This window comes from Podarcis vaucheri (assembly GCF_965113315.1).
Source record: "Podarcis vaucheri genome assembly, chromosome: 7".
Lineage (NCBI taxonomy): Eukaryota > Metazoa > Chordata > Lepidosauria > Squamata > Lacertidae > Podarcis > Podarcis vaucheri.
Genome location: NC_138765.1, coordinates 38,855,057 through 38,914,401, shown reverse-complemented (window position 1 = coordinate 38,914,401; position 59,345 = coordinate 38,855,057). Strand labels below are relative to the sequence as shown.

The following is a 59,345-nucleotide window of genomic DNA, read 5'->3' as shown; positions in this document are numbered from 1 at the left end:
GCCCAGCTGGTGCAGCTTCCCCAGTGCGTAATTTATTGGGGGGCCTGATGGTTTTTCTGATGGTTCCCTTAGTTGCGTTTTTATTTTTAAGATTAAGCTACAACTGGGGAAAGTCAGGCAGTGGGGCTTTTTGGTTACATTGAAGCCCCCCTCCCCCAGCCACTCCATCCCACAATTCCAGCTCTAGGAACTCCCTGCAGGCAGGTTACCTTATCCCTTTCAGCACCTACTTAAAACATTTTTCTTTAGTCCAGCCTATCCAGACATGCAGAATAGAACATGTGTTTAGCTACTGTTGTTTTTCATCAACTTTCCTATATTTTAAATACCTGTTTTTATTGATAATGTAAATGACAACAGCAGCACAGATACTACTGGCCCAGACATGGAAAGAAGAAAAAGTTCCGACCAGAGACAAATGGCTGATGAAGATGATGGACTATGCCGAAATGGCGAAATTGACTGGGAAAATCAGAAATCAGGAAGAGAAGAATTTTAAGAAGGAATGGGAAAAATTTATAATGTATTTAAAAGAACACTGTAAACAACTAAAAACTTTGGCAGGATTTGAGTAATGCTTGTAATGTATGAAAAACTATGGTAAATATGGATTCTTTTTCTTTTGAAAAAAAGAGAAAATAAGGGAAGCAGTTGGGGGGAGGGAGATTGATAATGGTAACCATGGAAGGGTGGAGGGGAGTCAAAGGATTCTGGGAATCCTAAATGATGAGGTGGATGTTTTGTTTGAATTTAAATATGTTTTGTAAAACTCTCTCTCTCTCTATATATATATATATAAAGATAATGTTTTCTTCCATATTTCTGTAAACAGCTTTGAGGTTTTCTTTCCTTCATTCCATCCATTCCATCATTCCATCCATTAAATAAATGACTAAATACAGCATGCCCAAAACAGAGAGATGCACTCGTGGGGAAAAGTGATATTGGTTTGATTTCCATTTTTTTCTGGTTAATAACTTTTATTGTTTCCTGAAGAAAAGTTACAAGTTCATTTCACAGATACAAACGTGATCAATGCAAACCAGCAACTCTAAACACTCCTTGCTCCTACAAAACTGTAACACTCTTGATCCTGAATTTCTGCCTGTCACTTAATCTGTACCGGGGTGCTTTTCAATGGAAAGCTGCTGCTATTATTTCAAGTGGTGCTAATTATCATTAAGAGTCAAGCAGGAGCAGGGCCAGCTTAGTATATTTTGCTGCCTGAGGTGCAAGACAAGATGGCACCTTTTCCCAAGGAACATGCAGAAGCCAGTTGTGGGAAGCTGGACTGTGCACACATTACCACTTATTCTAGCTTCCTTGTGAAACTTCTTCAGCATTTTAGTGCAAATTTCTCCTATTAAACTTATTTGTTTGGCAAGCAATTCCTCCTAATAATGTGCATTTTTGTGTTTTCATTAATATATTCATTTTATGTATATCTTATGCATTTTTGTAAATACTATTTGGTTGGAGAACAGCATAACAAAATTTAGATAAGTGTGAATTTTGCTGTGTTTCGTTTTTTCATTATTTTGGAAAGTGTGAATTTGATAAATTAGGCTTTAAATGTGAGCCGAACTTCTTCCTCACCCCTAGCTCCCACCTCTGGTATTTGAACCCAAGTACCAGTGATGTTAGCCACAGTCCACTGGTATCCTCCAGCTTCTTGAGACACACTCCAGTTTTATTTGCTTCCCCTCAAACCAGTCTTCATCCAATTAGAAAACGGAAGCCACAATGAAGCTGAAGAGTGTGGGTGGTATTCGACTCAAAGTAGACCCACTGAAATTAATGAACCCAAGTTAGACATGTCCATTGATCTCAATGGAACTACTCTGAGTAGTAGGACTAGCACTGAATACCAGGATATCAGGCAGGAGATGTCCCCATGTCTATCTGGAGGTGCCAGGGAATCAGGGGTTGTACCTGGGTCTTGCTACATGCAAAACATGGAATAGTTGGCATCCATCTGTCTTGGGAGACAATGGAGGAGTGTGCCTTTGCGGGTGAGGTCAAGCAGTTGGACAGTTGCAGCGCCTGCTGTGACTGTAGAGACCAATGCAGGAGAGAGATGTTTTGCTGCAGCTGGGGCAGATGAAGGCATCTGATTGTGCTGCTACAGATACACCCAGGGGTGTAGCTTGCTGTTCCGGCACCCGGAGCAGCAGGGGCAGGGCGATCTGCCCATGGGGGTACTGTGGCGATTCATGCACAGGGGCACCACAGCAATCTGCCCAGGTGGCCAATTGGCGTGGTGGCGATGCACTGGGGGGGGGGGCGAGTGGCACAGCAGCGATTCACCTAGGGGGCATTTTGTCACACACCCCTCGGCTGACACTGCCCTCTTCCTGCGCCCCTGGATATACCATGGCAAATCTTCTTTCTGCGCTTCTCCCAATGGTCATGTGCTCTACTACTGAACCACAGCCCTGTGGAACTTCCACCAGCCTCATCTGCTACTGAATACCATTTACTGGGGATCACAGGTGTGCAGAATGAAAGGTAACTAACTGTTTTGAGATTTCCAGTTGGTCTTAATAAAGATAATGGGCAACTGCTGCTCTTGGAATCAGTTTCATAAGGAACCTTTCTCTTGCCTCTTCCCCCAGTTCAGTACAAGCGTGAGATTTTTCTGACTGCTTTGGGGAGGAAAACTCATGCAGAAATCTTATCTGTGTCTGCTTCTGCCCTTTAGATATAAAAGCAGAGATGTAGTTAAACACCTGCAAAGTTTCCATTCAATGATCATTATGAGGAACATCTGGAACACCTCCCCCCCCCACAAAGAAAGCACTTTTCTCAAAGCACAGTTGAGGAGAGGGAAGATACCAATAATTCTCTAAATGTGTAACAGAAAATAATAAAATAACATAAAGAGCAAAACCGGACAGTTGTTTTGGACCTTGGGTGACGGTTGATGGAGACCTGAAATTAAAAGCAGGAAGATGAAACTTTCTGTTGGCAGCTGCAATGAGAAGACCTCGAAATGGCACAAAAACAATCTCTAGGGAAGCCTTGGTGGGATTGGAAGAGGGTCAGCTGCTGAGAGATAATATAAGGAGCTGGGTGGGTGAAAGGGAGGTCTGTGTGGCAGCTGAGGAGGAGCTGTGAGGTTGCAAGAAGCTGGCTAAAGCGAGTAAGAGACTGAGCAGCGAAGTTGTGGATGCAGCCTGGTATCCTTTATCCATCTCTAGCCAAAGGGGCCTACTTCCAAGTAAGTGTGCAATGGCTTGTACCCTTAAAAGCTTTGGAAAGGGATGTGTTGTGTTATCATTGTTTTGTCATTTTAGGCTGACTGCACAGAGCTCTAACTAGTTTTGGCAGTATCCTATCTCTGTCTTCAAGTGCTCCCTTCGGGAAAAAATCTCAATTCTCTTTTCTCTCAAGCTGCTATGTTAGAAGGCAATGTTATATAAATATATATGAGAGTTGCTATATTTCAAAATGTGAGTTTGTTGAGGGTTTTTTTGTGGGGGACAAAGTTGTTGACTTCTGACATGGGTTGCCATACGTCCGGATTTTCCCAGACATTTCAGCGATTTCCACCTGGACACTGCTTCTGACTGCCTTATTCCAGCTATGTCTGGGAAATTCTGGGCATATGACAACCCTAATATGTATTCCCAAGCAATGAGCAGTCAAAAGGCTTGGTAAATGTCTTTGAGATGCTGGTGTTTAAATGGTGATACTGATAGCTAATTTGTTTTGATTTCCCCCCAAAGTATGCCGGGGTGATACAATTTTGGAAACTGGCATTCTAAATGTAGAATATAATTGTTCTCATGTCTGTTTGCAATTTTTTCCCCAGTCAGGGATCCTATGTCTTAACAGGTGCCTGAAATACATTTTAGTTGAGAAAGTTAGATCCACCCAACATCTGCCTGTGAGATGCAGCTCTTAAAGGCATAGGTATCTTAGCTGCAAAAAAAGTTGGCAATCCTATCTAAGCTTGAATCTCAAGTTCTCTGAAGTTGCTAATTTTGCAAACAATTGGGTAAAGGTTCTATTCACTGCTAGGCAAAACAGTCTGTTTCCCCCTTTATAATATGAAGGAGACTGTGGAAGTTTAACTGCTTGGTTAATCATTTATTTTTAAAAATAATAATTGTAGAACCAGTTCTGTGGATAACCCTATTGTATTATTTACTACAATTCTTTCTTGCTACCCTTAAGACAGCCTCCCATCCATCCCTCAATGCCATTTTGGTTTTCTGGTACCTGTGTGGCACTTTCTCCAACTCTACAGCCCCTCAGTATTGGAGAGCTCCTTCATTGCTTCCCACTCCCCACCCATTAATATTTCCCAGGGGTTCCCAAACTGTCTTCCCTTAGCTTCATTCAGGTTATCTGCATGGTGTCTTTGGATTTGTGGTTGAAGATGGAAGATGGCACATCCATAGCATATTCATTTTTAAATAGTATTTTAATGTGTCTCCTTTATTCCTTATATATTGTGTTATAAATTATACTGAATGCAATAAAATGCAATGTATGAGAAATAGAAGCATCAATAAAGTGCCGCTGAAATCATACAGCACCTAGCACTGCACATCACAATTGCTACAACAAGCTGCTGCAGTTTGTTGGTGGGTAGATTTTTTGGGGGGGGGGGCATGCACACATTGCCAAACCAGGAGAGGTGTCATCAGAATGGGGACAAAAGGGGACATCAAATTCCACAATGTTTTCAAATTTAGAAATATTTACTATATTTTAAATAGAAATGCATATATCTAACCATAGAGGGGAAGACTCTTGACCTGAGTACCTGCTCGGGTCCTGTTGCTCACAGCTGGTTGGCTATTTCAAGACACCCCTCCATCCATACTTTCCTTCTTAGGATTCCTTATTTTTAAACCAGACTTTCTACCACACTGAACAGCCCTTCCATCTTCAACTTCAGTTCCCCAGACCTTGTTGGACTGCAATCATCATCCCTGGTCACTGGCTGACTTTAAAATTAGCCAAGGGTTTTTTAAATCCTTCTGCTCACACCTGTTCAGCATGATAACAACCAACCTTAAAAATGCAACAAGCCCCATCAAGGTGTAGCATTCCAGGGTTTAACTCTGCACTGCACGAACAAGTCCTTTCTTTTATCTGTCCTGAATCTTCCAACAATCAGCTTTGTTGGTGTACCTGAGTTCCAGTGCTATAGGAGAGGGAGATGAATATTTCTCTGCCCACTTTCTCAATGCTATGCATAATTTTATACCCTTCTATAATGTTGCCTCTTCCTCACCTTTAAACTAAAAAGTCCCATATATTGCAGTCTTTTTTCACAGGGGAGTTGTTCATTTGGTTTGCCCTTTTCATTATATCATCATCATCATCATCATCATCATCATCATCATCATCATCATTTTATTATTTAAAGCCCGCCCATGTGGCTGGGTTTTCCTAGCCACTCTGGGCAGTGGCGGAGGAAGCCGATCAGGCACTTGGGGTGGCGCGCCTGCCCTGCACACAGGGACTGGGCCAGCCGCCCACAGGGTCACAGAGGGGCCTCTGAGGAGTCCGCCTGCCTCTTCCCACTCGGCCGCCCTACCGCTGAGGGTGAGGTGGCAGGTGGACCGTTTGGGGCAGTGCGGAGCCTGTGGGTGCCCAAGCCACCGTGTCACTCCCAGGAGAGACATGTGGTGTGGCTCAGGAGCACTGCAGGCCCCGCGGTGAGTGCTGCCCACCATTTTGTCACCCCCCTCAGTGGGACACTCTGCTGCACCCCCCTTGCTACGCCCCAGACTCTGGGCGGCTCCCAACAGAACACTAAAAACAGAATAAAACTTCAAACATTAAAAACTTCCCTAAACAGGGCTGCCTTCTAAACCTTTCACAACTACACAATATCCATTTTGAGGTGAGATGTCCAGAACCGCACAAAATATTCCAAATGCAGTCGCACCATATACTTGCATAATGGCAGTATGATACTGGCAGTTTTATTTTCAATTCATTTTCTAATGATTTCTAGCATGGAATTTGCTCCCCCCCCCCCATGGTCACTGCACACTGGGCTGACATATTCACAATATCGCCTATGACTCCAAGGTCTCTCTCTCTTTCTCTTTGCCCCTTAGAAATGGCCATGAAGTGCTTGTTGCTCCTAGTTCTGGTACTCCTCCTGCCTGCTACTGAGACAACTTATCACAGTAAGTTTCCTGATGGCCTTCCTGGAAAACAAAGAGGCTGCTGGAACGTCATCAGGGCAATAGATAAGATGGCACAGATGTGTCATTGAAAACTGAGTTTACAGTTTGCCAACTGTGCCCCATCAACCATATGGCTGGTGGGCATGCAGCTTCCTCCCCAAGCCTCCGCGGGAGGAGAGTGATCCCCACAGAGGCTTGGGGAAAGGTCGACAACTCTGGGAAAGGGGGATCCTGAGAGATCTTTGAACCACAGTGCCGGATATGCTTAAGACGGCCCAGTCAGCCTGCATACCACATGGAGCTGGTAGACAGCTGCCCTGGACACAGAATTGACCTGTGCCTCCATGGACAGCTATGAGTCCAAAATTACTCCCAGTCTGCGCACCTGGTCCTTCGCACCTGGTCCTTCGCACAGTTACCCCATTCAGGACCAGACTGGGGACAGGGCAGCCCATACCAACTGAGGACTGTCCTCTGCAAAGTAGGTTACCTGACCTCCCACCCCTCCACTGGCCAACAGAATGACGGCTTTCCTCTGCTGTAGGTCATCTAACGGAGCTTCCCAGTGCAAGAGGAGAAGCTGCCCCACGTCCTCGGAGGAATCTGGGAGAGCCTTGCTTCCCAAACCCATGCCGGAACCAGGGAGAATGCACTGCAGTTGGGAACAATGCCAGCTGCTCTTGTAAGCCAGGGTTCACTGGCTTGCGCTGTAAAGGTAACACAGGTCTGCTGTGCTGTGGGGAAGTGTATTTCTTTCTCTCCCCGTTCCCCTTGCATCCCTGGGTGTGGCTGGTCCCAATTATAGAATGGTAGAGTTGGAAAGGGTCCCGAAGGCAATCTAGTCCAAGCCCCTGCAACGCGAAAATTGCAACTAGAGAATCCCGGACAGATGGCCACCCAACCTCTGTTTAAAAGCTTCCAGTGAAGGAGAGTCCACTGCCTTCTGAGGTAGGCTTTCAAAGTTCCTTCCTTTCACAGCACTTTGCCCAAAAAACTCCTGAAGGATCTGCCAAATCATATTTTACATTACGAAGGATTCCGGGGTATTTCTGAAGCAGAGGTGGGGAACCTTTTTCAGCCTGAGGGCCATGGTCGCTTAAGACCAGCCTTCTGTGGGGCCACATGCCAGTAGTGGGCGGGGCCAGAGCTGTAATAGGACAGGGCTCTGTCTACACTCTTTCATGCACCCAAACCTTTTCAGCCCACAGATGTGCACATACAGAGCCCTGCTACTCTAGAGAGTTCCCTGCAGCAACAGGACAGCAAATTTGGGCTGCACTGGAATTGTTTGAAGTGCATAACCGCCCACCCTAGCAACCTGATAAAACTGTGTGAGTGTGTGTGTGTGTGTGTGTTAGGCCCCATTTGCACTATAAAATTAAAGCACACCATGATTTCATATCACTTTGAACCACTTTGAACCACTTTCACCCGAAGAATTCTGGGAATTGTTGTTTGTTCAGGGTGCTGAGAGTTGTTAGGAGATGCCATATTCCCCTCAGAGAGGTACAATTCCCATACAGTGGTACCTCGGGTTACATACGCTTCAGGTTACATACGCTTCAGGATACAGATTCCGCTAACCCAGAAATAGTACCTCGGGTTAAGAACTTTGCTTCAGGATGAGAACAGAAATCGTGCTCCAGCGGTGCAGTGGCAGCAGGAGGCCCCATTAGCTAAAGTGGTGCTTCAGGTTAAGAACGGACCTCCGGAATGAATTAAGTTCTTAACCCGAGGTACCACTGTAGTTCCCTGCAAAAAGGAATTTACCGTTAAACCACTCTGAGAATTTTAGCTCTGAACAACTACAGTTCTCCTGATTCTCTGGGGGAAGCCATTAGAATTGAAGTGGTATGATACTGGTTTAAATGTACAGTGTGGATGGGGTCTTAATGGCCCCTCCTATCTCCAGCGCTGGCCACGCCCACTGGCATGCACCCACAAGCACCCATCCACCACTGCATGCACTGCTCAGAGGTAGGGAGGTTCCCCACTTGCTCTAATTGATGGATTTTCTCCCCCAGAAATTGTGGTGAAACTGGAATGCATGGAAGAGTTCATGAGGATGCTGGTGAGGAAGGAAGCATTTGAAATGCTGAAGATCCCCCTGGCCTCTCTCCACCTGAGTAGCCGTACCTGCCTGGTCTCCGAGCAATGGCAAGACGGAGTCAGTTACTTTGGTGCAAAGCTGACTGGGGAGAACCACACCACCTGTGGCTCCACCACTAATGTAAGTGCTCTGGAGCAGTTCGTAAAGAAGAAGATCCACACAAGTGTGCAACTACTTATTTTTATTTCATATACAAATCTGGAGCAATTTCACAAAAAATATATGGACATGCTCACTGCCATTGATAGTCTTCCTCCTCCTTCTCTTCTTCTTCGTGTTCGTTTTCCTCTTCCTCCTTCCATCCATTACATTACAGAAATTCAATCTTGAAGTAACCAATGCATGAAGTACTGTGGCAAGATTTTATATTGTTGTCCTCTTTATCCACATGTGGTTTTGAACCCCCTAATCCAGTTTCTGGTCCATTTTCAGATCAATGAGACTCATGTGTCCTACACCAATGTGATTGAGTCCGGCAGTGACAACGACCAGAGTATTATCACCAGGAGCGTCCAGATCCGCTTGCACTTCTCCTGCATGTATGCCTCCAAGCAGCTGATTGGCCTGGGCTACGAACTCAGGCCTGTGGACAAGTAGGTTGTTGTTGTTGTTGTAGTTGTTGTTGTTGTGATGACTCTGGCCAGGGGCTTTCCTCTGATAGCCACAGCCTTTGGCCTGTTCCCCCATCCTTGCTCCATTGTGGCATGTGCTGCAGGGCTGGCCAAGGGGGGTGGGGGAGAACTTTGGTTCAGTTTAAAGGCAAACCCATCTAATTTTCACTTCCTGAAGCAAGACGCAAACCAAAGCATAGCCGTCCCCCAAAATTCACACTTCTCCGAATTTTGCAATGCAGTTCTCCAGCCGAGTAATGTATACAAAAGCGCATGCACTAGGGTAAAGTGTAGAAATGGAAAGTGAAAATATGAAACAATACATAATGAGAAAATGTTTTCGAAAACAACGTGTATATGAGAAACAATTCCATACATGTATATTAGAAAATCATACTAAAATGCTGTGAATTTTCATGAGGATATTTTAAACCCTGCTGGAAGTGAATTGGATCTTAATGCCTGAGGGGGTCTATAGGGAAGGAGGGGGTCTTTCAGGTATCTGGGACCTGAGTTGTTTAGGGCTTTAAACACCAATGTTGAATTGGGCCTGGAAACCAGTGTACCAGATTATAGGAGATCTAAATGGATCCCCAGTTGTAATCTGGCCACTGAATTTTGGACTAGTTGAAGTTTCCAAGCAGTCTTCAAGGGCAGCCCCACATGGAGATTATTGTGACAATCCGGTCTGGAAGTGGGCCAATTAGATGGACCAATAGTCTGATTTGGTACTTCTGAAAATGGGTTCTCCCTAGGCATGCTGGAATCTCCCTCTTCTCATTTTGTCTTTGCTTCTTCTGGCATTCATCACCTGAGTTTGCTATTAGATATACTTATTTAACTTCCTTGTATCTTGTCCTGGGACTCCAGAATTGGGTGGGGAAAGGTGGTGATTGTGGGAGAGTGGATAAGCATGGGCAGGTGGGTTAGGTTTGTCCATGTGAATCCCTGACTGACTCTGGCGGGGTTTGTGTGTGGCTGCCTCTTTTCCTAGGATTGTCCAGTTTACGGTCAAGGAAGGGGACTTCAGAGTCAACATGCAGCTGTATGAAAACGCCAGCTATGTGCGTGCCTATCCCAAGTCACAACTGACGTTCCTCGTAACAGACATGCTCTACGTCCTCGTGAAAATAGAAGGGCGGGATCAGGCAAAGTACTTCTTCCTCGGCATGGAGGACTGCTGGGGCACTCCGACAGCTAGCCCACAGGACAGCACAAAGTACTTCCTGATCATGAAGGGGTGAGAGTCTGGCATGGCATTTGTTGAGGGGTTTGATCCTGTATATCTGCTTTCCCCAACCTGTGAGTTGCGGGCTTTACAAGTAAACTCCTCCCCCCCATTATTTATTTATAAAAAAATATTTTCATACCACTATATCATAAGCAAGAATATCAAAATGGTTTACAGCAATGAAAACATAAAACCATACAATAAAAAAAATTAAAAGCAGGCATCAGTTAACTATTGGGGAAAGATGTATTCTTAACTGCCTTCATAGGCCTGGTGGGGGGGAAATGTTTCCGGCAGCCATTTAAAAGCTGGCACAGAATTATCTGAGGATTTGTAAGGTGAAATTGCTACCTATTCAGGATGAGTAATATAATATTTTAGGTAATGATACAACAAGGATAGGAATTGAAGCGAAATGTAAAGTTGTAAAGTTTAATTTTGTAAACCATCAGATGGGAGGGAGGGAAGTCGTTAGGCTCAGTCGATCCAAAGAGATAAAACAAGAGGATACGATGTCATGTAATGTGATTATATGTAAAACCAATAAAAATCATTTATAAAAAATAAAAATAAAAGCTGGCACAGAAAGCGCCTATTGAATCTCCATTGGCAGAGAGTTCCACTGGACTGAGCCAATGACACTGGAGGCTCGGTTTCTCACCGTTGTCAAATGAGCCTTGCCAATGCAGGGTATGACCAGTGATGCTCCTAAAGCTGCCTGTGGTTACCAGTGGGGTGAAAGGCACTTTGCACATTATCAAATGCACTCTTTTTTCTAAAAAAATTAAAAAAAAATTATGTTCCAGGACTGAATGCTTACAGCCTGGGTTAAGTTGGGAGCCTGGGCATTTAAGCTTGTGCTTGGTCTCTTCCAGGTGCCCGTACGACAAGACGCTGACTTTCCTCAATGCCGTTGGTAACAGCACTGTGGCAAAGTTTAGCTTTCAGATGTTCCAGTTCAAAAACTTCCAGGAGCTGTACGTGCACTGCCAAGTGCGCCTTTGTGTACCGGAGAACAAAGAGCCCTGCGCCAAGGTAACCTCTCTCTGTGTGTCTTTAGGATATTGGGCAGTCTTCTGCATCTCTGTAGGGTGTAGGTCACCACTGTGGTGCTCCTGGGCTCGCATGTACCCTCAGATGCTAGCAGGGTCCCATCGACCTCTCCCTCCCTTGTGCTGAAAATATCTTCTTTAGTTAATGGAAGCCTCTCCCCACCCCCACCCCCAGTGAAATCGTTTTATAATGAGTGCCTCTCTTTTATAATGACGTGTATGTGTGTTTTTGTGTGTACAATCACACCAAAGAAATGTAGAAGAGCAAAACAAAGGATTGTAAACTGGAATAAGGGTATTGCTACTGGTGTACTAAACTTGACACTGTAATTTAAAAATAGAACTGTGTAATCTGCTAGGCTGCTGCTATGCCCAGTATATAAAAGTATAGCAAGCGAGTAATAATCCTGCATTGCAGGGGTTGTGGTCTGACTCCACAATTTTGATAATAAAGGAATAATTGCTGGTGGCATACTAAATTTGAGAGATCTAGTTGTTGGGGAATTAAAAACAAACATTTGTCCACTAGGCTGCAGCTAATGCCCAGAAGTATAGCATATAAGGGTGCAACTCTTAAGGATGAAGTATTGTAAAAAATATAACTGCCCACCAACTGGTTGCTGCTGCAGCTGTATATAGAACTATAGCAAACCATTGTCAGGGTGGGGTTGCTGGTGCAAAGGTGAGACAGAGTGGTTGGAAATTCTGAAATGCACTTGCTTAGTGGCTAGAAGCAGAGCAAACCCACTGGCAAGGGTGAGGCTGCTAGAGGTGAGATATTTGCTTACCAGTGACTGGAAATTAAAAATAAATTTGTAAGCTATGAAGCTGCTGTTGATGCCCAGTACAGTAGTGAGCAAACAGCTACAAGGATGTGCCACTGAAGCAGCAGAGGTATATGCTAAAGTAGATACAATTTTTTTAAATACAAAATTTAGCAAAATATTATGAAAGGATGGAGAGGTATAAAACTCAGCCACTGCTTCAGAGAAAAGACCGCTAATGCCCCTTGATGGGTGGGGACAAGGGTATTGTACTTAACTAATAGGGACATGGGTGGTGCTGTGATCTAAACCACTGAGCCCCTTGGGCTTGCTGATCAGAAGGTTGGCGGTTCAAATCCGCATCATGGAATGAGCTCCCATTGCTCTGTCCCAGCTCCTGCCAACCTAGCAGTTTGAAAGCACACCAGTGCAAATAGATAAATAGGTACTCCTGCAGTGGGAAGTCCTTTACTTTTTCTGTTTTTACGTTTTACTTAACTATTAAAGAACAACAAACAATTTTGTAGAAGGGTAGGAAGGATGAGAAAAGAAAGGGCTGGGAATTTAAACTCCTGGATTGAGAAGGACTGGATTTAGGAGCATGTGTGCACATGCAAAGCTAAATACTAAGGTCAAGGTTGCAGGGCAGGGAGGTGGTGGTGGTGGAGTGGGATGATGACATCCAGTGAAGCTGAATGTTCAAAGATTCCAGACAAATAAAGGACTTCTTCACACACTGCAAAGTTAAAGTATATGGAACTTTCTCGTGCATGAGGCAGTAATAGCCACCAACTTGGATGGCTTTAAAAGAGGCTTGACAAATTGATAGAAGAGAAGGCTATCAGTGGCTATTAACTACAATGGTCAGAGGCAGTAATGTTTCTGAATCCCAGTTGCTGGAAGTTGCAAAGGTGGAGAGTAATGTTGTGCTCAGCTTCTGCTTGTGGCTTTCCCATAATGGGCATCTGGTTGACTACTGTGAAAAGGGGACTTCTTGGGCCATTAGCTGGATCCAGCACACTCATCTTATGTTTTATGCACTAGTCAAGTAATAAAATAATCAATTTTTAAGATATTAATAGCCCAACAAACAACTGTTTCTAGGGGGGGAAGGTAAATTTTAACAATAATTTTTGATATATTTTAGCGCTTGTAAACAGCTTTGTGAGACTAATAATCTAAAAAATGGCAATTAAACAAAAATAATAATTTAGTAATTTAATAAACATTTAAACGTACTTTGGCTGCAGGTATGCCATACATTTAAAGCACCCACCCCTCCCAAGATTCCCGGAAACTGTAATTTACCCCCTCATAGAGCTACAATTCTTAGCATCCTTGGCAAACTACAGCTCCCAGGATTCTTGCAGCAGGGAAGTCTTGTGCTTTAAATGTGTGATGTGTATATAGTCTTTATTTCAACCTTTAAAAAAATAAAATAAAAATCTGCACAGTCATTTGTAATAGAGTAATGCACAAACAGGGCAGGAGAGACTAACGATTGAACATGTGAAAGTGACCCAGAGCAGAGCTTGGCTGATCTGTCTACTGCTGGAAACTGAAATGTTGGACTACAGTAACCCATGTGCTGATCCAGCACAACAGTTTTTTTAGATTCTTCCCTTTCCCAAGACTTGTTGCAAAAGATCAAATGAGATGCTTGTGTATTGTATCCTTCCTTGTGGCTCTTGGGAGAGAAGAGGAGATCTGTTTTAATTTATTTAAATGGTCTTTGAAAACCGCAGGTTGATGGGCTTGCAGAGATGGCTCATTATGTGGCTATAAGTCTGTGTTATATAAGATGATGCATCTTTGTACACATTCAGCAGTGGAGTAAGATTCACACCTTTTCCCTCTTGCTTTTGACTGCAGCAATGTCCCAGCAAGCAAAGAAGCAAGAGGGAGCTGGTTGATGACTACCAGAAGATCATCTCCTATGGTCCCATCCGTTTCCTGGCCTCATCACACCTGGAAGTGCGGGATGCTGAAGACCAGCAGCTCATCTGGAGTATGTACCTATTTTCCTGGATCAGGTCATGAATGGCCCAGACCAGCCTTTCCCAACCTGCTGCCCTCCAGATACTTTGGACCACAGTTTCACTCAGTCCTAGCTGGCACAGTCAGTGGTCAGGGGTGATGGGAGTTGTAGTCTGAAACATCTGGAAGGCACCACCAGTTTGGGGAGGGTTGACCTGGGCCACTGGTGTTTGGCCTTGGGCCCCTGCTGGACTCCATCTCCCATCATCCCCACCCAGTCTTGGTCATTCTCTCTTGCCACAGCCCCCATCCTCAGTACACTAACCTGCCTGACTCTCTCTTTCCTCCCCTCAGAAATGCAGCTGTGGATCCCTGGTGCCGTGGTTTCAGCAAGTATTGCTGTTGCCATCATTTTGATTGCTGTTGCAAAAGCCATGAAGAAATGAGCAAGTTGTAAAAACAAATGGGGGCGGCGGCAGCAGAATTCCAAATAAATACAATTGCAAATAGATGTGGTGTCTCACTCACTAGCTTGCTTTACTCTGGGAGTCAATTTAGGGGTGAGAGATACGATGTATGATGGAACTGTTTTGTTCTCAGCTTTGCTGTCCCATTTCACACACAAAGCAAGCAGTGAAAGAACTTCTTTGGCTTGAGATACTACTGTGGGACTATCTCCTGGGTGGCAGGAGGCTACAGGGCCAAGAAGGGAGCTTCAGGGACCCAGATACCTTCTAGCCAACATAGCAAGAGAGGTTGGTCCAACAGGCTTGCGGTGAAAGGTAATGAGACATTCCTAGCTTAAGGTTAAATGAGACAGCATAGTTTAAATCAATCCGCATCATCTTTTGGCCAGTTCACTATGTAGATAAGCCACTACCAGGTATTTTGTGATTTTACCATCGTATGTATTTATTTGATCCATGTATATGCTACCCTCCATCCAATTAGCATCAACCTGGGTCCCCATATGTTGTTGGGACCACGACTCTGACTTCCTGACCATCGGTGACGCTGGCTGGGGCTGCTGGGTGTTGTAATCCAACAAGTAAGGGCTGCATAGGCCCTGCAGTATTATAATGCAAGTGGAAGCAGATCTCACAAACACACCCAACCTTTGCACGTTGCAGCCTGGCTTATGCGCTGTAACAGCGGCATGGGAGCCTGTCATTTGATCCTGGCACGTTGCTCCATTAACGTCTGAAAGGGGAGCGGGGCAAATACAGGTGGTGGGGGAAGCCATCAGGTTGCCCAGTTTCTCCCCATCATTTGCTATCCATGTGCAGTGCTGCAGCAACGCAAGGTTAGAACACAGGTGTGACTCCTGGAGCAACATGGCAGCCGGAGAATTGAGCTTGAGCTCATCCCCTGCTGAAATCTGTGCTGAAAGAGGGCCAATGGTGGCATTTGAAGCTTCTTAAACTAGGACACAGGGAGCCTTCCCAGTCCAAAGACTGCTGCTGGGGGTGCTGTTTGGTTGGGGCTGTCTACCATACAGTATGTGCTGGTGGCTATGTCCAGTTATACCATCATTTTGGACCAGGATTTTCCACGTTCTCCTCAGTTAGCTACATTATCTATTTCCCCACAAGACCTGCCACAATTAACTCACATATCACTTCTACTCTTTCTTTTACGCCACAGGAAGCACAACTCGCTTTTCACACTAGGTGGTTAGTGATCATGGTCTTTGGTTCTTTCAGAGAAACTGACACAACAAAATAGACTTTTGTCAAGGAATCGTCCAGGTGAATAGCTTTATTGAGTCTCGGCAGCCTCTCATACAAGGTGCTAACAGGGGCAATAGCTCCTCTCTCCTTCTGCACTGCCGTACAACAGGCTGGTCTTGCTTATTTAGGAATCATTCATTGTACACACTTTGAATACCCCTTATGAAACTGTATGGACCTGTATGGTTTGCTGGCCCTAATGGCCCCTTTCAGATACTCTGTGCCTTACCAACTTGTTTGATTTTTTTTCACACAAAAAACAATCAAAACAGTTGTTAATACTTTTCTTTTTTTAACAATCAAGCATCCATAGGTGTACACCAGCCATCTAACAGAACTTAATCTTCTGTAATTGAACACACTAACTGACAAGCTTGCTCTTAAGAGTCTATTTGTCTTAAAGATACAGTAGCATGTATCAGCATGGGGGAATTGGTGAGCGTGAAAAAAGGGGCTGTGGAATTGGAGAAAAAGCAGCATGGGAATGAGGGGGAGGGTCTGTGTGCAAGGAAGAGTTGAGAAAAGTAATGGGGGGGAACTGAGGGCTCGAAGAGGGCTAAAAAAAGGAGTAGGAGGCATGGAAATGGGGTTGAAGATGAAAGCATGGACAAAAGAACAGGAGAGGTGGTGCCTTCAAAATTTGGCAGAAGGTGAAAAGGGTGCTTGGTTGCTGGTGCAATGGGTCACTGTTGACCAGAAGGTTGATGCTTGGAGCCCACCCAGGGACAGCTATGGGCAGGATTTGTGCATTGCAGGGAGTTGGACTAGATGAGCCTCTGATTCCCTTCCAACTTACTATTCTATTATTCTAAGGGGGGAGGGAGATACAACTTACCATGGGGTGGTTTGTGTGCAAGGTGCAGTTTCACAAAAGGGGGGGTGAGGCTAGTGCATGGGGGTGCAGAATGGAAAAGTAGCTCCAGAAATGTGGTGGGAAGATCTAGTGGGTCAATCTGTGAGGGAAATGGCTGGGGGCTGGCAAGTGGTGCGAGCTGGGGCACAGCCCCTAGTTATAAATGGGTCAATAAATATAATTTTTGTATGTTAAAAAACAAAACAAAACTGTCCAGCAGAGCAGCTGTACGAGTCTTGCCCTAAGACGCCTATTGGGTTTGCTATGTGCTTACATTTTTGTGGCATAAATTTGGTTGTAGACTCTGCTTTGCCACTACAAGTCTAATTTTCCAATAGCATATAAATAATGGTCAACTGTTTCATGCTGGAGTCTCCCTTACCAATACATTCAATTCTATTTTCTTAGTAATAATAATAATTTATTATTTATACCCCCCCCCCATCTGACTGGGTTTCCCCAGCCACTCTGGGCGGCTCCCAACAGAATATTAAAAACACGATAAAAGATCAAACACTAAAAACTTCCCTAAACAGGGCTGCTTTCAGATGTTTTCCAAAAGTCAGATAGTTTATTTCCTTGACATCTACCGAGAAGGCCCTCTGCCTGGTTCCCTGTAACCTCACTTCTTGCAGGGAGGGAACCAGCAGAAGACCCTGGGAGGAAGACCTCAGAATGATGGGGGTGGAGACGCTCCTTCAGATATACTGGGCTGAGACAATTTAGGGCTTTAAAGGTCAGCACCAACACTTTGAATTGTGCTCAGAAACGTACTGGGACTTAGTTGAGAAGCTGTTCTCTCCCATTGAAGATGTCAAAATGTATGGCCAACTTTTATAGAAAGGCCTGCTGGGCTACCACATTATATTCTGATAAAAGCAGCCTTCTCCAATCAGGTGTCTTCCAGCTGTTCTGGACTACAACTCCCATCAGCCCCTCGTTGGGGCTGATGGGAGTTGTAGTTCAAAACAACTGGAGGGCATCTGGTTAGGGAAGGCTGGGAGAAAGCAAAAATGAAGGGTGCCCCCCCAATATATTGTGTGATCTTGGTACTATAAACAAGTGTGATCATTCTGGAGTCCTGTGACGTAGGTTGATGCCTGCTTTCCCCACCTCTCCTCCTTTATCCTGCCAAATGGCACGGAACGACGATTATTTTTGGTCAGTACTTTCTGATCCCGAAGAAAATGGCTTTATTGTTCTCTGAATTGTGCCCAGAAGGGAACAGGAAGCCTGCAAGCTGGTGAGAGAGTGCTGCTGGGACTTGCTCTGGGTGGGGCACAGCCAGTAAGGGAACGGCGGGGGGGGGGGCGTATTGCTGGGCTAGTTCTGCAGCAGCTGGTGTTTTCAAAGAGCAGCCCCCAGGGAGGAATGTATCGTCGTCGGAGGGACCCCACCCTTGAAAGAGTTACTTGATCCAGGTGAAGTCAAGCAAAGCATCTGCGGCAAAGGATTTCTAACAAATGCATTGTGAATTACAAAAGGAGTTTTATCAGCTTTCCACACTACAGTTTTAAAAAAGAGAGAAAAAAGCTACTGTTTCAGGATGAAAATGCCTGTATGGTTGGACACACCACAGGGCTGCTGTTCTTATACACACAGAAAGGACTGTTCGGGGTCTGTCCACACCTCGGCAGAATGTGGATTTTGCACCCCTTGTGATCCATTTAATTCCACCTCGTCCATGCAACATTCTCCTTCAGCTACTTTTGTCCCACACTTTATCCTCCATAAATCTAGACTTTCTCTATGCTCAGGAAAATCCAAAGAGAGTCAGCCCACTCAGCAGTCCTGTGGCCTTCTTGCATTTGTCTTTACAAAGTGGTTGCTTTCACTCCTTCCAGTTTTCCACGCCTTCTGCTAGGTCTTTTAATCCTATTTGCAAGTCCGGCAGTGAACTTGGCCGCTTCTGCTTTGTTAGTGAGAGTTAAAGTTGTTTTAAAGGATTTTTTTCTTTCTTTCTGGAAATTATAGTATTGTTATGAGTTCGGAGGTACCAGACCCCTCTAATGCCTGGATCCAGCATGTGTTAAAATATATGCCAGGCTAGTTTCTAGATGAGGCTTCCAGATTAAGAGACTGAAGCTCTGTGCGAGACGACCAACAGGCAGGGCTCCTCCTCCAACTTGCAGATAGTGAGAAGGACAAATGCCAGAGTCTGGAGTAGAGTTTGGGGGCTGTGATGTAAACCAGAAGAGGGTCAGAGAGCAATGTTTGATGTCTGTTTGAATCCAAGATCCTTTTGGGATGTTAATGCTGTGAGCACCTCCATCATGGGATCAGATTGTATAGATGTGTGTAAATAAACCGTATATCACAAAGACACCACAGTCTCCACTGTGGCCCATTGTGAAGGAAACACGAATCCTGGGTAAGTGCCTGGAACTTCGCAGTGCTCGGAGATTGGGCAACAGAATAATTTCTAACTTGTATCCATTGTATTTCTGCAGGGTCTTTTTTTATCCATGCTCTTAATACCTATCCAATTTTTTTTTGCCATCACATACCCCGACATGCCTCATAACCGATGGCAGAAAAGGAGAGCGGTCCTTTTTTGTTTGGAAAAGGAGTCAAAAAAGAGTTCCCCTTTAAAAAAATTACATAAATATATATAGAACGAAATACTGCATTTAAACCATTTGTGGATGTGGTTTCCTCTTTGCAACAGTTCCCTTGCGCATGCTCAACAGGTATGAGCACTTTCCAGGAGACGGAGGTTAGAGGTGAGGATACCCCTGATAAATAGGGGAGAGATAGGCATGGAGGGTTCCAGGTTTTAAAATAGCCTGTACGCCAACCACTCAGCTATGAGCAGTGAAAGGACAAAGTGATCCCTGAAAGCCTGGATTTCCGATGCAGGTAGGGATGAGGCCTTTGGTTCCACAGGAGGCAAGGCAGGACATCCAAGCAGACTGTGACTCCTCACTGGGTCATATGCTGGTGCTGCTCGGCTGTAGCTTGATGCTGCTGGAATTTGTGCTGTAGAAGTAGGAGGAAGACCTGCGGGACTGGAGGGTTTTTGCCAAGTACCAAAGGAAGATGAGGAACCCTGTGGGGAGAGAAGGAGGAGAGGGAAACATGAAAGGAGGAGTTGGAGAGCATGCCAAGACTTGTCCTCCTGTGTGCACCTCCCCTGTGGCAGTGCCAGGGAAGAACACAGCTCAGCAACAGAGCCCACACTCTGCAAGCAAAAGCAGCAGTGGGTGGTGTCCCTAGAGACTGCTTAGTGAGAGGCAGGGAGGCCAGCAAGAGGTGGAGACAACTGGTTGCAAGAGTGCAAGCAAGTGAGGGGAAAGCTAAGGTTAGAAACATGGAACTATAAAGTTGGGAGGGACCCCAAGGGTCATCTAGCCCAACCCCCTGCAATGCAGGAATCACAACTTCAACAACACCCAAGCTCTGCTTAAAAATCTCAAAGGAAGGATCGTCCACCACCTTCCAAGGGAGCCCCATGCATCACAATGGACCAGCCACCAGAGGGCAAAAGGTCCCAGGTACAAGGTCCAGGTAGGGTTGAGAAGGACTCTGTGTTGGAGAGCCCCCAAGAGCCACTGCCAGTCAGTGTGGAGCAGAGGTGGGCTAAAGGACCGCTTTGCATGCAAAATGTCCCAGGTTCAATCGCTGATGGCATCTTCAGGTAGGGCTGAGAATAAGTCCCTGCCTGAAAACCTGGGCAGCCTCTGCCAGTCAGTGCTGATGATGCTGTGATGGTTGCAGCAATGCTCTAGGGCTCAGAATGAGGCAGCTTCCTCTGCTCCTACTAATGTGAACCCTAACATGGAGGGTAGAGGGGACTTTAAGAAGCCCTCTGCTTCTTTTGGTGGAGTTGCTTTGGATTGTACACACCCACCCACCCACACACACCCTGCAATTTTGTGGTCAAACAAGATCTCACTGAAATGAGGGGGACTTTTTTTCTTTTTTGCAGTGCAAACTGCAAGCGTGAAGGCCCCAATCTGCATCAGTACTGTAGCAAGGGAGGAAAAGGGCTAACAACCCTAAGCCTCCATATTAGGATCTGTCTCCCTGCCCCATGTCAAAAAACCAAAACAAAACCCACAGCCCTATTGACTAACGTCACATGTAGTTTGGCCCTTGGGCTGATTCTGAAGATGCTGCCCTGGTAATAAATAAACTGCAAGCCGAAGAAGGTGATTTCAATGGCAGCCAGGGCCGGATTTAGGTTTGATGAGGCCCTAAGCTACTGAAGGTAATGGGGCCCTTTATATGTCCAGCTGTCCTTTGTCAACAACAAATTGTCGCAGTTTTTTGTGGTGAATGTATGCCATATGGTAATTTAAGGACCTCATAGGTATATAAAGCCATTTGCACATGACAAAATATGTATTTTATCAAAGTAATTGTTGAACTGAAATACAATTAAGAAGTAGTATATTGTGAAAATTTTTTTGGGGGGGGGCCAAGAGAGTGTGGCCCTAAACTATTGCTTGTTTAGCTTATATGTAAATCCGGCACTGATGACGGCTGGTTCCCCTTTGGGACTGGTAGGGCAATAGGCAAGGAGGTCAACAGTAGGTGGCGCTAGAGCCAACAACACGGAGAGCCAACCTTGGACTGGTTGTAATGAAGGCAGCAGCCAGGTAGAGACTAAGGTTGGTGGGGCAGTGCCCTGTTCACCCTAATAGATCAAATTCCAGTGGAGAGAAGAAACAGTGACAAAACGACAACCTAAATAAGTGAAGGGAGGAAACAGCTGCCACCCACTGACCTTGGAGTGAGTTGATGATGGTGAAAAGGTACACGGACACCAGCTTGAAGGTCCCAGAGGCGAAGGAGAAGAAGGCCAGCCCCCAAGGGATGCCCAGCACACAGCTCAGCCCCAGGAGCATCATGACATATCCCCACTGACATCGCAGCTTGAGGATCGCATGCACCATCGCGCCCAGCATGATGATGTTGAAGAAGAGCACCAGGCTTAGAAAGCCCAGATTCAGGAAGTTGTTGATCTCTTTTTTGGTGATCCAGCAGCTGGAAAAGAAGAGGGAGGGAGCAGGCATGAGGGATGTGGCACAGTGTCCCAAAGCATGTTCATAAGGACATATAAAGATCCCTGTTGGATCAGGCCAATGGCCCATCTACTCCAGCATCCTGACCACGCAGTGGCCGACCAGAAACATCAAGTCCAGAGAAACAAGCTTAGGAACTTTAGAATGTTCTTTCCCCCTTCTTCTGAGATCAGAAATGACTGAAATAGGGGCACCCATGCTTGCATTTTGGAAGGTTGCTAATCAAAAATTTGAGTGACACTGTAGCGCTCTGGAGACATCCGCTTGGGTGAGGGACACAACAAAAGGATGTCCTTTTGTCAATCCATTGTGGGACTTTCAAAGTTCACTGAACATCTCAGGGCAGAAGAAAGCCCATTTTACACCCTCTCCGCCCACCCACCCAGTGCTGCCACCAGGAAGAGAGCTGCAGGCAGCCCAACTACCTGACACCCCTTATGGACAAAGCTGCCTGGTGCTTGCTGGAACCTTGCTGGTGTGAAACCTGTGTGGAGCAGGAACATGGATGGCAGGAGTAGGAAAACCACCTGGGGCCAGATCAAATGGTGGCCAACCCTCCACAGGCCACATCTGATAGGTGGATCCCACCCCGGGCCCAAGCGGCACTAAATTTAAATGGGCTGAATGCACGTCGTGCTTGCAGAGGAACCATCAGGAGAAGTGAATGCAGGGGTTGGAAATGTGGAGAAATAGGGTGGCAGAAAGAGAGAGAGAGAGAGAGAGAGAGAGAGAGAGACACCACTCCTGTCTCTGCCCTGCCCACTACCAGGAAAAGGCTTCTATACTTCTAAGTTTATGGCTAAACTAAGAATGCAGCTACCTGAATCAACTTGGCTGTGAGAGGACATGCACCCCCCCAAAAAAAGCACTTACATTGTTGTATTGGTATATTCCCCAGAGGATTCATACACTTTAATGGGGAAATGTCCGTAATGCGACTGGTTGATCACGTAGATCAGCAGAACAATGAATAGGGGAAGACCTGCAAGGCAGAGGACAATATGCATTAATGTTTATACCCCACTTCCTTGGGTGGTCCTTGGCACCTGCATCCAGCCCCCTGCCTCCCCATGCACACATGCATTTTACTTCTAAGTATTTGCAAGTCACGTACAAAAATCTCCAAAGCAGGCAAAAGTGAACTATGCTAGATAAAAATTTCAAACCAGCACAGAAGTAAAAAAGAAACACAACCACAAGCAGCAGAATGAAATTGCTCTGAACCAGCAAACAGGAAAATGAGTGGATCCAAAATGAGGATGGATTCTGCCCTCCTGTTGGACCCAAGGGGTTCTGAAGGGGGCCAAATGTTCTTTTTGTGAGTGGTCAACAGGAACAGAGTTGGAAAGACAGAATGCCCTCCCATGTCCCACAACTCAGAAATGTATCTTGGGGTGGAGCAAGGAAAAGGGGCAGCAGCTGCTCCCCAAGCTTGAGAAGAGGTATGGGAAGCCTCAGTCTTCTCGGGGGCCAAATGTTGCCCTTGAAGCCTCTCTTAACTGGCCCTCAGGACTCTCCCCAAGCCACACCCTTCCACAGTGGCTTGGCCTGGCTGGGATGTGTCCTTCAACTCCGCTAAACTGAATGAAGGAAAGGGAGGGCTGAGTGTGGAAGCCAGCAGATTGCAGAAAGGCAAGATGCACATTTCTGGCTCTGCCCACTTTTGCCCCCAGCCCCACCTGCCACTGACATGGGTTCCCTGGGAAGTTCCCTGGAAGGGTTGTCTGGGGCTGAAAATGGCTCCCCATCCCTATGAGGTCACTCCCACCCCAACTTCAGGCACTATACCTGAATTTATTTAAATTTTACCATAGATAAAAGTTTCCAGTTCAAAGCAGAGGGAGAGGATGCTACTTCTGAATATTCCCCTATGTAAAAAAAAAAAAGAGCTACTTCCTGTCAATTGACCTAAGAAGAGTCCTGCTGGATTAGGCCAATGGCTGGATCAGGTCCCAGGTTCAATATCGAAAGGCATCCCCAGGTAGAGATAGGGAAGACCCTGAGTGGTATTTAACATTAGTCCTGCTCAGAATAGACCCACTGAAGTTAATGGCCAGCATTACCTTCAGCTCATTAATTTCAGTGGGTTTACTCTGAGTAGGACTCAGCTGAATACCAGCCCCTGGAGACCCACACCCAGTCAGCATAAACAATGCTGAGCCAAATGGACCAGCCTCTTTTGTGATAGAGGCCAGATTTGAACTGGGGGCTTCCCAGCAATCTGGCCACACTCTGAGCCACTCCACTGCATCAGATGCTTTCTTTCTGCTTATCGGTCTTCTTCTCTTGCAGCCCAGCTTCCTAATGGACCTAGTCACAAACTTCTTTGGCCATGTCCACAAGAGACCTGCACCACTCCCAGCGACCCCTGGCCACTCACCCCAGCCCACCAGGCAAAGCTTAAGGAGCATGTGCTTGATGTTGGAATTGAAGACTCTGATCACAAGGAGGTACAGGCTGTAGCCCTCGATACCCATCCAGGTCAGGCAGGCCAGCACCCCGAAATGCAGAAACATGGCGCCAGATTTGCAAGCTACGTCACCACCGGTAGGGGCCAGAGGCACTGCGATGAGGAAGCTCATGTCGAGGAGGAAGATGGCCCAGAGGAGGTTCATGTGAACATAGACAATGTTGTCCCCTTGCTTTCTCCTGGGGAGAAAAGAGAGTGTGATATTTCTTTCCCAATCGTGTGTGGGATCCCCACCCAAAGTTTCAGTCAAACCATACACTAAGTCTCCCAGGATATGGCTTCAATCAATGTTTTGATAATCAATGCCTTACTCTTTCTCAATACAAGCCACACATGTCTGTCATATGCACACCTGGCTCCAGCAGTCCATAGGCTTTTCTCCATGGTGTTCCCCTCCACAGATGCAGCGGCTGGTAGCCAGAATAAGACTGCCATAAGCTAGGTATTCCCAAGGAAAGACCTACTCGCTTTTTCCTGGGATACTCCTCTTCCATGCTTCTATTTGGGTGGCTTGAGATCAATGTAGTAAAAAACACAATCGAGCTCACTAGTGAGACGATGGCCTGGCTCGCACATAACACAAAGCCATGGTTCCTTGAACTAAGGGGCTGTTGGGAGTTGCAGTGCAAAACATCTGGAGGGCACCAGGTTGTGGAAGCCTGTTCTGACTTTTCACCTTCACTGCATCTCTCCTCCATCCTCTGTTGATTATTCTTGCCCCCCCCCAGTCCATGATTTCCTTTTGGATCTCCTTCTAGGATCTAGCAAGTCTTCCTCCTGGGCTGTCTCCCCAATCCCCCAGGACTTCTGCCCTATTTGGAGCAAAAATGTTTATCTGCCTTACTTTGTGCAGAGGAAGAAGAAGATGGTGAAGAACGATGCCACGGCCGAAACAATACACCCAATGTAAGTGATCAAGGTCAGGTAGACCTGGTGGCTGCGGTTGATTTCTGGGGAGGACACCTGAAGGTGGAAGGAGATGGCTTAAAAGGGGCAGAGAATGTGGGGCGGGTAGGAAAATTTTTGCACAGGTCTACCTGGCATGGGAGCCCCCAGTACTCACCATTAGCACAGCAAAAAAGGTGAGATGGTCACAGCGGCAGATGGTTCGGTCCGCTCCTCGTTCTGCTTCACAGCCAGATGAATTCCACTTGCCTGGGTGGCCAGCTAGGGGTGAAAAGGAGAAGCCTCACTGCAGGTGGGTGTCCCCATGTAAAGGAAGTGAGCAAGGCCATACATTGCAAGGGGTTGAGCTAGAGGACCCTTTGGGTCGTTTACAACTCTACAGTTCTATGGTTCTACAACATATACCGTGTGGGAGAGGTCTGTTGGGTTCTACTAATCCAGACAGAAAGTTCTCTGCACCTGTAAGATTCAGTCGGCCTTTACTAGGGACCGAGGGTTTTGTGGGCAGGACCGCTGTCCTGTGGAACTCGTGACAGTGGAGGCTTCTTAGGAATCGTCCCTGCTTGCTCCTAGATGTCTCCCAAAAAGCTTTTTTTATTCAGGCAGGCCTCTGAAACTTGAACTGCTTTTGTCTCAACCAGTTTCCAACCAAGAGGCATGTCCAGAACTGTGACTCATGCAGAAATTCCAGACAGTGATAATTCATACATGCTGCCAAGGTACATCATTTCAGGTGGAAAAAGGGCCCCTCCAATTTTTGCTTCAGCTCTCAGAAATTTGGGAAACTCTGGTGCAAATAGTCCGTTCTTAACGTGGGCTACTGCAGGGGGAAGGTGTGTTTTGCACACCTGGTTTCGCATGCTCTCAAGGAGCAACCAAATACAGGGAATGTGGAAGGAGGGCTCAGGGGAATTCCTTCCAAACACCTCACCCACCCCAGCTACTGTAGGAACTTACCTTCAGAGCCAGTGTCCCAGAACACACACAGGGGAGTCACGTTCGCCTGAAAGAACAAATACCAGAGGGTGAATTTAACACAGGTGATTTAATTTAAAAGCCAAAAACAGGGAAACATGGCTGTTCAGTGAGATGTCCCTACAGCTTCCTCACAACTACACATTCTCTTAAATATACTTCCACCCAGTGAAACAGAGATAGAAAGACAGGAGCAATATACATGGGGGAAACAGGCAGTAAGAGCATCTGCTTTGTGTGCAGAAAGTCTTAGTTTCAGTCCCCCATGGGAAGTTTTTAATGTTTGATATTTTATCGTGTTTTTATTGTTGGGAGCTGCCCAGAGCGGCTGGGGAAACCCAGCCAGATGGGCAGGGTAGAAATAATATAATATCCTCATCATCCTCCTCCTCCTCCTCATCATCATCATCATCATCTCCAGGTAGGGTTGGGAGAGACTCCTGCCTGAAAACATAGACAGCTGCTGCCAGTCAGTGTAGGAAACACTGAGCTAAATAGATCAATGATCTAACTCAGTATAAGGCAGCCCCCTATGTTCCTAGTGATAGCAACCTCAGTTCCGTGTGCAACCTTATGGAAGCACATGGCAAAATTTGCACAGGAGGGAGGAATTGGCAGGTTACAGAAGTGCAGAAGGTTTTTACAGAATCAAAGAGTTGGAAGGGACCAATCTAGCCCAACTCCCTACATTGCAGGAAGCACAGTTTTTGCAAGAGTGCAAGAAATATTTAGGGTGAGGAGTAAAAATAGCTCTGTGAGGACTCGGGATGCTTAGTGGGCACAGAATCCTGACTGTAGAGAGGAGATTGGAAATAGGGGTTCGGTTCCAAGAACAAGCATCCATAGAATAATTTCAGCACAGAAAGTTGTCACTTGGTGGTGTTTTTCTCTTTGAAAAAGTGACCAGGCCAAGATTTTCAGAAGGTTCCACATGCAATGCTAAAACTTGAGTTGTAAATTCATACTGGAAAACAGCCCAGCTTTAGGGAGAATTTAGCCACATCAGAAGGGACACCAGCAGATGCCGTGATCTTCTGAGTGGAATGAAGGTTTTCAGGGCCTACCGGAAGACTGTTGTGCCAGAAAGTGAGTGCCACCCGCTCCTCTCTGAGCAGGCCATGGACTGAAGTGTTCCAGATGGAGAGGCCAATCACTTTCCCACCCAGGATCTGGTCAGAAGAATTTTGGTCCTGCAGGAAATAAAGATCAGAGCATTTGAGACCACCCAAGTCACCTCATTTTTACAGCCCATTTGTGTAGTCTGTGCATACCAAGATATTCCAAAGTCCACCTGCATGTCTGTCCTCTTGGGGCAGTATTGCTTCATGAAACCTGGTTCTGCCCAACCTTCCCTCCATGCTGACCTGATCCTGCCTGTACACAGTCACCACCATCACACGCAGAATTTGAGTCTCTTTCTCCCAACAGCAGCAGAACCCAAGAACTTCATGCCATGACCTGAGCTTGTTGGAATGCAGCTGATGTTTCTGCAAGTTTGGAATTTATCCCTGGCTTGGAAGACGTTTCAGTTGATGCCCTAAAGGAGGAAGCTAACTGCTCAGTTTTCAGTTAAGTGATGCTTTATTGGCAGGACCAGTCTGTTCCCTTGTAGTCTGGAGCTTCCTGTGCTCCATATTTCATCCAGGAGCATACAAGTTGGACCCAAGGGAAATCAGCCGGGGATGGGGCCTAGAGACTTCAAGGCAAGCAGGACATGTTTCTGGCTACAGTTCCTGGCTAGTGAGGAGAATCCCAAATTGGACAACATGCTATTAGTTCAGTAAAAAAAGACTAGAAAGCAACAAAGTAGCTGTGAACTTGTCCCTGATAGCTTGCATGTTTGTGTGGTCTTGCTAAGCCATAGACTGGCTTACTGTGTTGCGCAAATCAGGTCACAGAAACCTTATATGCAACATATTTAGCCCTATCAACCATTAGGCAACAGATTTTCAGCTTACTGTTCAAAAAGAAGAAACTGTCTGGAGAATGTCTATGTTCCCCCTAGGGGAATTATACAGTGAATACTATCATACCTGGTGAAAAAAATCACTCTCTGCCTCTCCCTGGCCACAAGTGCATAAACAGCCACTTAAAAGTACTCCAGCATATCCTCCCCCTCAACATATTATTATTATTATTTGTTATTATTTATTAAATTTGTTAGTCATTTTATCAAGCCCAAGACAACCCAAAGCGACTTACAACCAACCAAGCAGAATGAAAGCCCACATAGATAAGCATGGGCATCATGCAGAATCTCAAAGCAGCAACTGCTTTCCTTGTCACACCAGCAGATAATTTGCAAAAGTAATCTGGAGGGCCAGGATGAGATATAACAGAAGAAGGGGGTGAAATTTCATTGTGTTCCATGCCACCCCCATATCTGATCAGTGAGAGCCTCCTGGGGTTCCAGGCACTTACCCAGCTTTGGCTTTCTTTGAATGAGGGTTGGTTGAGATTTGTGGTGCCTTTAGGATATATGAAGTGCTTTTTTTCTAGAAAAATAGGTGCCGGTACTTGCCATGAAGTTGTTACAGTAAGTGTCACACTTTTTAACAACAAAAAGAGAGGTGCCGGTACTGTGTACCCTTGAGTACCCTCTGGGAAAAAAAGCACTGGATATATGGTTTATTTGCACATATATAGAACCTGAGCCTAAGATGGAAGTGTATTAACACCCTAACAGAACTTGCTTCTCCCTTCATTACTGCCTTGGATTCATGGGTCTGTGTCCAGCTCCTCAGCCTGCTTTCTTGCTGCTCAGCTCTCACACAACTACTCTGGTTTCTAAGTACCAGGCAGCTGAGGGGAAAGGCCCACCCATTTGCCCTTTGGCACAAGGCGACTTTGTGCTAATCATGGTGCTTAAGCAGTCAGCTACGGCCATTGTCTTACAGTTGCCTAGAGAATGGGGCTGGTTTGGCGGGCTTGTTCCCATACTGTCTACCCTCACAGAAACCAAAGAATCAGAAGGCATTCAGGGCATCATACAGACTGATTCCCCCCACCCCAAAAAGAAACCCTATAGTTTAAAGATGCCACCATCTAGTTCACAAAAGACCTCAATAAGTTGGGCAGGGATTGTTTTGCCAAATGGTGCTGAAGCATCTGGTGCTCTTGCTGCAGAAACTCATCCCTGAAGGAGCTTCACATCTCTGTGCCTGAAACTCACCCCTGAAGGAGCTTCACATCTCTGTGCCTGATAGGTGAGTTTCCTTGGAGAACGTACCCGCAGCCTCTCTGCACATCCTTACCTGAAAGAGGGTGGAGCTTGAAACCACCAGCAGCACTGCTCTCGGTGTAGCAGGCCTGCGCCCGAGTTTGGGTTTTGCGAGGACGGCTTTGTCCAGGACCGCTTTGGGCAGCATCACTTCAAAGCCATGAACCTCTTTGTCCTCCTGCAAAAAGAAAATAAAATGCTTTGTAGAAAAGGAAAAGGGGGTGGGCCAGGTCCATTAGGGTTTCTCTCAGCTTCTCATTTTCCCAGCTTTAAGTTCTGTTCTCCACCTTTCAACTTGCAATTTTTAAAAATCATAATGAAAACTAATCAGAATTTTAGTGCTAATTTATCCCGATGTACACGCTTGTATGCATTTTTCCTTAATTTGAACTTACTGCAAAGCAATTTCCGCAATATGTTGGCATGTGCTATTTTCACTAAGATAGACATTTTTATGAACACTTTGCCCTGGTATATGCACTTTTGTACACATTACTTGGCAAAAATTGGAAAAGTGTGGGCTGTGAAGGATGGCTGCATTTCGGTTTTCATGCTGCGTCAGAAAATGTGAATGAGGTAAGTTTGGTGTTAACTGCAAACTGAACTGAATTTCTCCCCTACAGAGAAGGAAACTTCTTGCAATGGGGAGGTAAGGATAGAGCAATAATTTGTACAGCAGGTAATTTAAAATGGCCCTTTCTCCCTTTACTCACCTCCAGCTTGGGTCCAAAAGTTATATTCTGATGACTTAAGGACTGGAAATTCCAGACACTTGCATGTAGCAGTGCTCCCTTCCCAAAAATCTTGTTCTTCCCTTGGAATTCTGCTTCTCCCAACTCTGTCTCCAAACGCTGGAGCAACCTGTCGGGAAAAGGTTAACTGAGTATGGCTGGAGATACCAGGGTCCACACAGCTACTTCCTGGGTAACTATATGTGCCAAGGAAAATAGCTGATACAACTTGGTCATTTATTAGCCTTCAAGTCTGTTTGGTATTGTGGACTTTTGCTTTTAGAGTTGAAAACAAATTTGTTCCCAGAAACCTTGTCAAAGGCTGCTGTCAAATAATCACAGGCTATTTTTCTGAATGTTTGCATTTTGATTAATCTTCAGCTAATATTTGGTGTCAGTGAATGAAAGCTGGTAAGGTGTGGTTTCGACATTTGCATAATGGCATGCGACACTGTTTCAGAATTGACTGTACCCGATAGGAAGCATGGAACTGTATTGAGTCACTGATATGTTTCATAGTTGGCAAACCACAATATTCAGAGTATCTGGACATAGTCAGGATCTGAAGACCAGCGCATGCAGATGGTCCCCAGGTTCAGTCTTTGGCTCCTCTAGATAGGTGAAAAACCCATACAGGAAACCCAGCCATCACCAAGCTGGTCGGGGATGATGGGGGCTGTAGTCCAAAACATTTGGACAGCGCCAGATTAGTGAAGGTGAGCATAAACATAAGCAATATTGAACAAGATGACGCAGCAGTAGAGAGCAGACTGCCTATGCAATGATGGCACATTTCCAATATTTGCAGGTGCTACTTTGAGGTCTGGTTGTAATATTGCTACATCACACCTGTTGCTCACTGAGCCTGCAGGTGCAGGGAGCCCATGCCAGATCAGACCCTGCCAGGGAGTAGGGGGCAGTAACCCTTTTCCATACTGCACAAATCACAGTCTGGGGCCTTGCACTTGCTATGCGTATCAGATGAAAACCTCCAAGGTAAAGCTGTGCTTCCAGTGTAAACAGTGGGTGAGGGGCATCTGATGAAGATCATGGGGAGGGTGGGACACAGCTACAGTGACCTGCTGGGAAAGTGTGCTGAGCTGGGGAATGGGATTCACTCAAAGTGGATCTCTGCATTCGGTGGCAAACACACAAATTGGAATCCAGTCTTCACCAATTCTCCCTGCAAAGCAGCTAGGCATAAGGAGAAGAGGGACCATTCCTGAAGAGGAGCAGCAGGTGGAGATTGCTTAGCCTTTCCCTGCACCTGGAATTCCCAGGGGTACATCTTCTATGTTGGGCATGGGGAGGGAGCCACAGTGAGCAACAGGAGTGACAGGTGGTTATTTCCTGTCCAGGTCAGTTTTGGTTGTCTTAGTTCAGAGTTTGGTGTGTTAGTCCCCATTTGTGCATCAATCCAATATTTATTATTTTTTGAAAAAATACATTATTTTTTGAAAGTATTGGAACTGCATTTTTCTACATGTGTATTTGTGTAGGCATTTTAACCTAAAAATACACATTTTGTGAATTTTCAGAAATGAGCATTGGTATCACAACATTTGGAGATGTGCAAAAGCTAAGGAGAATGACATTTTGCTCTGTGTGAATCAGGGTCTGCTTGCTTAAAAATGCAGACAATACAAAGCCTCCTCAAGTGTGGGAAGAGTGACACAGACACACACGTACACTTCCTGTGGCTTGTACACATTGTTCCCCCACCACCCCCACTTTGCCACAGAGAAGCTGTAGCGGGGATTCACAGAGTCACACAGAATTTTTTTATAGTTGCACCTGACAGGAGTAGATGATAACAGGTTTCTAGACTGTTGCATTTCCCAGGGACTGAGCTGTGAAGTTTATTGCTGGGTTGACAATGCGAATAATCTGACACTGTTGTTTTATATTATTTTGTAATTTATGGCTATTGTGTGGTGTATGTATGTTACGTTGTTTATTATGCTGTGACACTGTAAACTGCCCTGGAGCTTTTTGACAAAGGATGGCATATAGATTTATTAAATAAGTAGTTCACCAGCAGAGAATGTCGACTGGCTCATGAATACTTACTCAAATGGGTTTGGCCGAAGGCCGTTCCTGCCATTCTTGCCAAGCTTCCCACCTTTTTCCAGGGTCTTCAGCTTTTCTTCTACGCTCCTAACTTTTCCTTCCATATCGCATACTTGAACAGGCGTCTTTCCTTGATCACCTTTCCCATAATCAAACACAAAAAGGAAGCAAAAAAGGAATAGTCTCCCATTAGGGACTACATTCCAGGCTACAGGACTCCTTACTCACACTGTGAAAGCAGCAGAAAAGGCGCAGATTCTGCATCCAGATAAACTCAGGTTTAGTTTTTTAAAAATAAGGTCCCAGCTTTCATATGTAAACATATGTCCAGAAACATAACCTGAGCCTCAGAAACTCTCAGGAGTCCAGGGGTCCAGGAAGGTTTCCAGTGGTCAAGGGAGGCAGGGCCTCAATGTCCTGCACAGCTCTCTGTCCACAGAATAAATTATCCATACTTTAGCTGGATTTCTCTGGATAATTGGGAATGGTTATTTTCTTTGGGGAAAGGGCATGCTGGTTTTCTTTTTGCAGTGCATATAGCCCTGGTTATAGTAGCTCATTAGACAGCTTTGATCATTGTGTGTCTTAAGACAAACCTCTGCTGCCACTTCTCCTTGGTTAACAAACTCATCATTTTGTCGTATTTGGTTTGCCTTCTTCCCCTTCCACTTCCTGCCATAGGACTGCTCGATGCACGTCCCTGCACATGCACACCCACCTCTTTCCTCCTCTCTCCCCCCTCTAGGTGCATACAACAGCCCACCACCTGCCCTCAGCGTTCGTTCCACGCACAGGCCTGGTATACCCAGAGGAGAAGCCGCTGGACCATGAGATGATAGAGGGAGTGGGGGGTGAAAGGAATTTGAATTAGGTGAAATGAGTACTTCCACCTATGATTCCCCATACAAGATCTTTCAGGTCTCCATGCCCTCCTGCTCTCCAGACATGGATGGGCTAGCTTATAGCCAAGGCTTTGGCAAAGCGAGGAATTGGTGAACAGGTGGCGGAGAGCCAGTGTGGTGTAGTGGTTAAGAGCGGTAGTCTCGTAATCTGGGGAACTGGGTTCGTGTCTCCGCTCCTCCACATGCAGCTCCTGGGTGACCTTGGGCCAGTCACACTTCTTTGAAGTCTCTCAGCCCCACTCACCTCACAGAGTGTTTGTTGTGGGGGAAGAAGGGAAAGGAGAATTTTAGCTGCTTTGAGACTCCTGAAGGGGAGTGAAAGGTGGGATATCAAATCCAAACTCTTCTATGAAATATGGTTATATAACCCAGATTGCTTATTGGTGGGTTCCTCTAGAGGGCTGATTTATTCAGCATTCACCCCAATTTGATTATACAAAGCTTATGTGACAGTGAGACTATATCTTGTCTTCACTGAGCATTCTCCCTCCCATCAGATGTCAAAGAGATAAACAACTACCTGACCTTCAGAAGACATCTTAAGGCAGCCCTGTTCAGAGAAGTTTTTAATGTATGACATAAAAGTGTATTTTTGGTCTTTGTGGAAGCTGCCCAGAGTGGCTGGGGAAACCCAGCCAGATGGGCGGGGTACAAATAAATTATTATTATTATTATTATTATTATTATTATTATTATTATTATTTGTTCATGATGCAGTTATACGACAATGAGCATTCATCCTGAATTCATCCCAATTTGCTTGTAAGGCTGTTTAGAAGTTTCCCAGTTAATCACCCCTTCATTCCTCACTTTTCAATGAATTACTTGAAATTTTCCAAGAAAATTTCAGCTGCACACCAGCTTGGGGCCCTCTGTGCTCCGGGCTGCAAAGTTGGTTTTCTGGGGAGGAGGTGCTGCCATGGAAGAATGGGCCTGGGCCTGCTGGACCTTTGGGTTCCACAATTACATCTTCTAAAAAGAAGCAAGCTTACCTGTGAAGTAGAAATGATATGCAGACATGTCCGGAAGGGATGTGTTGTGGACACCCCTATTAAAGGCATAGGAGACCCTATAAAGCACATTTGGGCCATATTGAGAAGAATTTTCAGTTGTAATGGGACAGTACAGGGTATATGCCTGGCTAGTCAGGCTGAAATTCGTTTGGGACTTCCCATAGGTGATCTTCAAAAGACTGTCATGCCGAAACCAGTGCAAACAGATGCGATAAGGCCCCAATTGTTGTGGCAGAGGACACTCCTTGGATCCTGTAAAACGTCCACACTGAATTTCTGGAGTGAAAGGTGCCCTTAGGATCAGTTTCTCTGCACTGTTTACAATGCTGATGCCGTCGCTCTGGATTTCATAGCTGATATTGCTTTTCTTTGTTTGATTCCTGGTTGCACAAAACTGGAAGTCTCCTTCATCGCCGCTGATCCCACAAATACCTGCATCACAGACATCCCCCAAACAACACAAGACATTGTATCAGGACATGAGAAAAACACCCAGAAGTATTTGCATTGACTGTATTATTAAAACAGAAGTCCTAGGTTATATAGGAATGTGGAAGGGATTAGGGCTGGACAATATATCCATATATCATCCCAAACCAGTTTGAAGTCCATATTGTGATATCAGTTTCATAATTTTTGACCTGGCAGCTTATCATGAATCATGATGTGTATTTATGCTATGCAAAAATCACAATGTGGGAAAGACTGTGAAGCCAGTCAATGCTTCTACATCCTTATTCCAGACATCATGATATTTTGGTATATTGTGTTGTTTAGCCAGTGACATATGACGATGCTGAAAGCCAGATATCGACCAGCCCTACAAGGGATTCTTAGGGCTCATCCACAGTTAGCTTCTCCCCAGCACTTTCTAGGTATAGGTCCATGATTTAAAGCACCATGTCCAAGTGCTTTGTTGTTGCTCCACAAAAGCCATTCTTTGACGCTGAATTGGAACAAACGGCAATTTGGGTTTTCCGTGGAATGCCATTTGCTCAGATTCATCAGTAAAGAGTGGGTTTTTATGGGGAAAGCGCCAGGGGTGGCATGGGGGACACTTGGACATGATACTTTAAAACACAGACCTGTGCCTAGAAACACAGCACAAAAGGAAGTCTGGATGAGCCCTCAGTTACACAGTTACATCAACCAGCAGCACTCTGGAGAGGACTTTCTGCATTAGCATAGAATCATAGAATAGAATCATAGAATCATAGAGTTGGAAGAGACCACAAGGGCCATCGAGTCCAACCCCCTGCCAAGCAGGAAACATTTAGGACACTTCCGGTTGACCTGTTTATCGAGCCTTCATCCCGATTTCTTTGCACCAAGTTTGTGGGGAGGTTAGAAAATGTCAGATTTTTTTTCCAGCATTCCTTCTGATTTTTATTAAAGAAAAAGTTATATGATGTTGCATTAAGCACTTTCCAGTGCATTTCCTGATCACAAAAAACCCCACACCTGATTTGGTGGAGGGATCAAATTTGTTGCCCCAGAGTCCCGTATCTATTTTTAACTGACACAACCTGAATTTGCTGGGATGCGATTGAACCCCCCACCTCCAAAATAGCAGCATTGGAAGAAGCCTCAGAATTCCAGGAAGAACCCTGACACAAGGTGGTAAATGCAGGGAATCATTTTACTGTGAGGACAGGGGGGTGCGGCCTGATTGTTCCATGAATAGTGGTAACAAGACATATACATTACCTTGGGACTGGAAGAGGAGAGGCAACAAGAAGAACAGCATTCTGAGTGATTCTGAAGACCTTATTTTACAGTCAGGGTCTTACAACGACAGAGGGCTCCCCTCAAGCTTCTCCATGCGGCCCCATGAACACTCTTGTCTTCCTCAGCCCAGCTGGAAGTGCCAGCAATCGTGGAAGTTAAAAACTCATTGCCCCGAGTCTGCAAAGGGAAGGGAACATTGTAAAGAGTTCTGGGTTTTGGAATTACCTACACCCTTTTAAAATGATGCTCTTGGTAGCTTCATTGGCACAATATGCAGTTAAGTGCTTTCAATCCCCACTGACATTGGGTGCTTAACCTTTCCATGGAAGCAGGGGTGTGTGGCACTATAATCTAGATGCGTGTTTAATGCATGCAGAGGGTTAATTTTATGAATTGACCCTGAAATCCTAAACATGTCACCACAGAAATGGGATCCACTGAGTTCCACAGGGCTTTCCCACAAGTACACTAACTTTCCTCTCACTGAACTTCAACACAACTTTGCTTCTGAGGAGGCATATAAAGAATTACGCTGTCAGTATAGTTTAGCCTTCCCCAACCCAGTTCCCTCCAGATGTTTTGGACTACAACTCCCATCAGCCTCAGCTAGCACAGCTGTGCTGGGTGGGGGTTACTGGGAGCTGTAGTTCAAAACATCTGGAAATCACCAGGTTGGAAATTCTGGCACAGTCCCATACAGTCCCAGGGGCTCCCCTCAGTTCATAGGGCTGGAGGCTCCTCAACTCTGCTCCATCAGGGCAGTCCTTCTCATGCTGAGAACCTCAGACTGAGGGATGCATCCAAGAGGTGAGTTTTTCCCTTCCAAAAACACACTTCAGCTTCTTTCATAACATGTCAACCATGCCCAGTCTTGGAATAACTTGGAACCAGGAGCCCACGTTTCAACTCCCCACCCACTGTCAAAGGGCATCCTTCCATTAGCCCCACCAGACACTAGCGGTAAGTTTATGGAAGCTGTAGGCAGCTTTTACAAATAAATAGAAATCTGTCTGGTTCCAGTCTGAGTCAACCATACAGACTGTGCATGGAATGACAACATCAGTGCAATGGGAACGAGATTTGTACACTGTTCCTTGGGGCTGCCTCCCCCTCCCATTCTGGCCCCACAATCTCCACCCTGACCCCGTTTGCAATGCAGACAGGTGTGATCAAAGACTTCCTGGGGTGCAAATATACAGCAGTGGTTAACATGCTGAGAGTTAAGGTGGACAGATCTGTCAAACCAGCTTTCGTGCAGTTGCTTATGTTTCCAACCTCAAATTCAGCTCTCTACATTTCTGCAGCAGTTTGTGCTTTTTAAAGCCCTAAACAGCCTTGGCCCGGTATACCTGAAGAAGTGTCACCACCCCCATTGTTCAGCCCAGACAATGAGGTCCAGCGCCGAGGGCCTTCTGCGAAAAGTGAGGTTACAGGAAACCAGGCAGAGGGCCTTCTCGGTAGTGGCACCCGCCCTGTGGAACGCCCTCCCAACAGATGTCAATGAAATAAACAACTACCTGACTTTTAGAAAACATCTGAAGGCAGCTCTGTTTAGGGAAGTTTTTAATGTTTGATGTATTTATCGTGTTTTTAATATTCTATTGGGAGCCGCCCAGAGTGGCTGGGGAAACCCAGCCAGATGGGTGGGGAATAAATATGTTGTTGTTGTTGTTGTTATAAAAAATAAGTCTTCACAAAAGTTTGTTAGCATCTTACATCACATTTCTCCTAAAATTGATTTTTATATACAGTTTTGCCTAATATAATGCATCAATGCATGCATTCTCGTACACACTTTTGGCTGGAGGCCTGCACCACAAAATTCAAAGAAGTGCAAATATGAAACATTGCAGTGTTTTGGTTTCTGAATTGTTTCAGGAAGTGCAAATTAGGTAGATTCACATTAAAATGCAAATCCAAACCAAATCCACCCCCATCTGAGATTAAGATTCAGCTCCTTGCTGGCAAGCTTCCAGTTTCCTGTGGGAATCAACCAAAGGGAATGTGCAGGTCTGGGAAATGTTATGTAACCAAGGGTTGAGCCATTCCAAGGTTTACAGATTATGTCACAGAAGATAACTAAAGCAAAAATGTGTACCCAGTTTGATGGGAAACGTGATGTTTCAATTTGACACTCGGAGAAAACACACATTCCCTGAAATAAACAAACAACTGCATTCAGTAGTACTAGACTTGGTCAATACTAGACTTCCAGCACAGGTTTGGAACAGTGTGGACGAATGTTTGCATGAGGTGTGTGATGTCCTCTGTTCTCTAACCTTCCATTTCACCCAGTCTTTGGCCCCCCTGGTGCTAGCATGGTAATTTAAATTGGTGCAAGAATTTGGATCCACTCGATTCTTTCTATTTATTCACCACATATCTTGGATGTGTGACCATCTCACACTGTGTCCGTGCATCAAGAAGTACGTCATGTGCAAATATGCTCACTAAGGAGTTGATGAAACCATTCCATAAGGATTATTCTGCATGTAATTGTCAACAACCAGGAGAAAAGCTTTCATAATTTCTTGACAGATATTCAGAAGAAGGATGCTTTAGAGATGGAGGATGAAGCCACAAGAATCCCTCTCTGTATTATCTGTGTCTGCTGGACTGCAACAGCTTTGGTTTCTTGAGATCCCTGGTAGGGAATCATAGAATTATGGAGTTGAAAACGTCCCCCAAGGGCCATTAAGTCCAACCCCCTGCACATCATAAAGCAATCTGGCTGGATTGCTTTCTCATTCATTAAGGCCAAGATAACTTCGTCAGAATAATAAACTCCTTGCAATACTGACTTGATGAGAAACAGGGGCATTGTTCAATACAGCTACCTTCAAAATGGTGTTTGTGGGCAAAACTAAAAGCAGATCATACATAACATTGTTTCACAAGGTGATAGAGCCTGTATAGAAATTGACTAGATGTTAGTAATGAATGCAGCCTATTGCTTGCTTTCCCTACCCCAGTATCAGAATGAAACTTCACATTTTTCATAAATTTCAGAAGACATTTTCACTTTGATTGGCACATAGAAATAGAGTATTTGTGGGTGTGGGAAATTTTCTTGCTGCTGCAATGTTGGCAACAGGAATTTCCCAAGCTTCTACTGCCATCAATGAATGCAAATCATTTGATATGAAAGCATGTCAGTGAAACTTTAGACATTAGCGGAAGACACAAGATTTACCCACTTTGGAAGAATGGCAGATGAAGCTGATTGACTGTATGGGACTGGCAGAAATGACTAGCAGAATCCGTGACCAGGGAGAAGAGTCGGCAGAAGAAGACTGGAAAAAATTTAAGGACTATTTACAAAAATATTGTAAAATTAAGGAATGTTGAATGATGTTGGACTGAAATTAAGTGGTTTCAAGCTGTAATTATGATAAAATGGTTTTCTTTTTGTAAGCAAGAATTTAAAGTTATAATAATCTAAGATGTTGGAGAGAAAATAAGGTGTTCCTTTTTTCTTTTTTTTTCTTTTTAAGCTGTAATGCTTTGAGATAAGGATTTGCTGTATAAATAACTTGAACTGGATATACAAGAAGGGGAGGTGTGAGGAGGTCCGGGAAATAAGTCATGAGAAAATAAGTTGTGAAATTTATGTGTTTTTAATGTTTTTATGTTTGCTTTTTTCTTTTTGTTTGTAAAAGATTGGAAAATCTAATAATATTTTTTTTAAAAGAAACTTTAGACATTAGCGACTCAGAATGCACCATCACTTTTTTGCTAAGCAAAACTTGGTCTTTTAACTGTTCACTCATGCAACATATCAGAAGCTCATTGTATATCTTCTAATCATCCTGGAGCACTGTTCCCACCCAGATGTAGTTCATTTGTGGGACCAGTGGAGGTGCAATGCTGGCACCTTGCCAAGCGCATCAGCAAACTGGGAGTCAGTCGTGGAGATGTGCGCTCGCTCCCTCCCTCCCTGTCCTGTCCCCGAAGTGAACCCAGCTCCCTTTGCAAGATTAATCTCATGTCACACTTGCACCAATGGAAACCATGGTTAATGCAAACCCATATCACTTGCCAGCTTCTTGGTTGGGCTCTTCACTTTCTCTGATCAAGACTAAAATAGAAGTTTCCTCAACTTGCCAGTTATTAGGTGTGCACGTGGCTTTCTAAAAAGTCAACAGCACTTTCTTCTCTACTTAAGACATTAAGAACCCAACAACCCCAAATACACCTCCGTTTTGGAACGTTTCGGCTCCCAAACACTGATAACCTGGAAGTAAATGCTCTGATTGTTGAACATTGTTTGGAAACCGAACATACGATGCAGCTTCTGCTTGAGTGCAGGAAGCTCCTGCAACCAATTGGAAGCCGAACCTCGGTTGTCGAACATTTTGGAAGCCGAACAGGCTTCCGGAACGGATTATGTTTGACAACCAAAGTTTGACTGTAGCGGGATTTCACAGTCTCATCCCTGCCTCCCTCGGCACTGCATCCTGTCTATCCTGATGTCTGCTTAAGCATCAGTTTGTAAGCACAGGCCCCTCAATTCCTCACAGAGCCATAAATAGCAAACTTGAGTGGATCACCAGCTTGGACCCAACTGTCTGCTTCCCTTCGCCCCTCTTTAGAGGTTTTTGGGTTCATCTTTGATTTCTATCCACTTATGCAACTGCGTTCACTGATAACCTCAGAGTCTGTTGACCTCTCTTTCTTGGCCTCTTCCTCACTCAAAACTTCAGACTGTAGCACCTGTGTGGCAGAGACCCTGCCCTTTCGATTATGTTTCACTCTAGAAACACGGTGCCATAAATAAGAAATAAAGATACTGAGCATACGTTGGCAAAATTATGTATTGAAAGATTAGCCAACAGGAATGACTTATTTTAACAAGTGGGGATCCATTCAAGTTCATAGGATTCCACAAGCAAGAAGTCAGGTGCCCTCACTTCTTGCTGCTGTTGGGAAACCCCTCGCTTAACTGTCAGAACTCACATGCCCTCTCTTCATGCTGTTGTTTGGAAATCCTTCTTCTCACTTGCAAGTGCTGCCCTGTCAAAAAGGTGCCCACAAACGGGTTGCAGGCGATAACGCTTCAGTCACGAGGCTGGTTTCCCATTTCCCCCACTACTTTCCCACGGCTTTCTAGAGCACTGCTAAATCACATGGGCTCACTTGCCATTTGAATTTGGGGCACATGCTAAATGCCCCATGATGGATCACAAAACCCAAAGGCTGGAAGGAAGAAGGGTGCTGAGGAAGAACAAGAGTACCCTCTCAGGGCTTTCCAGCAATGTAATGATCTCAAGAGTCAGATTTCAACAAGTGAAAACCACATCAAAAAGAAGCTGGGGTTTCCCCATCAGCACTAAAGTGGGGGCAAACAAATTAGACTTTTGCAGGCGACAAATGGGGTGGAAAAGGCTGTGCAGCTTTCACCCCGACTAAAAACTATTTTGGTTTAGGCAAGCACACCTAGAGATATGTAAAGTTGGTATATATTTTCATGTATTATTTTATAATGAATATTTTTAAACTTTTGATTTTATTTGGTGCTGGCCTTTAAAGCCTTAAACGGCCTCGGCCCAGTATACCTAAAGGAGCGTCTCCACCCCCATCGTTCAGCCCAGACACTGAGGTTCTCCTCCAAGGGTCTTCTGCTGGTTCCCTCACTGTGAGAAGTGAAGTTACAGAGAACCAGGTGGAGAGCCTTCTTGGTAGTGGCGCCCTCCCTGTGGAATGCCCTCTCATCAGATGTCAAGGAAAGACAACTATCTGACTTTTAGAAGACATCTGAAGGCAGCCCTGTTGAGGGAAGTTTTTAAGGCTTGATGTTTTTATTATGTTTTTAGATATGCTGTAAGTCACCCAGAGTGGCGGGTATAAATAATAAAATTATATTATATCATCATCATCATCACTGATATTTCTTGGGGGGAGATTAACTTGCCATTAACTTTTATTGATAATTTTAATGTATATTTCATTTTATGTAAACTGCTTAGAGGTTTTACACCATTCAGTCGTACACAAATTCTGTTTAATTAGTTAACCAATTAACTGAGCGTAACAAAATAATATAAATAAAAATCAAGAAGAATTAACCAAAACTGCTACAATTTAATCCAGGGGACCCTGTAGGCACATCTGTGGCATTAAGCACTGAGTGATGATTTAAAACAACCAGGTATAATTGCTACATACATTACTACATGTGCCCCCCCCCCATAATTGCTCAAAATGCACATACAAGAAGGCCACTTAGGTGATCCCTCACAGTTGCAGGATGTGTGCCAATACTGCAAGCACATGAGGAGGGCTGGATGCCTGCCCCACTGCTGCTCTCCTTGCAAGCGATTCTCTTCTCCTATCTCAGGAGAAGAGATCTTGTTATCAGCAGGCGATTGGGCAACTCCAGAGGAGAATGTTTACCAACTTCTTGTTCTAAGGTAAGTCCTGGAATTGCAAATTCTGGACACAGAATTTTGGCATGTACCCCTTGACAGCTATCTCAGTCCTTTTTCCTGTAAGTATCCTGAAATAGAAACCATGGGAGCACGGCTGAAGAAACAGGCCAAAAAACAATGTTCTTCTGGACCAGGGATGGGAAACCTATGGTCCTCCTGATGCTCCTGGACCACAACCTCCATCATCGCTAACCACTGGCCATGCTGGCTGGGGCAGGTGGGAGTTGGGAGCCCCAGAATGCTTGGAGAACCAGAGGTTTCCCACCCCTGGTGTAGACAACATTGAGTTAGATGGAACAAAAGACTGACTAAACATAAATCAGATTTCTTACATTCAAGTGGGGCAACTATTCCTAGCTAGGACTAAAGAGAAGGTCTTCTCTCAGAGCTTCCTGAAGAGAGGAAGGTTTGAACTCTAGCATAGGAGTCAACCACCAGGGGCCATGGGGACTTTGGCCCCCCCAATAAAATATCTGAGGGGGCTGGGCCCCCACAAAGTTGATGGGCATTCCCTTTCAAATGGTGTGTGCCCTGTATCATGCGATCGATTACGCAGGGCGGGGCTTACCCGGGCCCCCGCAATATTTCATTCAAGTTGGCATCCCTGAACTCTAGTGAATCTCCATGGGAAGGAAGAGGTTCATGCAAGAAATGGCATCAGCAGCTTGAGTGCTTCTGCCAATGTAGCGGTGACTCTCTACAGGAGTCAGCATGCAGGACTGCATTACTCAGCTTTCAGAAGAAGAAAGCCACAGCTCTGTGGAACAAAGCACCCCTCTCTTGCAGACAGGCCAATGCTCTGTACAGCTCTGGAGGAAGCAGCTTCTTCTGCTCCTATTTACACCCCAGCAAGGTAAAATCGGGGGCTGAGAGCAAGCCACATGACCACAACACCGGCAGTAGTGATGCCGGCCCTGCACCAAGTTCAGCAGAGATGAGGATCCTGAGGCCCTACAGAAGGCCTACCAACTCCTGTCATCCCTGATCACTGGTCATGCAGGCTGCTAGGAGTCCAGCAACACCTGGAAGGCCACCGGTTGCCCACCCCACGATATGTTTCAGAAGTCGGGATAGTCCTCTCCAGAAGAACAACTGAGGGTCTACTTCAATGGAAGGTGGAATGTATGAGCAATGAGAGAAAATGGTTAAGAATCTGGGGAGACACCCGAAAGCTCAAGCCCCAGAAGAGCTGGAAAATAATCTCTTGGGCTGTGCATCCTACAGGAGTTCAGGTGGTGTGCGGAGTACCCAGTTTTACTTCTCCTTCAACGTGGTGAAAAAGAGAAGCAGTTTGGGGTGGATGACGCTCATTAGTGCAGGTAAGCGAAGTTCTGGCTAAGGACTTGGACAAGCTTCTCTTCTCCCCCCACCCTCTGCCTCTGCCTGTCTCCAACCAGCCTTGCATTAGCTCTGCTTGCACCTACCTAGCTGAGCTCATGGTGCAAAGACTCAGTGTTAATCCCTTCTGCATCCCTGGCCTTCCAAATAAGGCCCAAGCCAGCAACTCCTGTTGAAACTGGAGCAAACAGCTCCTCCTCACCCAGCAGAAAAGCATAAATTCGGAGACAGAAATGTCAAATGAAGAGAGAAAAGAGGTGGGTGGGGAGAAGAGGCAAGAGTTCGGCAGATAAGAGGACTTTTCTGCACAAACTAGTCCTTCAGTTTAGTCAGGATAAAATAGGACTTGAGTCGATCTCTGCAATCAGGGCACTGCCTGCCAGCCAAACTCCATTAGACTCTTTTCAAGTGTAATAATTTCATGCAGGGTCTATCATTCCTGTAACAACTTTTTTCTTTCTTTTATACTTGCCCTGCTGAAGTATGCTTGCCTTCCCAAACCTGATGCCCTCCAGAAGTTGTGGACTGCAACTCCCACCAGCCACAGCCAGCACTGATTGGATCCATAGTCCAACAGTATCTGAATGGCATCAAGTTGGGGAAGGCTGTGGGAGGCAATGTGTATCCATGATGGGTGCAAAAACCAAGCCAGGGCTCCAAGACAGCTGGTCCTGAGATGCAGAAGAAAACAAGGGGAGGAACCAAGCAAGGCCATTCAAAGCACCAGCCTGAGCTGAGTGGGTGGTCTTCCTCACGGCTCCCCTTCATGGATCCAAGTGTCCTGGGCCAACCATGCTCAGGAGGGAGCCTGTGGGCAAGGCGCAATGGGGGAGAACCACAAGAAACAGCCCAAAGGGGCAGGTTGTGTGTGTGGAAGAGAACTCTGGCCTGAGATGGGCAGGGAGAGGAAGGCTCCATCCTTGTGAGTCACCAAGGCAGGGAAGGGGTTAACCTCCTGCATCAATGGGACAAAGCCACAGAAAGAGAGTCAAAACATGCTCACTGCTCCTGGTACGACAGCAGGCAGGAGGAAGCATAATATGGCCACATCTTACACAGGGGTTCGGTTCCAAGTGTTCTGCATGTACGCTTCAGGTTACAGACTCCGCTAACCCAGAAATAGTACCTCGGGTTAAGAACTTTGCTTCAGGATGAGAACAGAAATCGTGCTCCAGCGGCGCAGCGGCAGCAGCAGGAATCCCATTAGTTAAAGTGGTGCTTCAGGTTAAGAACAGTTTCAGGTTAAGAGGAGACCTCCAGAACGAATCAAGTACATAACCAGAGGTACCACTGTATATGAAAATCGTGTGTACCCAAGCTCTTGGAATAGGCTCCTTCTGGCAGCCAGCAGATTTGCTCCAGTGCCACTCTCCTCTGGGGCCATACCACACAAGCTAGACCATTGGCAGCTGTCATAGGAGGACATCATATCTTGTGCCAGCCAGTTCGCTGTGGTTTCTAGAAGCTTTCCTGTTCTTAGAAACCAAACAGCATCCAGACCAATATGCGTCAAAACTCACCCTGGCAGCAGAAGCGCAGGCACACACTTGTGGCGGGAGCAGTCTTATCTCAGAAGGTCAGGCATGGCTTCCTCCTTGGCCATTTCTTTATTTTCTGCAGCCACACATCCTGGAACGGACGCAGAACAAACAGCCTTATCTCCACCCTAAGCAGGCTGTTCCAAGCAGGCCTTGGGGTATATTTAGAAGGCACACCAGCCAGCCCCTTACTTCAACGGGCTGTGCTAAAGAGAACAATAGGACATTATAAAAAGAAGTCTCTGCTTAGTCAGAGAGAGAACTGAGTGCTCCCCAGGGGGATTAGATAAGCAAGGGGAATGCCGCTGCAAATGGCACCCTGCCTCCCCCACCTTCCTGTCCCTATGAGCTGTCCTCCTATGATGTAATACTCTGGAAACAGCAGGTAAAGCCCCAGGAAGCCCCAGGGGCCGGCCAGGATGCCCAAGAGGGTGGGAGGAAGAATCCAACCATGTTTGCATTTAAACTAGGAACCACCTAATTTGAACGGAAATGCAAATATCCTTGGAAATTCAAATGTCTACTAATATTGCAATGCAAGCGTTAGGGGAGATGTGCATGAAAACACTCATTATCAGTGAAAATAGCATACAAAAATGCATTATATTAGGGAAAGACTGCTACAAATATGTGTTTATTAGGATAAATTAGCACTAAAAGGGTGGTGAATTTTCATGATTTAAAAAACAAGCAAACTGCTGCAGAAATGTGGAGAACTGGGCTTAATATTAGGAAACGGAGAGAACCAAAATGGACAGGTTTGCCCATCCCTGGTCCCCCACTCATTCCTCCCTATAATTCTCTTTTGATTCGCTTCTAGGGTTTGGGGCTATACGTGCTGCAATTTCCAGCAAAAATTGAACTGTCTTAGTGGAGAGGTGGTCAGAGGAACTGTCTGCTTGCATGGGGCATCAAACTATCAAATTGCTCTCTGTTGTGTGATCCCAGGCAGAGTTACACGGAGGAGCTGGACAGGCACCAGGAAGGGGCAAATCTGTAGGATCAATGACATCCATTACAAGAAGATCAACCCAGCAATCCTCTGTTACAAAACCAGAGGGGATCAGCTTCCGCAGACATGCCAGTACCCAGAACCCTCAGGAATTTGGGGCAAATGCAGCTTCTCCTCATCTCTTAGTGCTGAAGCATGACAAGCCTGTCCCTGTCAGATTCCCCTTGCTCTCCTTCACCTAACAGAGAGCAATTGGATAATTCAGTATTTTGCTTTCTGGTATTTGTTTGAGATTGCTGGCTTTGTGGGGGTTTTTTGGTACTATTTTGTGCCTTTATATTATATACTGCCTTGAGGTTGAACAGCAGAAGATAAATCCAACAAATGAAATAAAGTGAAGTGCCCATCGCTGAAGGAGGAGCCCATGAATGCAGACTTCCCCACCCTGCTGCCCGCCAGATATTCTGGACTGCAACTCCCACCACCCCGTTTCCAACTGCATTTTCTCCCTTACCCACCTCAAAACTCTCTTTATAAAAGAAAACGTATGTCAAGGAACCTCCCACACTCCCATACCCAGCTTGAAGACAACTTAACTCCTCTCCTTAGCCAAATAACTTTCCGGACTGACAGAATCCTGCTGAAAGAAGAACGAGGGCAGGGCAGGTTCCCTCCTAACGAAAAATTCAGAGGTTCAATTTAAATGGGAGATTCTTTGTGGAAAGATAAAAAGTGAGGCTGCCCACCATACTTTTGGATCTCCATCGTTCTTCTGCTTCAGCTGCAGGGCAGTCACAAAAGCACACAGAATTAAGGGAATTTGGCATGAATGCTCTGCCTGTTCTTCCTAACTTCTCCAGCAGTTCTTCTGCTGTAAATGAAAGCCACGGGTCTCAGGACCCCACAGCACGCCTTGCAATCCATACCATATTCAGTGTGAAATTCTGCTTCTGAAGAAAAGGCAGAGGAGGGGGAGTCCCTACCTTCTGCCATTCACTTGATTTTCCGCCTGTTTCAGCCTTCCTCCTTCAGGATAAACCGATTCGCACACAGTGTTATAATAGAAGACTGAACTTTTGAAGACACCTGTGCGCAATTTGCACCAAGGAGTGGCCACAACTGGTTTGCTCACAAAGCAAGCAAGACTTGGGGCACCCTCCCTGCCAAATGTTGCTCATCTTGCTGGGTGACCACGGTCAGAGGCGCTTGCCACATGACAGCTGTTCTGAGGGGCAGCTGGAAAGCTGGCAACTGCATCCTGCGTGGCCATTCCCTGTGGAAAAACCCACCTGGGGAATGCTCCAGGCACCCTTTTAGGAAAGAGGGCGAGAGATAAAGCCAAGGATTGGGAATCATTTCTCAGCCAGAGAGCCGCACTCCCTTCTGGGCAATATTCTGAGGGCCACATGCCAGAGGCGGGTAGACCAATTATTTTTAATTCTACCCTTGTGTAGTAGTTAGTTTCTACACACACCTACACAGAGAGAGAGAGCGAGCTCTTCCTCTCTTCCTTCCAGGCCAAGCAAGAAGCATCGTCAGAATTCAGGGACATATTCCAGCCAGGCAAAGACTAGGTGGGAGGCAGTGAAGTAGGGCTGGTCAGGTGTGTAGAATTCTGGGTGGAATTCTGACAGAGAGGCCTGGAAGGTGGCATTTGGACCTGAGGATCCCATACCCCTCAACTGGCCCATTTTAAACGAAACATCCTAGAAATTACAGAAGACACCCTGGCTTCCAGTTGGCTCCTGGGATGTCCCGCTTTGGCTCCCACAAGAGCATGGCCCTGAAAGACATGTGTTTTAGGGCGCCATGCTCTTGTGCAAGTCACATGACTTGCCCAAGAATGCAGCCCCAAAAGACGTGCATCCAGGTTTACCTCCCGGGCATGTGGGAGGGCATGGGATCCCCCATCCCTGAGATTCGCAGAAAATTGAAACGGAACAGTAGGCCAGTGGTGGTGTAGTGGTTAGAGTGTTGGACTAGGACCTGGGAGACCTGGGTTTGAATCCCCACACGGTTTAGCAGGACTGTGTGGAGGAGAGGCTTCTTGCGACCCTCCCACCCTATGGCTGTTTGCAGCCTTGCTGCATCCCGACCTCCCCGCCCCCTCCTCTCCCTTCAAAGCACTCGCTGAAAACCTGGATCACAACCAAATATGTAACATTTTGCAGCCACAGCCTATTCTGTGCAAGAGCTGTGGGGCCGGCCTGTGCTAGTGTGTGCATGCAAGTGATGGGGGGGGAGAATAAATTGGGGGGAGGCAGGGAGAGAGATGTGAGGAGACTACCTGAATGCAGACAAAACCTAAAGGGACACCTTTATGGCTGTAAAAGCACTCAAGGAACCAAAGCAAAGTCTGGCCTACAGGGAATCCCAAGGGCCAGACAGAGATTCCTGGAGGGCCACATTCAGCCCTGTGCTAAACAGATATGGGACTGTGCCTTCCTCTCATGTCAAAGTTGCAGCTGTGTTTGTTTTTAGATCAAGTGGTTTTTCAATGTTTGGGTTCTAGATGGAGAGCTATTTTAGAAAACAACCACACAGCCTCCCCTATTCCCCAGCTGCCTCGACTAGCAGTCACTGCTCCCAGTCCCACTCCAAACCACGTTGCACGGGTGGCTGCCCAGCAGCTGCGAGGCGAGGAAGGCTGCATGTGCAGCTCTTGGGCTCCTGTCAACTTGCCCTCTCTGACAGCCTTCGGAAGGGAAGCAGCAAGGAAGTGCTCAAATGCCTCAGGCAGGGTGCCCTCTTGGGAGACCAGATACAAAGGAAAAGTGGCGGTGGCGGCAGTGGGGGGGGGAGCAGGAAAGGGAATCCCAGCAGGAACTGCTTCCCTCACCTCGGACTGAAAGCCCAGAGGAAAATCCCCTCTTCAGAGTAACTGCAAATGAAGAGGAGGCCTGTCACTGTGTTTCGCTCCTTAGCTCCTGTCTCTGCAAGCACCCCCCCCCTTTCTCACAAAGATGAGAAAGGAAGAATGAAACTGCAGACAGGGCAGACAGGAGGGCTCCACTGCAGCTGGGAGAAAGGAACTTATTGGCGCAATCTCCAACTGAGCACTGCCCTTTTCTTCCTGCCAGGCACCAAGGCAGAAGCGGGGTTACTTGCACAGCATGTAATCATAGAATTGTAGAGTTGGAAGGGACCCAAAGGGTCATCCAGTCCAACCCCCTGCAATGCAGGAATTCTAGGGGGCCAGCTCACTTCATGGAGGATAAGGCAACCAGTAGCTACTGGCTGCCATGGCAATGTTCTCCTTCCACTGTCGGAGGAAGCTTGTTTCTGAACGCCAGTAGCTGGGATTCACAAGCTGTTGCCCTCAGGTCCTGCTTACAGGCTTCCCCTTTGGAGTGTCTGGCTGTCCACACTGTAAGAACAGGATGCTGGACATCATGGGGTCCCTTTGCCCTTATCCAGCAGGGCCTTTCTGCTGCATCTGATTATATCTGATTACGGTTATTTATTTATTTATTTGCCGCAGACAACCGACATAATATTCAGCCCACAATGAAGGCTCACAGCAAAGGGCAACACAATTCATTAGATACTAATAAGCGCTAATTCTTGTTGGAATTATTTCTACCAGTAACAGCAGACTTCTCCAAGCAGATACCTCCCCCAGCATGGGAGTTGTAGTCCAAAACATCTGGAAGGTAACAGCTGGGGGAGGGCTGAAAGAAGCTACTTAGATCAGTAATACCACACAGTGGATACCACACATCTCAGACTTGGTACTGGCTCCCATCCCAGGCTGATCAAGCCGTGACCTAGTCTTTGCCAAACTTTTAAATAGCAGAGAGTACACTTCTGCTATTTAATTGTAGCTGCAGACAGGCTCCACTCAGACACCCAAAAAGTTCTAACTTTTAAAATATAATGGCTGTCTGCTTTCGAAGGAGCCAAGGACCTGTGTTTATTTGCAACTCAAAAGAAGTATCTCCTTCAACTGGAGTAAGATCGGAACGGCAGTTCTCAGAGGTACAGGAGGCAGCCTCCTAGGACTAATTCTGTTGCCTCTTTGTGGCCGTTACTGAAAGCTCCAAGTCATACTTGGCACCTGGTGAGTGCTGAACGGGAGGAGGCAAAGCCAGAACAACAAACCATACAGGGGTGCAGTTGGCAGCCTCTTCTTCTGGGAGTGGGAAATTTGGTTGGATATGATCTATTAATTAAATTTGGTTCTCACAATGCACTAGCAAATCTTGTCCAACACGCTGCTGGGAAATTATTATGCTAATTCTTTAATATTTTGGCAACCTTTTGCCTTGCAAATGAATCGTTATCCCAGGGTTGAGGTGAATGGACTCCTTGTTTGGGGTGACAAATTGCTCTGCTAGGAAACGAAGTGACACTTTCTGTTAGCATCACAGAAAAACATCACAGAAATGCCGTGTCACCAAGCCCAACACGTCACTCTCGTGAAAGCATCTAGGAGTCGGAAACAAAGTGCATTGAACCATCTTGCATTAGAAGGAAGCCAGATCTCAGCTGCGTGAAGAATGATCTTGCTAACACGCTGTCTGAAAATAGCAAAATGACAAAAAAGTAAAGCAGCTCTCGCCAAAAGCAGAGGCAATAACTACAAACAGAGGGTTAAAACTGCAGGGGAGAGACACAAGAACCAACTCCAGAACTGAAGTAGGAGACCAACTTCAATGTCCAATTTCTGGGAGCGAATGGGACTATTCCTCTTCCAAAGGAACACAGACCACATTTCTCATCCTATCTAAAGGCAATGAAAGGGGAGGCTGATGGACCCTGCTCCATTTCCCACTCCATGTCAGCCACTTCAGGGCACACGTGTGGGAGCTTCTCCTGAGCCAAGTGTAGTGCTGGACTTGTCAAACCAGAACTTCAGGAGACATTCCTGAGGAGCGGAGCATAACATTGTGTGGGAGGATGAGGCTGACATCATGCCTTGTGTCACACAGACAATGTGGTTGGCACCCACTATGGTCAACATCTGCTGCTTGGAAAAGACAAAAGTCAGCCACTCAACCCACTGGTCACAGTGACGAAGAGAAACCCTGAAGTACAAGTCAGCAAGGAAACAGACTTGGGTTAAGGAAGATGGGGCAAAAAGTCCCTCTCCTCTTCTTGTCCACTCCTGTCCACCTCTTCCTCCACCCGCTGTGTTTGAAGATGCACATCAATGAAATATCTCTCAAGGGGCCAGACTGAGTTCATGGGCTGCCAGTTGCCAGCTGTATTTCCCAGTTGTTTTGGACTACAACTCCTAGAAGCCCCAGCCAGCATGACCCAGTGCCATCTAGAGGGCACAAAAGTTAGGGAAGGTACTGAAACTCCTCATGACAGGAACAGGAAAGGCCCAACATCAAACAGTCAGGTCTCCTGCTGGAGGATCTCATCCCTCTGCAACAAGAGGGAGCACTGGCCCATGTTTCATAAATTATAGCTTTCAGTGATGCAGTCAAGCTATGTTCCAGTTCTCAGTGAGATGGCCAACTCTAGGAATGCTCCTCCTCCCTCCCTCCCACCTCCCTGCACATACAGGAATAAGATGGCAGAGAGAAGGTGCCAATTTTCTACATGAAGTGAATGCTTTTTGTACCGAGGTGCATGTCATCATATACCTGCCCCACCTGCAGCCTGAAGTGGTACAATCCAGGCCCAGCTTGACCAACTCAGAAAGGCTAAAAGCTTCTCTCCTTCCTATAAAGCTTGGCAGTTGACTATCTTCTCTTACCATATAATAAAAAATGTAAGAGTGTCATCATGCTGCAGTTTGCTTGGCTACAGATAGGTGGCACTGTGAAATGCAGCATGATGACAACCTTCAAAGAGTTGCTGGGCCATTGTTGGAGGGCAGTGGCAGTCAGCCAAGGTGAGCCACAGAAGAAGAGTTGCAACATGCTGGGGCAGTTCCTCAGAAACCCACCCAGCTCACTGACACCATCATTTTAGCCCTCTTCTATGATCAGGATGGCTGCTGAGGAGCTGTCCCTACCTGCCACCACTCTTCCTCCGCAACTCACCTGGGCCGCTTCCATCTTCCTCACAGGAGAAGATTTAAAGGGGAGAGGCTCTGTACAGCTCACCTGGGCTGTCCCACTTTCCTCCTTCTCACAGGAAAAGGTCTAAAAGGTGTGGGGAGGGGGCTTCTCTGCAGCTCACCTGGACTTCCTGCCACCACACCCCTTCGCAGAAGGTCTAAGAGGAAGAAGGCTTTTATCTATCCTTCATGCCTTTCAAGCCATTCCCTCCTGCACTCTGTTAATGCTCAGAGGCACCTGATTTGGTGGCTTTCTCACTTCTGCCTCAGGCAGCTGCCTTGAAATCCATGGTGGTAGTGGCGGCAGCAGCAGCATGAGGTGAGATGAGGAAGGTCAATGGGTTACTGTGGAAAGGAGAGGGAAGGGGGAGCAAAGGCTAGGGGGGCTGGCAAGTGGGGGTAGAGGAGTTGATGAGGGAAGGGAGCAGGGGCACAGCCCCTAGTTGGTACACAGAACTGCGCATTTTAACAGTGCCATAACTGAGGTCCACATCACACATGCAATATACATCACGGAGGATGCCAAACGAACTCAGGTATCAAGTGGCAGGTACCCATTTGGGGAAACATAGTTTGCCCAATGTAATTTATGAAAGAGGGCATAACTAGAGGTGTTGGGAGCATGAGCCAGGTTGGTTATGGCAAATACCTATAAAAGTAGAAGGGAAAGAGGGACTTTAAACACAGCACCAGTGGATGAAAGGGGGAGGGGAGAATTGAGCTGAAATAACTTTTCTCCGCCTAAACATTATTTTCAATTATGGAGCTCAACCAGGTGGAAACCAGATTTTTTGGAGGGAGGGGGTGATGCAGGCAAGGAGTTCAGCTGCCCCTGCGTTCAACCAAGCTGTGCTTTGCAAGCCCTCATCCACCCCACCTCCTTCAAAAAGAATCAGCATTGACCAAATTCTGACTCAGGGGTCTGCTCTCATCACATCTAATCCAGTCCTTAGAATGCACCACACTTAGTGTGTGTGTGCTTGTCTCTCTCACATATGGTGGTGAAAGCTGAAAGCCACAAAACAGTCTTTGTAAATGTTTGAAAACTCATAGATACTCAGGTGACCTAAATATTGTCAGCTTAAAATCACTGTTATGATCGAGCAGCAAGGAACCACCTCTCTGTCTGTAGAACTTCTAGTGTTCATCTAGGACTCACAAGACACAAATGTCAACATTCACCACACTCTGGTCATTGAGCATAACCTGTATCTAAGGCTGTGTGCAAACACTTAAAGCACATTTACTTCCCCCCAAAGAATCCTGGGAAATGTAGTTTGCTATGGGTGCTAGGAAGTGTAGCTCTGTGAGAGATGAACTACAGTTCCCGGGATTGTTTGTGGGAAGTAATGGGTTTTAAATGTATGGTGTGTACGCAGCCCTAAGTGTGTGGATGCAGTAGTCAAAGACTCTAACCAACACACTACACTGCACCAGCTAACCAGAACAGCATGGTCTCAGACTCTGGACTTGAGATGTGACCCTCTTTCCAAGACAGCTGGTTGGAATTGGAGGTTTTTAAGCAGACGCTGGGTGGCCATCTGTCAGAGATTCCTTACCTATGATTCTAGCACTACAGAGGGTTGAGCTAGATGAAGTTTGGGATCCCTCCTACTCTGCAATTCTGATTTTGCAAATTACTGTACTATATATCTAAGGCTGCACGCACAACATACATTTAAAGCACATGATTTCCTCCAAAGAATCGGGAGCTGCAGTTTGCGAAGGGCACTGGGAACTGCAACTGTGTAAAGGGTAAACTACAGTTCCCAAGATACCGTATTTTTCGCTCTATAAGAAGCAGCAGACCATAGGAAAACAAGGAAAAAAATATTCTGAATCCCAGAAGCCAGAACAGCAAGAGGGATTGATCCCTCTCACTGTTCTGGCTTCTGGGATAGCCGCGCAAAGCCTCTTCAGGGCAGCAGGATGAAGGCTCCCTGCTGCTCTGAAGAGGCTTCGCACGGCGAAGCTAGGACAACAAGTGGGATCGTTGTGCAGCGATCCCCAGTGGCGTAGCGTGGGGGGTGCAGGGGGGGCCGGCCGCACCGGGTGCAACATCTGGGGGTTAGGGTTAGGGGGCACAAATCCACGGGTTAGGGGGCGCAAATTACTTGCCTTGCCCCGGGTGCTGACAACTCACGCTACGCCACTGGCAATCCCTCTTGCTGTTCTGGCTTCTGGGATAGCTGCGCAGCCTGCATTCGCACCATAAGACGCACACACATTTCCTCTTACTTTTTAGGAGGGAAAAAGTGTGTCTTAAAGAGCGAAAAATACGGTACCTATTTTGAATGTAAGAAGCAAACACAGCCCAGCACAGCAAATGTTACATGTTGGATAGACCAGCAGATGGGGGGGGGGGTGTCCTTTGGGAGGCATATACTGTAGCAATCCCTTCCAGTAACGCCTTAGAGACCAACTAAGTTTGCTATCGGTATGAGCTTTCGTGTGCATGGTATCTGAGGAAGTGTGCATGCACACGAAAGTTTATACCAATAACAAACTTAATTGGTCTCTAAGGTGCTACTGGAAGGATTTTTTTTATTTTGTTTTGACTACGGCAGACCAACACGGCTACCTACCTGTAACTGTAGCAATTGGTTACCCAGGGTCTCTGATCTGGATTCAGGGTCTTCCTACCTCTCCCCCCCCCCCCGCGCCGCACCCCCCCCCATTTAGTCTCCCTTTATTACGCATATCATCAGTCACTTTCCCCAGTGCTAAAGTAAAACAGTCAAATATCTCTCTTTAGCTCACTTCCCGGCACCGTATGAACAATTGCCGGCGCTTTGGCGGAGAACGCCCGGACCTCAGCTGCACAATGCAGGTTATGAGCCCAGTGGGGATTGAATGCCGTGCTAGTGATTAAGAATTGAAAATTGGAGTGGGGGCGGGACTCACACACATGAATTTTGCATTAATCAACTGAGGAGAGCAAGTGTGTACATTGAGGGGGGTCCGTGGGGGGGGGTCCTTTCGTCTCGCTGCTTCATAATGCCATGACTGGCTTCTCACACACCCAAACAAAGAGCAGTTCTGAGCTGAAATTGAAGCAACTACCTCCATAGGACTGAATAATCCTATTTAGGTTCCCACCCCCATTTATTTTACTTATCTATTTAGAATTTCACCCTGCTCCACCTTGAGGGCTGTCTTAAGTTATTACTATTTGTTTGAATCCCGATTAATTTGCTGCTGCTGCTGTTAAAAAGACCCAAAGCAGTTTACAAAGGATTAGAACGGTACAAAACAGGAGATGCCGCAACTGTATAAAACGAAGAAAAGAAAGTCCCTAACATACCCACTAAAATATAAAAATAGACTACAGATTTCACAATGAAATTGGCCATGAGGCTACTTACAGTCTTTAGGCTGAGGCATGAATGAGTTCCTGTTCTGACCACATCACAAAGTGATTGGTCCTTCCCTAGTGTAGCTATGGAAACCAGTTTGCATTCGTTGTCTGGCTGGTGAATACTGATAAGTACATGGTCCACCCCAAGTATTTAAACATTTTGAAACGACATTTCTTTTTGAAGGGCGAGAAATGCACCATAATCCTATGCAGACTCCCAATATTGGGAAGAACTGTCTGGTGGTAAGAGCTGTTTGACAGCGAAACAGACTCCCTCAAAAGGTGAACTCTCCTTCACTGGACATTTTCCAAGGTTGGTTGGCCATCTGTCAGGGCTTCTTGAGCTGTGATTCCTGTATTGCAGTGGGTTGTACTAGATGTCCTTTGGGGGTCCCCTTCCAACTCTATGTAATTCTATGAACTAAAGCATGCCTAGGACTTCAACGTTTAAAACGCTCACACCTCTTCAACTTCCAAACGAGGCTTTCAAAGCCCTACTTTGGCTGGATCCTGCCCACGACATTCCAAGATGCCTGCCACCCTTAATCGGAGGTAAACCAGAAATTGAAATCAACCCAAATCCCAGAGACTTTACGGTCGCAGTGGCGAGGCTGCCATCCTAAAACTCAGTACATAACAGAACCCAAGACAACAGGAACAGGATCAGGCTGCTCAAAGCATAGCGCAGCCTCCTAGAGAACAATTCCCCAGGTTTCGCGTGGCGAAAGGTGCTCTGGGATCAAAACAGACTTGGGCACGGCTTAATCATTACACGGCTGCGCGCAATTAAACTGAACGGCTTTTCTTATGCAAGCACAGGCAAGGGCAAGGTGGGTGTGACCTGGAGAGAAATTCGACATGCCACCCACCCCCCTTTCTCCGTTTCCACCGGGATTTGAAGGCTTCTCTTCGGCTGCAAAGCACAGCGGTGGCGGGGGGTGGGGACGAATCAAGCACGCCAACCCCCCTCCCCTGCTCGGTTTGCTCCGCGATTGCCATTTCCATTTAAAGAGGGGGGGTTGAGAGTTAATTTAAAGGGGGGGTTTGAGAATAATTAACTGCAATGCACGCAATTAGGGGCTCGCGCGCACTTACCCCACTGAAACAGACGCACCGGGCAACCCGATTCTAAGCCTGACAGAAGGCGAGCGCGGAACCCCAGCGAGTAAGCGCGCACACAGCCCGTCCCCGACGTCCAGCGCGCGCCCCCTTCAACCGGCTCACCTGCTGCCCGCCTGCGACGCGCCTCGCAAAGGGTGCACGGAGGAGGCGGAGGAGACGCTGGGCGCGGCGCTCTTCGGCGTGGGGAAGCCGCCCGCCTGCCCGCCCCTTCGGAGAGAGAAAGAGGCGTCTCCAGCAGCCGCGGCCCACCTGCTCTGGCGCGTCTCCTTGCGCTAGGGCTGCTGCTGCTGCTTCTCCGCGCGTCCCGGGGCTGGACTTTCCTCTTACGCGCTTCTTCTCGTCTGCAGGGAGTGGAACAAGGTCCCTCGCTGACGGGGAAAGGATGACTCGTCGGCGGCCGCGGAGGTGGCAGCGGCGGCGGCGTCTGGGTGGGTGTTTCCCCCTCCGGGGGCACTCGATCCCCGCACGTGTTCGCTCGTCACTGATCGGGCTTTTTCAGACTTGCGAAAGGAGAGCGCCAATGCCGAGCATGTGCAGAGTGCAGTGGGGCCAGCAGGGTTTGGGAGCTTCACGAAAGGAGATTGAGAGAGGAGGCCCTCAAGTGCCGGAGGAAGGGAAGAGCCCCCAATCCCTTTCCCTGTAAGATTACAGGATCTAAAATGACCCCCGGGTGCTGGCTCTGTCAGCCCTCCGACTCCTTAAATGTAAGAATCAATGTGAATTGCTCTGGAACCAGTGCAGGGTGCGCTGCGTTCTCCGCCCTCCCACGCATCTAGTGGGAATAAATTCATGGTTGATGCTCAGCCAACGCAAGGCATGCTCAGTGCAGACTGACAACGGCCCCGTGCTTTAAATGAGAATAGATCCATGCTCCCAAAGCATGTGCAGAGTGCATTTCCCTCCCCGTCGCACAACAGGGATGAGGTTCAGTCAAGGGGTTTCTTTCTGCAAGATCTGCCCAAGAGAACATCCTTGGCTGGCTGGTACGTTTAATGCGTTCCTTGCTCAATCAGTGAACAAAGCACTTTGCAAAATTTCATAAACAACCTCACCCCAAACAGGCAGGTCCCTGCCCCAAAGAGTTTACAATTTTAATTTCTACAGTGAAGAAAGACAAGACAGAGGGAGAAGGGTTTAAGCAAAGCAGGGGAATGACCCACTTTCAGAGAACACACATATTTAATGAATTGTGTGAGGGAATTTTTTTTAAAAAAAACTAATGACTTGTTTTAATATGAATAAAACTGTATGTGGGGGGGGAAAAACCCTACATTTCTGATAGGGGAGGGAAGCATGGTTTCTCAAGTACATGTGATGTCCAACTAGCAACATAAAAATTATCTGAGAGAAGATTCCTTCTCTAAAATGATTTGACAAGTACTCGTATTAAAAACATCAATACATTGTGTGTATATATATATATATATATATATACACACACACATATATACAAACCTGCTGCCTGTATGACTGGAGACACCTCCTTAATTGATGAAATTGTTCTGAATAGATTAAGGTGAGAATGTTTTGGTTTTGTCCTGTGGTTGTGAGGACTCAGTAATTACCAATATAAGGTGGCAATGTTTGAGGTTTTTTTTAGATCAGTCAGGGTATAAACCCCAAAGAAGCTGAATGGTGAGAGAATCAAGACAGACACAACAAAGTACGTCTTCAAACAGTTACCCAGATGTAGCGGTAACCAACAAACTGGACAACTTTAAAAGGGAATTAGACAAATTTATGGAAGGCGAATATTGGAGGCGGTGTGCCTTTGAATACCAGCTGTTGAGGGATTGTGAGTAGGAGATTTCTCTCTGTGTGGTCCATGTGTCCTGCTTGTAGGCTTTCCATAGAAATCTGGCTGGCCACTATGAGAATAGGATGCTGGACTAGATGGGCCATTGGCCTGTTTCAGCAGGATGCTTCCCATGTTCTCCCCACCCCCATTTTTCTTTTAAATAAATTTTATTGTATTAATAAACAAAATAGTAAAGGTAAAGGGACCTCTGACCGTTAGGTCCAGTTGCAGACGACTCTGGGGTTGCGGCGCTTATCTCGTTTTATTGGCCGAGGGTGCCGGTGTACTAAGCCGCTTCTGGCAAACCAGAGCAGCGCACGGAAACGCCATTTACCTTCCCGCCGGACACGTACCTATTTATCTACTTGCACTTTGACGTTCTTTTGAACTGCTAGGTGGGCAGGAGCAGGGACCGAGCAACGGGAGCTCATGCTGTGGCGGGGATTCGAACTGCTGACCTTCCAATCAGTAAGCCCTAGGCTCAGTGGTTTAGACCACAATGCCACCGGTGTCCCTATAATAAACAAAATAAATGAAAGATAGAGCATAAAGAAATACTGTTACAGCTGGTTGAAAGCAGCATAACTTTGGACATTATCACTGATCTTTGTGTTCCAAAGTACTACAAAAATACCCGTTTTTCCATAAACCTGTTAGGCTAGCTTATATGTATATTTTATAATAAATTAGTTTAATCATAGTTATTGTGAACTAAATTTTCTCAGTCCATTCAGATGTAGTAGGAGATATGCTCCACCCATTTTTAGCTATTGTAATATTAGCAGTAGTTATAAGGTTGAACACTATTTATTGATCATTTTCCAGAATAACTGGAATTCCTGGAATTCCAGGTTAACTTTTAGATAACCAAGCAGAAATATTTTAGGTTCCAGGGGTACAGTATATGATATCCTAACATATCCAAGCCTGAATGGGTTTCTAGAATATCTCTATTGGAGAACAATTCCAAAATATATGTATGATCTCTGCTTTATTTAAACCACATCTCCAACATTTATCCAATTCAGTTTATAAGGAATTAACTACCATTGATAAATGGTTATAAAGTAGTTATCATTTAGGTCTGCTGAGATTATATTAGAATGTAACTAGTCCCAAATCCAAGTCCATTGTTTCCTGGTTATTCTTTGATCCACATCTCACACCCATTTTCTCAGATATCAAAGTTTAACTATTTGTTCACTTTCCTGACCTCCCCAAATTTTTGTGTAGGAGAGGAGGTTGTACCTCTATTTTGAAAATATTGGAAGAG

General features: G+C 46.1%; 2 protein-coding genes across 9 annotated transcripts; one reads left to right on the top strand and one right to left on the bottom strand.

Moving 5' to 3' along the window:
- The first annotated feature begins 2,814 nt into the window (after window positions 1-2,814).
- On the top strand, window positions 2,815-14,411 carry LOC309538179 (uromodulin-like). Its single transcript, XM_082233503.1, has 9 exons — window positions 2,815-3,220; window positions 6,084-6,155; window positions 6,700-6,870; window positions 8,180-8,385; window positions 8,698-8,858; window positions 9,871-10,116; window positions 10,983-11,142; window positions 13,796-13,931; window positions 14,255-14,411. Exons 2-9 carry the CDS (start codon window positions 6,086-6,088, stop codon window positions 14,344-14,346), a joined length of 1,242 nt encoding a protein of 413 aa, XP_082089629.1. The 5' UTR covers window positions 2,815-3,220; window positions 6,084-6,085; the 3' UTR covers window positions 14,347-14,411.
- Window positions 14,412-15,627: 1,216 nt separating this feature from the next.
- Window positions 15,628-56,485, bottom strand: ADGRG1 (adhesion G protein-coupled receptor G1). 8 transcript variants are annotated; one of them, XM_082233476.1, is made up of 15 exons: window positions 56,377-56,460; window positions 44,812-44,920; window positions 35,505-35,702; window positions 33,777-34,229; window positions 31,883-32,021; window positions 29,795-29,942; window positions 29,116-29,259; window positions 26,926-27,051; window positions 25,844-25,889; window positions 25,044-25,147; window positions 24,825-24,943; window positions 23,891-24,159; window positions 22,384-22,492; window positions 21,213-21,472; window positions 15,628-19,532 (listed from the first exon to the last, which is right to left on the bottom strand). In XM_082233476.1, the coding sequence occupies exons 3-15, from the start codon at window positions 35,542-35,544 to the stop codon at window positions 19,414-19,416; spliced, it is 2,076 nt and encodes a 691-aa protein (XP_082089602.1). In that variant the 5' UTR covers window positions 35,545-35,702; window positions 44,812-44,920; window positions 56,377-56,460; the 3' UTR covers window positions 15,628-19,413. The 8 variants fall into 8 exon arrangements, with proteins under 8 accessions (XP_082089602.1, XP_082089601.1, XP_082089600.1 ...); XM_082233475.1 differs by having other exon boundaries at window positions 56,248-56,382; XM_082233474.1 differs by lacking the exon at window positions 56,377-56,460 and adding an exon at window positions 56,248-56,370 and having other exon boundaries at window positions 44,812-45,035.
- Window positions 56,486-59,345: the final 2,860 nt, after the last annotated feature.

Excerpts from the sequence above, each read along its gene's own strand:
- ADGRG1 (XM_082233480.1), bottom strand. The coding sequence starts at position 35,544 with ATGCTGTTCTTCTTGTTGCCTCTCCTCTTCCAGTCCCAAG. Across the intron at positions 34,230-35,504 it reads TCTCCTCTTCCAGTCCCAAG|GTATTTGTGGGATCAGCGGC; the intron begins GTAATGTATATG and ends TCTGTGATGCAG. Across the intron at positions 24,944-25,043 it reads CCTTTTTTGCTGTGCTAATG|GTGTCCTCCCCAGAAATCAA; the intron begins GTGAGTACTGGG and ends TTCCACCTTCAG.
- LOC309538179 (XM_082233503.1), top strand. The coding sequence starts at position 6,086 with ATGGCCATGAAGTGCTTGTTGCTCCTAGTTCTGGTACTCCTCCTGCCT. Across the intron at positions 6,871-8,179 it reads CACTGGCTTGCGCTGTAAAG|AAATTGTGGTGAAACTGGAA; the intron begins GTAACACAGGTC and ends TTTCTCCCCCAG. Across the intron at positions 13,932-14,254 it reads AGACCAGCAGCTCATCTGGA|AAATGCAGCTGTGGATCCCT; the intron begins GTATGTACCTAT and ends TCCTCCCCTCAG.